Raw genomic sequence first — 72,089 nt, 5'->3', positions numbered from 1 at the left:
AATCAGTGATTGTCTGCAAAACTTGATCCATCACTGCCAAAGGATAATTATCCTTTAAGGAAGACGAATTAAGATTATAGATATCCACACAAATGTGGATTTCCCCATTCTTTTTCCTTATAGGGACAATGCTAGCAATCCAAGTAGATTAATGAATTGGGAAAATAATTCTAGCATTCATCATCTTCTGAATTTATGAGAGAATTGTACCTAAAATCTTGGGATTATACTGCCTTTGCTTTTTCTTGAAAGGAGTAGTCCCAATTTTAAGGGGAAAATCATGCTGTACCTCTTTGGGTTTGAAAGACTTCAAATCATCATAAGAATAAGCCAACACATCAAAATACTGACATAACAATTGAATGAATTGCTCCCTCTCAGCTAGAGTACAACTATTACCAATATTAACAAATTTCGGATCACTTTCTGACCCAATATTATATTTTTTATAACCCATGGCATCGCCAGATGACTCTTGTTGTTGTTGCTTGTCATACCTATCATGCTTATCAAACAACTTCTCAAGAGAAATGAGCTCTTTGGGAGTTTTATTACCTTTCAATTTCAAGATCTCTTCTTCTTTCTCAAATTCCTTATTGGAAGATGAATCTGAAGAAGAGAAATTACTACCTTCAAAGTAAAGATTATTAAAATCATCTTTAAGTTCAAGGAAATTAATGATGTGTTTATCATCATTAAAAATCTGCTAGTGATCCCAATTATCTGGAACACTCGGCCTTGAAACCAACTCAATAGTATACCTTTCTTGACTGAAATCATTATGTGGAATCAAAAGAGTAGCAGATGTAGCTAGAGAATCTACCCTATTGTTGAAATCTCTTGGAACCACAAAAAATATTGAAAGCACCAAATCCTTCAATATTATCCCAAACAAGGTTACGATAGTGCTTGAGCCTATCATTCTTGGTTTGATAATATTTCTCACCTGACACACCACTAGCTTGACATCACCTTGTGCATGCAAATTCTTGATTCCCCTCTTGTGAGAAACTTCAATTCCCAATAGAAACAACTGATATTCAGTCGTGTTATTAGTATTAGCAAATTATAACTTAAAGGAATAAGGAAAATTTTCTCCTTGAGGAGAAATGAGTACAACATCTGCACCAGAACCAACTGAGGCACAACTACCATAAAAATCCAATGTCAATATATCATTGGAAACACCTTCAATAGGAGTCATAAGTGTATCTTCATCATAAGGAAAAATAACTCTATCTTGATTGAAAAAACCTCGACTTTGGCTTAAAGAACTTTCACTTTTATCAAATATGACAAAGGACTTGGATGAACTTGTGACTGATTCTTGATCTTCACAAGCATCAACAAACTTATAAGAATGGTATATGTGAAGAATAATATTCTTCACTACTAACATCACTGGGTGATTCAGATGTCTGTGACCTAGAAACTTCTACCCAATCTTCAACAAACTCAGAAAGTTCATCTATATGTAGTAATAGTTTCCAATACCTGCTATTTTGAACAAAATTTGAGCATGAGGATCATCAGATTTCACTACAGTGTACTTAGTCTGTCGTTCTAGAGTGAGATTTTGCATGACTCCTTTATCTGGAATTTTAGCTTAAGTCATGTCCATGTGTAACTCACCACCAACATCTTTACAAAACATTTGTCCTAGCAACATTCCATATGAAGCAAGAACATCGGCAACAAGAATGACCATTCTTTTTTCTTTTTAGGGAAGGACGTGAATGCAAATTGTTCATCCTTGATTTTTCTAACAAGAGGCACTTATTTTTTTCCATAGAATAACAATGACCAAAAGTTTTAGTCAATGTTAAACCAAGAGCATTTGCTACTTTGAGAGGCAAAACATTATCTAAAGCTCCAGAATCAATAACACAGTTACTCAACTTGAATCCATTTATCAATAAAGAGATATAGAATGGATCTATTTTCCTAGGTACTGATGAAGGAGTAGTAACAAGATTATTGGGAATATTTTTAGGCTCAAACAATACAAGATTATTCTGGGAAGAACTCATAGTATGTTGATAATCTATATCCTTAACAAACTTAACTAGTCTATCAAACTGATCAGGATTATATTGAAGATATTCAACCTCTGACATTTGGATTTTAGTCTTTTTTGCATGGTCAATTATATCAAAAGGATGATAAGTATTTGGAAAATCATGTAAAGACACATCATGAGATTTGGGATTACTAGCATTGACCTTTGATACATTTGAAGAAATGAGAAATTGAGCGAGAACACTTACTTGGTTATCACTCAGAATACTTTAGGTAGTGTAGGAAGAGGAGTCCCCCTTTTTGCAATTGTAATTGACAACTAAGGAGTATCCTTCTTCTTTGCCTCATCATTCTTGGGATGATCAGGATGATTATGAGAGTGAGTGAGGACAACATAAATACTTTCATTAGCCAAACCGGGAGAATCTTCAAAATGTACGTAACCAATAGCTTCCTCACCATGCTCTTGGAAAAGAGCTACACCATCTTCTTCAAAATATCAAAAATCATCTTGTTCTGATTCAAAGTATCCCACAACTAAATTAGAAGGTGGAGCTTCAAGAGATAACCTCTCTAGAGGAGGAGGCAATTTAGCTTGATTCTTCACAACATAATTACTGGCATTATTAGGATATTTTCTCCTTGGAACATCTTTATATGGTGCAGGGTAGAATGTTTGTGAAATTTGTTTCTTTAAGGCAAGCACTTCATTTGCAAGCCTTTGCAACATAGGATCAACATTAGTTGAAGTTTGAGAAGTAGAAGTTTCAGGAACAAAGAAACTTCCTTTTTCCTTATTAGGATCTTTCTTGATTTTTTCAGCAAGAATCAAGTGATCCTAAATCTCAACCGCTTGAGCTTGTGCCACAACCAAATCAGTAAGAGGTGTTCTTCTTAACAAGAAGACGACTTCTAGTAGCTAAACATCGATAAAGAAACATTTGAGATTATCAATAGTAGGCTGAGAATTGGTAGGTATTCTATTCTTCAATTTGTTGAATTTAGGTATTCTATTCTTCAATTTGTTGAATTTGAGGATTTAAGAAATTTGAGGATGAAAAGACCTGAGAAATTTGTGATGAAAAAAAAAAAAATCAAGAAAAAAAAAATTAAAAAAAAAAATGAGAAAAAGATCCTGAAAAAATCGTCACTTTGGTGAAACCCTAGCAAACAGGTACCTTATGACACAAAAAAATTAAAAAATCAGAAAAAGAAAGAAAAAACAATTTGTCCATTAGTGAAAACCACTTGGTGGCGCTATGGACAAGTACCTTGGTGAAAACCTTTGTGCAGACGCCAAGGTAAATAACCGGATCCACTGTCTATCATGTCGATACTACAAATCATCTGCCATCCAGCCCACCCATGCACAACATTCCTTCTTTTCTGCCTCCCAATAAAACATGCGTATGATGATGAAGTCTTCGCCTGAGTCATGAACAAAGAATGTCCCATTGAAACTGAGATTTTATGCCTCTGTGTGTAAGCTTCAAGAAGTCTTGAGAAACAATCCCAAGTCCATCCTAGTTCTACTCTTGGCAAGACGTATCATGTGGTCACAAGGAAGAGACTTGTTAGATTTTGTTAGATCTTTTCATATAGGCTTGCATCTTTTTCCCTACGACTGCCACTATTTACGACTGCCTAGGTTCTTCCATATCCAGGTATGTTATGATAGGTGCATACTGGGGCATATTTCATAGTATGGCATGTTTTGGATCCTTCTTGTATAAATCGGCGACCTGGTACTAGTGTTTATCAACACTTACCTTCTCATGTACAAGAGGTATTGGTGTGTTTGAGGGTTTCCTTGCACGAACCCACAACTCTGTATTAATGTTTCTTAACACTTGCTTTGTTGTGTGCAAGAAATTCCTGTTTGTCTATAGAGTCAGTCCACGCATTGCGTTTCTCATGGCATCCTGATTTCTATAATCAATGGTGCAAGTCACTCAGGGCAACATCAAACTAGGTTGGCTCTCCACATTTGTTGTGCACAAAATCTCACCATCATTCCATCAAATCCTAAACTCAATAATCCCATGGAGTTCTCAATTGCCCCCATTTTGCTCCGCGGTCTCGCATCTCATATTCTTCTTTCCAAATACCTCACGACTGCTTCATATTTGTTCCTCATCTATCCCTTCCACCCTAATTTTTCTTCCTCTATTTTTTCCTCACATAATCAATTCTGATTCTGAATCATGTCTTATACAGGATGAATCCTTCCTGAAACCAGACACTCTGATCATGTCTTATACATGATGAATCCTTCCTAAAACTAGACGTTGTGATCAATCATGTCTTATATAGGATGAATCCTTCCTGAAACCAGAAGTTGTGATCTGATCATGTCTTATACAGGATGAATCCTTCCCGAAACCAGACGTTGTGATCAGTCATGTCTTATACATGATGTATCCTTCTTGAAACCAGACACTCCGATCATGTCTTATATAGGATGAATCATTCCTGAAACCAGATGTTGTGATCAATCATGTCTTATACAGGATGAATCCTTCCTAAAACCAGACGTTGTGATGATCATGTCTTATACAAGATGAATCCTTCCTAAAACCAGATGTTGTGATCAGTCATGTCTTATACAGGATGAATCCTTCTTGAAACCAGACATTGTGATCAATCATGTCTTATACAGGATGAATCCTTCTTGAAACCAGACATTGTGATCTGATCATGTCTTATACAGGATGAATCCTTCCTGAAACTAGACGTTGTGATCAGTCATGTCTTATACAAGATGCATCCTTCCTGAAACCAGACACTTTGATCATGTTTGTCTTATACAGGATGAATTCTTCTTGAAACCAGACTGAATCTGGATCTTATCAATCAAATCAAATCAAATCTATCAGGATATCGATTTCGCAAAACTCCAAAGATCAAATACCTCAATTGATCTCTCGAGGGGGCATCACCATACCATAATCTATCAATCAAGAGCCAGGGCATCCTATTAGACCAATATCAACATCAAAACAAGATTATTCTTTGAATCAACGTGTCATCACACCTCGCTTCAAAGAGGGGCAAAATATAGACACTTAAAAATAATTATTTTAATTATTTTTAATTCCTCGCATAATTAATTAATTAATTATGTTAATTCAAATTCCTCTCAATATTAATTAAATATAATTAATATTGTCACTATAGCATATGATTGATTTATTTAATAAATCAATCCCTTTCTTTATTCTTCTAAAAAAAATCAAATCCTCACAAATCTTCCTCTTAGCTAATTAATTTCAATTAATTAGTTAACATACATGATTCCTACAAATCATCTTCTTAATTCATTCTTCTAGAAACTCCCTAAACTCACTTAACATTATTCTTCTAATTTTTTAATTCCCTCCACTCATTCTCTCTCCTAGTCAAATTCTCCTACAAATATTAATCCCACCTAATATTTCCTGTAATCCCCCTCCTAATGAGTCATTAATGGTTAATCAACATGATTAGCCACAAAGTCAACTCTTTGTCCTTTTCATCCAGCCACTAGCTTTAAATGCTCTTTTCCTAGGTGAATGTAAGATTTTTGAAATCACACATTTCTCTAGGCATCCCCTCTCCCAAGGAATTTTTAATTCCTTTTTATTCCTCCAATCCCCATGATATCCTTTTTTGGAGAATTTTTAATTCCTCCAATGCATCTTGTGGAGTGTGGAGATACGAAATGCCTTTAAGGCATATTTCTTGGTCTCCACACCCTCTCTTGGACCTTGTGTGAGCTCACAAGTAAATCTTAGCCCTTCATCTCAAATTCATCCTAGCCATCTATTTTCCTCTCCTCTTCCTATAAAATAGGGCTCCATCCCTTCATTCAAAACATCTTGAAATCCAGTAAGTTTATGCTGCCCTTTTGAGCCCAGGAAATCATCTTGGCAACTTGATCATCTCATTCTTATCATTTTTCAAATCCATTCCATTTATGCACAACATTGGAGAGCCATCCACATCCAACAATCAAAGGAGCACATCAAGTGGAGCATTATCAAGGGGCGCCTTCACTTCATCAAGCTCAATCTGAAGAAGAATGTAAAATAACAAGGTGAAATGGTCTTTTAATGATATTTTAGCATTCTGCATGTTTATTTCGTTATGTTTTGATCATTTGACCTTCAAATCTATTTTCCCCTCTTCAGGTTCATTTGGTTCTTTCTTCATAAAAGTCAATTGAGCCAAGAGAGCATGAGCATCTTCCACATGCTTGAAGCGTGCCTCAAATTGGGTTTTAAGAATATCCCAAGTCATAATAGTTTGGGGTGTCAAATGATAGAACCAATCAATTGCAACCCCTTGCAAGGTTTCAACAAAAAGACAAATAGCTACTTAATTGGCTTTTTGAACCTTAAGCCACAAATAAAAGTAAAGGAGTTTAATATTATTCACAACACACCATGTCTCCATATTCAACACCAAGAATTTCACACACAATATGAAATGCTGCAATGTGTTCATCTGGATGTTGTTTTCCATCACCAAATAACTTAGGAACATTCTTCCTTGAACCTTGAGGAAGAGGATGGAGAGGCAGCGTCAAGTTAAGAGGACCAAAATTTTGTCCCCAAGGACCTTGAATTGCCATTGTCTGTCTAGGTTGATACAAAGGTATCACAAACCTTTGAACTGGTGGTAGTACCAAAGATCTCGAAGCATTGGAAGCTTCACTTGGAATAGGTGAGTTTTTTCATTTATAGGAGGATAACTTCTTGTACGCTGCAAAGGAGATACTGATCTAGAAGGAAAAAAGTCAAAATTGTGCTTTTTCAATAATTCAAAAATAGGACCAACAATGCCTTGATTCCGTCTTCCATGAGTATAACTTCGACTGGCCAGATTAACAACTTTTAAAACTTAACACAAGAAGATATAAAAAGATAGATACCAAGAACAAGAGTACTTGACTGGTGTAATAAAAAAGATACTTGATTACATGTGCTTCCCAGCAAAGTCGCCAAAAAGCTGTTGGTTGAAAATTTTGTAAACTATGCGAACTTACAAAATTGTGGTTTCAATCACAACAACATGGGATTTAATCCCTCATTCTTCTAAGGGGAGGCCCCCCCTTAAATTTCTACTCTATTCTACTGAAAAAAGATACAACCTTTGATTTCTATTCTAAGCATGGGTGGTGTGTAGACACCTAAAAATGTCTCATTGACCATGTACTAATTATTCGTCTAATTGATTAAACAATTCTTTAATTATTTAATTAAGTTAATTAATCCTATTCTTCTATTTCATATTTCCTCATCATCTTACTAATTATTCTATTTCCTATTCTATCATCATTTAATCATTTTAACCATTTTCTAATTAAATATTTATTATTTAATTAATTCTGATTAATTCCTCAATTTAAATGACCTTTGTTATTTAAATAGATTCCATTTTTAATTTCTATCTCTATTGAGTTAATCAATTAATCATTAACCATCTTCTAAATATTAATTAATTATTATTATTTAATTAATTGTGATTTAATTCCTTTAATTCAAATAATCTTTATTATTTAATTAAAGTCCATTTCTAAATAATTAAATAGTTTCTTTAAATTATTTAATTAACTAATTAATTCTTCCAATTCTTCTAATTTCATTTAATTCTTCTATTTCTTCTAATTCCAAATACATGTGCATGATTTCAAAAATCAAATTGAAAATCAAAGTCAAGTTCTAAATATATAACAAATTGAATTTAAAATAAATTCAATATTTGAATTAAATCTCATGCAAAAATTAAATTGAAAATCTAAGTCAAAGTGCAAGCACATGCTAAATTAATTAATTCAATCAGTCAATTAATTAAATCATTATCTTTCCAATCTCTATTTCTATCTTCCACTTTGCTTTTTTCCAAAAAACTTTCAATCAGTTAACTATTCAATCAATTTTAATTAATCATTTCAATTAATTGATTAATTACATCTTTTCTTTAATTCTCTCCAATCATTATTTTTCTATCTTCTACAAAGCTTTTTCTAAATAGATCTTTCTTTGTCATCAATTAATTATCCTCCAATCACCCTTTTTCATCTTTCAATCAGCTTTTTTCTCAATCAGTTAACTCATTTATCTATTCAATCTATTTTGTTCCACCTCTAAATCAATAGTTCAACTATCAATCAAATATAAATCAGTAGTTCAACTATCAATCAATAGTTCCTTGCTGAAGATTGGACTGGGCTCATACTCTGACAACACTTGGGAGCTAGAAAACATGTTTAATGGTGGAAGTTGTCCCTTTTTGTTATAGTCGTTGGCTTGATGATGATTGTAATGTATTCATTACTTGTTGTCATTGATGAAACACTCTCACACACATATATGATTACATTGACTACCGATGTAACTTCAATTGGTTTACACTACCAATCGGTATGCTTAAGGTCTATCTCTAACTGGTACTTTGTGTCAATCGGTATGTGCCTAAGAGATAACCTGTGGTTACACTAAGTCGGCATCAAAATGAAGATAAAGTTGAAGATGAAGATCAAGTGGAAGATTCCAGGACAACGGTTCACTAGTTTTATTCCAGCCGGTATTGATTGTTCTAATCGGTATCTAATTTTGTGATGAGTTACCAACACCATTTTCTTAGCGGTCATTTTTGTGATGAGTTATGTTTAAAATGTCTAGATACACTGCACCTAGGAAATTGTGTTCTTATGGTCGACATAAGGTTTGTATGTCTATTTAAAGATATCTTAGTGAATCATTTTTATATGATGAAGAGAGAACAGATATAGAAGAGGTGATCTATGTGAATACTTTTGCTAAAGAGCGACAAGTGTTTAAGATGGAGAGAAGTGTTGAATGTACTTAGAATGATCTGATCAAGCAAGTTTTGTGCTACTCAGAACATATCAAATCTTTTTTGTTATTTTCTAATCATTACAACATAATAAAATCCCCTAGCTGGGTTTTCTCTAACAAGCTTCATTGTACAAATCCTCTAACAAGGTGATCCATTTGGTTGGATTCTAAAATCCTCCAGCAAGGTTACTCTTAACAGGGTATAAGCTTCTAATCAAGCTTGGGATCTCTAACAAGATTCGATCCTAGCAGAGCTCTTTGTAAGACCTTAATCGGTCAATTTTCTATTACTGCAGATAGTTAACTTGTGAGTTCCATCTCACTGTGGTTTTTACCTATTTGGGTTTTCCACATATAAACACTTGTGTTATGGTGGATGTTCTACTTTATGTGGATGCTATTATTTCATTTTGGATAGCATGTATTTTGTTCAAATTCTTAGTTAAGTTCATCTACCGGTTAGTGCTTAAAGTTTTGCCAGTTTTGGTGTCACTGATTCACCCCCCCCTCCTCAGTGCTTTTCAAGACCATCAATTGGTATCAGAGCCTAACTTCTTTGAAGCCTACCCGCTTAAAAGGAAATCTTGAAACTACCATGGGGGACAAGAGCTACTTCAAGATGGTTAGAGAGCTAGATGCTAGTAGAAACGAGATTGAATCCCTTAGGGGCAAACTAAAAGTTTCTCAAACCAAAAGGAGAGAGTTATCTGAAAAACTATTAGAAATATCTAATCAATTCTTCAGATGAAGCCAATATTGATGCTTTAGCAGAAGAAGTTGAAAAGTTGCAGGGTGAGAAAGTGAATCTAAGGAGAGAGCTAGAAGGTCTCACTATCTGCATGAGTCAGGAACTGGAAGCCATAAGAGTTGTTGAAGATCTTATCAAGGTAAGAGATCAGGAGATTATAAAGATCAAATGAGAAAAAGATACTATACATGAGGACTTGATTGTTGAAACAGAAGAAAAGGAAAACCTAAAGCTAGATCTTGAGTTGGCATCGTCTCTACAAGAGAACTTGTCTAAGCATAATGAAGATCTTTTCAAAAAGCTTATTGAAGCCAATGAGAAATTGGAGAAGTTTGTCAAAAGTTCTACCATGCCGAAAGAACAAATTCAATCACAAAGAATGAAGGGTGATATCTCTAGACTTGGTTTTCATACAACTGAAAAAGGTGAATCCTCTAGTACAAAGAGCAACTATCCAAAGAACAAAATTGCTTCTAAAGTCAATAAGACTATCGGTAAGAAGGTTTTTAAACCTGTCTTCTTTGTTTTCCATAAGCCTGGTCATATTGTAAATGTTTGTAGGAACAAACCTAACAAAAATGCAAGTTACAATACTAATGCTAGGTATGTGTCTAGAAAGTTTGAAGGACATTGCTACACATGTGGAATGTATGGGCATAAACATATTAAGTGTAGATATGGTGAAAACAATCCTGTACCACACATGCATCCTAGACCAAATGGTGACCGATGACGAACTTTGATAACTGGGTGAACAGGAACTGGCAAATATCCTATGACAACTGGTTTAGTCCATTCAAAATGGAAAAGGTAACAAACCTATTGGGCATAAACATATTGAGTGCATATATGGTGAAAACAATCCTGTACCACACATGCATCCTAGACCAAATGGTGACCGGATAACGAACTTTGATAACCGGGTGAACAGGAACTGGCAAAGATCCTATGACAATCGGTTTAGTCCATTCGAAATGGAAAAGGTAACAAATGTTGTTTTTACCTTTTGTAATAACTTTGGTCATGTGGCTATGAACTGCAAAAAAAGAATAGGAAGAGGAAATGCAAGACCTTGGAGATCATCTGGTATGGTCTGTTACCACTGCAACAAACTGGGGCACTTAGCAAAGTTTTGTAGATCAAGGAATAGTAAACCGATCAACTCTTTCAAGGATCAGAAAGGAAAGCATAAAATTGATGTTGAGGAAACCAGAGAAGATGTGAACCAGACTTGGAAGAAGAAAAGCGAAGAATTGCTTGTAAAGGAAACCATTCCTTCACCCAGTGAAGAGAATCTAGCACCGGTGACTTAAGCCTGTCTAACACGGCTAAGGGGAGCGTAACAATAAAACATTTTCGGACCCCTTTTGTAAAACGAGCGGGAAAGAATTTTTGAATTTTAAATTTTGGTGACTTTTTGTTGACGTGTTATTAACCGGTATTTCACTTAAGCGGTGAAATTAGGGTTTGTAACCTAAAAGTGTGAGCATTTATTGTTGTTGGTAAAAAGGATAAAAACAAGTTTTACCTTATCATTTTTACCCTAACTCTTTCAAAAAAGGAAAATTGAAGTGATTGCAGAGTAGAACAAGATTGTCTTGGTGTAAATTGGTGAATTACTTTGTGATTAGAGAAATCAAGTTGAATCGAAAGTTGCAGAGAAGCCAATGGGTGTGCATTTGAATAGTTCAACCGAAAAATAGAGGGACGTGCAAGATACAAGGTATTTCTTTGTATACCACTTCAAAACTTGTTTATCTAGAATGGCATCTACTTCTAAGTCTGTAGAGAGGTTGATGGTCACTACTGAGCCTGAGGAAGTTCTAAAGGCAAATGAAATTATGTCATATAATGCATTGTCGCAAGTCCCGAGCGGTGTCATGGTCAAAGGTGATTTGTCCAGCTATATAGATTGCAAAATAGAAGATTTAGGAACTCTACACATCTATACTTAGCTGAAATCACTCTATGATAAGGATAGAAAGATTTAAACTAAATATGCTAGGGTTTTTGAAAAAGGGTTTCATAATGCTACCTACTTTCTTGAAGACTTTGAGGATGATCACATAAGAATAATTTTGAGTCAAGTCCACGGAGAGAATATGTATCTGGAGAGGACTCACACAATAACCAAGGAAGCTATTAGGGCTGTAACGGGTTATTGTTCAACTGGTGAAATTCCTGTGTTGAGGAGAATTTCAAAAGATACTATCTACAAGTTAACCGGTTCTACATCTGATGGGCGTAAATTTTCTATCAACAATATTAGAGACCCTGCGGTGAAACTTGTAGCAATGGTGATAGGCTACCGAGTATTTTACTCTAGTAGACTTAACAGTGTTCAATCTGCAACAATTCATACAACACATAGAATGATAGTTGATAATGCAGACTATGATATTTGTGAAGCTATTAGAATCTAGTTATTTCAAAATTTGAAATCCATTAAGGACAATTCTCTGAAGTTCAAATATGGTCAACTGTTAGCTGGGTTATTTTTCTACTTTCAGAACTTTCTACCGGGTATAGGTGACATTGAATGGTCCAAAGAACAACCGGTCAATGCACATATCAAGAACAACATTAAGGCTGTGAAGAATACTTTTTCAGCTGCCGTGAACATGTAATTTAATGAATTCCAGAAGAAGATGAGCTTGAGAATGAGGTTACCTGAAGATGTGGTTAAACACTTTGCAAAAGACATAATCTTCACGGTTACCACTGACTTCTTCTTGATGCAAGCAATTGAACCTAGAGAAGAAGAAATGGAAGATATGAGCTATAAGGTCAATCATGATTTACTGGTCGGCTATGCTAATACCCTATTAGCATCGCCCAAAGATAAAAAGAAGGCAAAATTGGACACCTTGGTAGTCCAAGCTGCACCAACTGAAACCTATACTGCACCTGTAGCAAAAGTGAAAGGAAAGTAAAGGAAATGTGATAAAATATCTCCTGTGAAGAAGACTACAAGGGTGACTAGGAGTGTCCTAATAAAGAAGGAACCAACACCTAAAATATCTGAGAAGAAGGAGAGCACACCAAAGAAGAGGAATAGGAAATTGATTTTGCAACCAGAGTTTGAGGGTACAGATTCTAAAGAAGAACCAAAGAAGGAAAAAGCATCTGACATAACACCTAAGAAGGTAAAGGTAGTGCCAAAGGCAACTACACCTATAAATATTGCCACCTACAAACCTGACACAACATTGGAGAGAACAATGAAGTCATTGGGAAGACATAGGTTTGACAATGTCAAAGAACACTATGATTCTTTTATTGGAGATGACCAGAAGAAAGTACTCCAACAGGTAATAACCTATTTAGGTCATTACAGTAGATTTCCGCATGATTTGGAGAAAGATATGTCAGTCTCTTTGTATAATACTTTGTTAGATAAATGGGAAGAAGCCATTCAATTAGAAAAGAAGATTATTGATGAAGTATTTGTACAAAATTTTCCCAATCTATCATGAAAAGGAATTAATGCTCTAACTGAGGAATACAAAGCATATTTTGATTTTAAAGTAAGAAGACTGAAGCTTCTTGATGCTCTACGAAATGGGGCAAAGGTTAGACAAAAACTTGTGGTCGTATAACACACAAAAACACAAGAAACCGTTAGTGTTAATCAACTTTTTTGCACTATGGATGCTTATGAAGATTCAAGATTGTAGATGATTATGAAAAGTATGCAAATGCAAGCTTAATAACCAAATAAAGATGACTTATCTAAATGTTATTTGTTAATTTTAATCAAAAGATTGAATATGAGTAAAATATGCTAAATGCTCTCTAAAATTCTCTATAACTTAGATGCATACAAGTTTTTAGGATCTGGATTATGAAGAAATGGGCTCTATTTATAGGAAAAATGGAGCAATGGATGGTTGAGATTGAGTAATCTCAATAAGGGTCAGGATTGAATGATATCAAATCCATGTGAAGGCTTTCAACCCAATCCCAGGACGACAAGTGTAAATATGAGATAGGTTGAGAGGATAAGGAATAAACATTAAATGCTTGATATGACCTGAAGGTTAACTTGGGAGTTAAGGTCAAGGTTGGGTTGAGTGAATAAATTCTTTATTCAAAGAATAAAGCTTTTATCCAATGGATAAAATCTTGTGCAAAGGTTAAAGGGATAACCATGGTCAAAGCAATAAATGCTCGAGGAGACACATGAGTCACATGAGAGTTGAGTTAGGGGTTAACCATAAATGGTCATGTAAGAGCCATAAGTGGTTTGGAAGACTTTAGAGGTTAAATTGTTGAACACACCAAGCATTTAATGCTTTTCAAAGACTTTGAAGTCTTTGAGAAGTGACTCCAAGTTGCTTAGGAATGTGACAATAATTAGGGGATGGATTAGACTAATTAGAAAGGGGTTAGAAGAATCTAGAAGGGGGTTTTAGGAGTGCAAGTGGATTTGGTGGGTGAGGGAAAATAGGATTTTAATTAAAATAAAATTAATTTATTTCAACTTGTGGTTGCAACTTGCATTTGTAAGAAAATGCAAGTGGGGGGGAATAATGATTTAAATAAATGTTTTATTTAATTTATTTAAAAGAGGAAAGAGGATTAAATTGAATAAATAGAATTTATTCATTTAATTGATTGTGAATTTGGTTTAATGAATTAATTAAAATAAATTGAATAATTTATTTAATTAATAGGAGAATGTTTGAAGATGAATTAATTAAATATTAATTTAATTAACTGATGGCTAGTGGATTTTTAATCAAATAAATACAAAATATTCATTTAATTAAAATGGATAGATTTACGTGACTACATTTGCCCCTCTTTGAGATGGTGCGGTTTATCGCATTGTTTCAAAGAAAGAAAAATAGGTGTGAAGAAATATGCCCCATAAAATTTTAATTTAGTGGGTGGTATGCCTCCTCGAGAGATGGGCCAATTTTTTTTTGAAAAATCGGGCGATCTCTCGAAAAAGAATGAAAATTGGTAGGGTGGTAGAAGAGAAGAAGTTAGCAATATTGGTGAAAAATAGAAGAAATTGGAGTTAAAATGGAGAAATGGGAGGCTTAGGAAGTTCACGGGGACCACAGCGGTCAGCGGGGGAAAATTAGGGTTACGACAAAGGGTTTATATGGGGAGGAAGGGGTGAAAACAGACTCATTTGCATTTGTGGCCATAGTGAAATTTGAGCTTTGGGAGTGATCGTTTGGAGGAGCAAGCAACAGTCAGGATGCCGGTTCCCATAACAGAGCATCGATTAGAGCGAGTTCGTCGATTCCAGCGGCCAGACGACTATGGACTAGCGGTATGTGAATTTGAATTTTTGAATTTATGCATTTTTGATATGTTTTTTTCTTAGTCCAAGTTCAGTCAACACAATAGCGCTAAAACTATGTTTTGGCATTGTTGTTAACTTAATTAGCACTATTGTGCCACTATAGTGCTACTGCATAGTGGTTTTAGCACTTTTACCAAGTGTAGCGCTATTGCATAGCTGTTTTAGCACTTTCATTTGTTTAGCGCTATTGGGTAGTTGATTGAGTGCTATTGTTAGGATATTAGCGCTGTTATGTGCAAGATAGTGCTTTTATGTAGGAAAATAGATGCCCCAGTTTGTTTGAACAAAAATCTCCCAATGCTAATGATGGATAGATGGAGAGATGAGGTGAGAGTTGTTTTGAACCATAGCAGCTCTGATGAGACTTAGGTCATTAGGATAAATGCTTGTTGAAGGCTAGGTGTGCCATGATTGCTTACCTGTTGAGACCCGAAGATACTTGATCAAAGTATCTGTTGATAGTCTAAGTTTAAACTTAAGAAAGTTTTAAACAAAACAACTGATGATGATGGTTGATGCACTTGTGTAGGAGGATCTTCGCATTTTACAGTTGTGTGAGAGGCATCCTGCCACACAGGTGCTGCGCGATCAGTTGATAGAGGTCGAGGTGGATTGCATTGCAACGACAGGTCTGTACGATGTGATGTATATGCCCATGATTCAGATGAATTACGGTTTGATTACAACATTACTAGAGCGGTGGCATAGTGAGAGATGTATGTTTTATTTAGCGCAGGGGGAGATGACGGTTACACTAGAGGATGTATGGCACATACTCCACATTCCCATTCAAGGAGAGTTGGTGACATATGACCGATCTTGGGGGATAGCAGCTATACAACGATTTTTTGAGGAGGATGTGTATATTGATGATGGGTCGATAACCTGGGAGGACATAGAAGCCTTGTATGAGCCATTACCAATAGTGCTATCAGGGATTGTTGGGGGACTGCTATGTCCAGATCGACGATCACATGGACTTGCCATTGGTTTGGGGTAGGTGATTGAGCAGATAATGATAGAGGGGACTCAGTTTGCATGGGGACCGTGCATGCTATCGCACTTATATCAAGAGCTACATGAGGTAACATATTGAGGGATGGGCTCATTGGGAGTGGGTATCACACTACTACATATTTGGGCATGAGATCATTTACCAGTTACTCAACCAGTCAGTCTGAGATTCCGAGCAGTGGATCAACCATATGTATACATGTATGGAGGGATGATGAGCCAACCCCACCTGGGGAAGTTAGAGTGGTGGTGGCGGGCACTGGCTGAATTGGATACAGTGATCTGGAGGCCGTATATTGAGTGTGAGCCATGGGAGGATGATGCAGAGGCATTTCCATATGTGTTCATGACACGGTACCTCATTGGTAGGACACGCTACAATGTGGAGAGACAGTTGCCTGGTAGGGTGTTGAGATAGTTTGGGCGGAGGCAGGCATTTCCTAGTGGTTCGGGAGAGTATGCACGGGTAGTATGAGAGAGGTACTTATGGGGGCCAGTGCTACCCTATGATCAAGCATTGGTAGAGTTTTGCACGCTACAGGTAAGACCATGGCATATGAGGCCGGGAATGGTGGATGCTAAGGTGTCAAAGGAGTATACGCAGTATATTGCAGCACATCCGATTCCGCGGATATCAAATCCGACAGAGCCAATTCCATATTTTGAGGAGGAGAGGGGACGAAGACGGAGGAGGAGAGGAGGTCGCATAGTAGTAGGTGGATGGGAGAGAGGGGATGGTGGTGGTGGGGATGGTAGTGGGGATGGAGGAGGAGGAGGGGATGGTGGGTTTGGAGGAGGTGGCAGATTCGGAGGTGGAGGTGGGGGTGGTGGTCGATTACAGCGGAGAGGGAGAGGTGGGCAGCCATTGCGGCTATCTTAGGGACCTTTTATGTAGGGAGGCATGAGATTAGGTGGTAGGGATGCAGGTGAGGGACATGCACCTATAGATACAGAGGAGGGAGCCATTAGAGAGGGAGCCACTAGGGAGGCACCTATGGATATGGGGGAGGGAGCTATAGGTGGATATCTGCGGGATCATATGATAGGATATTTGTAGACTCACGTAGAGGATTTGGAGGTACAGGTAGCAACTAGAGATATGCAGCTATTTGCACAAGAGTCAAAGCTGACTGTGGTGCTGCGAGAGAGGGATGATGTAGTGGAGAGATTAGCAGCACTGCAGGAGAGAGTCTGGGTTGGAGTAGGAGCATAGGGTCCTACTGGGGGGGTGATGAGGGAGATTCAACAGGCACAAGTGGAGATAGAGTATTGGCGAGGGTTATATGAGCAAGTGGTGCCAGCTAGTCAGCGAGCACTAAGCTATTCCTAGATGCGGCAAGCGAGATCAGAGTGGTCTTAGAGGATGCAAAGCAGTGGTGGTGTGATGGGTCCTCCACAGAGAGATAGATCAGGTGGTGTGGGGGCCAGTGGGGGAGCAGGTGGTGATGGTGGTGCAATATCCGGTCAGAGTGGCTTCTGAGAGAGCATTTTGTATGCATGTTTTTACATTATTATTTTGGACTGTGTCTTGGATGGCTCTTGGTAGCCGATATTTTGGACATCATTGTACTTTGATACATGTATATTTTTGGCGATATGATATGATATATGAGTAGATCCCATATTTTGTGATGATATGCATTTTGATGACATATATGGATGCTTATGCAGGATGATGATTTTATGATTTGATGCTCAAATGGATAGTTTTACTTGCTATATGTATGTGTTTATGAGATGATTCATTTATGCATGTTTTTATGATGATTTATTTTTACATGATGTCTATATGCATATTTTATGATGTGATGCTAATATGTGGATGCAGGTTGATATGCATGAATGATTTATGTATGTAAATGCGATGATGATTATATGTGCATAATGGAATGATGATTATGAGGGTACTTTGGATTTTATGTTTTGATGAGATAATGATGTGTAATGATGTTTATGACATAATGTGCTAAAATGAATGATTTTATATATGTAAATGCATCTAGATGTTTGTTAGATGAGTGCAATATGGATAAACAAGTGTAAAATACAAATGTTTAAATGACAATTTCTAAATGAATGCATATGGATAATACATGAACCAATGTGGAAACAAATGGTTTTATTATGGTTCTAAATGGCGAAAAAATATGATGAAGTGAAATGATAATGTAATGATAATGCAACTCATGAATAACTGCACCTTAATGCAATTAAAAAGTAGAATGAATGCATGTTTGTAATGAAGCCTAAATGAAATGAATTGAATGAGTATACAAATATACTAAATGGATAAATGAATTCACTTAACTAACAGATAGATAAATATATGTATGCAATGATAAATGATGATAAATGATGATAAATGATGATTGGTAACTGACACTAAATGAATGCATAGTAATGGCTAGTACAATCAAGGACAATTTTATCATATGAATGAATCTAAATGTCATGATTATGCAATGATGAAATGATATAATAAGACTAATGTCAATAAATGATAATGAACTATTTGTAATTTTATGCAACTAAATAAGATGAAATGCACTCGATGCAAATGCAACTAAATGTAATGATGATGATATGCTCATGATAGAGGAATGCAAGTTTGTTTAGACTTTGCATAATGCACTGATGATGTATCAGAGTACTCTGTCGCGATTGTATCCAAGACCAACTCAATTTTCACATAACTGCTCATATTAACTTTGTTCACACTTGCACACAAAACTATGTATATGAATAATGAATGAATAAATGGATGGGTGATATGCAACGGAATGCTATATAAACAGATGATATGGAATGACGATCCATAGTGCTTTATTTTCATCATTGAGCTTTTTAAAATGTTGTAAGAAAATACAAGCAACTTGACATAATGATTCAATATGACCTGAGTATTCCTTACATGAATTTTGATATAGCAAGTTAATACAAGCAACTTGATATAATGGATCAAGTTGACCTGAGTATTGCTTGCGGAACAGACAAGGATTATTCCCTTTCATGCATGACTTGGAACGTCCTCCTTGATCTTTTTCCGATCATATCCTGAGACAAGTTCATACCATAGTAAGAGATAAACCAATATCAAGTTTGGATGAGGTAGTAGGAACCAAAGATGGAGCATGGTACCTAAAAACAAACAACATATATAAAGAATAAAGAATATGGACCCTTGATAATGGTTCATGCTCATATGGTCAAGGTATACGCTGTAGTCAACAAGCCGTAGTGATCTATGACTGCATTTCACATAAGATCACATAGCTTAGTGAACTTCCCACGTAGACACCATTAGTACATGCACTAAAACTTCATCGGAATAATTCGCAGAAGATACACAAACAATGCTGTGGGAACCTGATATATATAAACGAATGAATAACCTACAAATCAACCAAGTACTTGATAGCTTAAACAAAATTTTCCTGTCAAAGAAAATGTCATCTTGTCTTTGTTTTGGTAAGGAAGGATGCATCCTTGTTTAAGATAGTGGGTGCGTTGAGGTTGATTGTTTGGTTGATCAGATAAGTGGTCATCGTTGGAGTATTTCACAATGTTTGTTTGGTATCTGCTTTAAAAAAAAATGTATGTACAGTGCATTGCCATGTTTTTGATTGTTTGATGTTTTTTGATGTTTTTGGATTTTGTGAGATAGTTTTTCAATGTTTTTGGATTTTGTGAGATAATTTTCTGAATTTTTTTGGATTTTGTGAGATAGTTTTGAATGTTTTTGGATTTTGTGAGACAATTTTGAATGTTTTTGGAATTTGTGAGATAGTTTTGAATGAAGACCCAATGAATCACAAGTAATGCAAAATCCACTTCCATCAAATAGGTTAAGGGTATTGCCCCTAGTTTAGGCATGCCTATGAAAAAGCGAGATGTGAGATGCATAAAGGACTATCCTTGATTGCAGATCAATAACAAGCCATGGTTTGGACATATGGATGAGTGAATATAGTGAATGTGATCGCAACAAGTCTGAAAGACAATGGAGCCATAGCCTTAACGAGTGGTGCCTGTTTGCCAGGTTTTCACCATCGCACTTACCCAAGGTGCCACCAGAGTGGTTGTTCACCATTTGGATGCATGATTTTTTTCTTTACTTTTTTTGATGTTTTTGTATTTTCTTCAGGACATTTATCTAAATGTTTTGGTGTTTTTGCTAATATGCATGTGAGCCTAATGCTTTGTGTAGCTTATGTATAAAATCATTTGAGGTGCATGCTGTTGATCGGATCTGCTAGCGGTTCTCTTTCGGAAGTAGCCAATTGGTATGCCCTGGACCCAAATATAGCAGTGATAACATATGGACCTAGCCAGTTTGATTCAAACTTTCCCCGATGTTCTCTATTTGGTTGGTTTCAAGGATTCTCTTGAAGAACAAGATGACCTACCTCAAATGTACGAGGTCTAACTCGATGATTATAGCTTCTGCTCATGCGCTGCTGATAGGCCTTGAGGTGATTGTATGCAACTTGTTGTTTCTCATCAAGTAGCTCTAAATCTTGGAGACAGGATACTTTGTATGCTTCATCATCTATGAGATTGTGTAAGGAAACTCGTAGAGATGGTATCTCGACCTCGATAGGTAAGATAGCTTCAACGCCATAGACTAGTGAGTAGGGAGTTGCACCTGTAGGGGTTCGAATGCTAGTTCGATATGCCCATAGTGCTGGATTCAATTGAACATGCTAATCATGACTGGCCTCATTGATTGTCTTCTTGAGGATTCCTAATATGTTCTTGTTTGATGCTTGGGCCTAACCATTGCCTTGTGGGTAATAAGAAGTGGAAAAGCGGTGCTGGATGTGAAATTTCTCATAGAGCTCACAAACATCTTGATTTTTGAATGGAAGTTCATTATCTGTGATGATAGACATAGGTACACCATACCGACAAATGATGTAATTAAGGATGAATGAGGCGATTTTCTTGCCGGTGACTTGGGTAAGTGGAACAACTTCGATCCACTTTGTGAAGTATTTGGTGGTGGTAATAATGAATTTGTGGCCGTTGGATGAAGATGGATGGATTTTACCCACAAGGTCAAGTCCCCATTGGAAAAAGGGCCATGGTGTTGTGATTGGTTGTGATTCCTGTGTTGGTGAATGTATAAGATCTCCATGAACTTGGCATTTCTTGCATTTTCTGACAAAATAGTAGGAGTCTTTTTCCATGGATGGCCAATAGTATCCAGTGAGCATGAGTTTCTTGGCTAGTGACAGACCACTTGCATGAGTTCCACAAATTCCTTCATGTACCTCTTCCAAGGCCTTTTTTATCTTATCCTGTTCCAGACATCGAAGGAGAGTACCATCAAGACTGCGTTGGTATAGGGTTTCAGCAATAATGGTATACCGAGCGGTTTGGCGAATGAAGGTTTTACGTTGGTTATTTGATTGGTTAGGAGGAAGCGTGTGCTCGCAGAGGTAGGTGTGGAACTCATCGTACCATGGGGATTCAAAACCGATAAGGCGACATATCATCTCAGATTCGGGGATACCATAAGTGGGAATCCAAAGCTGTTCGACCAAGAACTCGTAGCGTGTTGAATTTTGTGGAAGATCTAGGAGAGATGCAATGGTAGCCATAGCATCAGGAGATCGATTATGATTTTTGGGTATCTGCTCAAAGGTGATTGTAGTGAATGATGTTTTTAATTTGTCCACCATTTGTTTGTACGGCATGAGTTTGTCATCCTTGGTCTGATATTCATCTGTTGCTTGTCAAATGACCAGCTGGGAGTCGCCATATACTTGTAGTTCTTATAACTTCCATTGTATGGCTAGCTTGAGTCCTATGATCAAGGCCTCATATTCAGCTATGTTGTTTGTACATGGAAATATGAGCCTGTAAGACTTCGGGATGCTGTCACCTTGAGGTGTGATAAACAAAATGCCTGCCCCCGAGCCATGCCTAGTGTATGAACCATCAAAGTATAGTTTCCATGGTTGTGCTGCTGTGATCATTAATATCTCTTCATCTAGAAAATTGGAAATGAGAGGATGATTGCCTATGAGTGGTGCATCGACCAACTGATCTGCAATAACTTGACCCTTGATAGCCTTACGATCTACATACTTGATGTCAAATTCACTTAGAATCATCACCCATTTGGCCAAGCGGACTATCAATGCTGCTTTGTTGAGTAAGTACTTGAGTGGATCAATATTTGCAATGAGTTGTACTTTATGTGTCAACAGATAGTGCCTCAGTTTAGTGGCTACCAAGATTACTGCTAGGCAAGCTCGCTCAATAGGTGTGTAATTGAGTTCATAGCCAACCAATGTGCGAGAGATGTAGTAAAAAACACACTCTTTCCCTTCTGCATTGTGTTGTGCCAATAGTACACCCAATGCTGTATTTGTTGCTGATATATAAAGTAGTAGAGGCTTACTCAGATCTAGTGGGATCAACAATGGTGTATTCATGAGATTGTTTTTAAGTATCTGGAATGCTTGTTGGCATCTAGTATCCCATTGAAAGTGGATGTTCTTGTGTAACAGGTGTGTAAAGGGGTGACACTTATCTACCAGTTGTGCAATGAATCTTCAGATGGATTGTAGCCATCCTTGAAATGTCCTTAGCTGACTGATATTCTTTAGTGGTGGCATGTCCATGATTGCTTTGACTTTTGCAGTGTCGACCTCAATGCCTTTGCTTGAGATAATGTATCTTAGAAGATTCCCTGAGGTTACTCCTAAGACACATTTCTTTGGGTTGAGTCGAACATGATATTGTTCTAGTCTCTCAAATATTTCTCTAATACGTATAGATGACCTTCTCTTGTTAGTGATTTTTCCAGTAAGTTATCAACATAGTCTTCCATTATGGTATGCATCATGTCATGAAAAATGGTGGTCATTGCTCTTTGATAGGTCGCTCCTGCATTATTTAGACCAAAAGGCATTACATTCCAGTAGTACATTCTCCATGGACATGTGAAGGTTGTCTTATGTTGATCCTCTAGTGCGATATTTATCTGATTGTATCCTGAAAAGCCATCCATGAGTGAAAGCATGGCATGTCCTGCTGTTAGGTCCACTATTATGTCAATTTTTGGTAGGGGGAAGTCATCTTTAGGACATGCTTTGTTTAGATCTCTAAAGTCAGTATAGATACAAATGCCCCCATTTGGTTTGCCGACAGGCATAATACTGGATATCCAATCTACATAATCAATTGGTCTAATAAAACCAACATCTAGGAGTTCCTTAAGTTCTGCTTTGACTAGAACTGCAATTTGGGGATGCATCTTGCGAAGCTTCTGCTTGACAGGTTTGGCCCCTTCTGTGATGGTGAGGTGATGCATGACTAAATCAGGATCAAGACCAGGCATGTCTGCATAGGACCATACGAAGTTGATCTAACACTTCTGGAAGAACTCTACAAACTTAGGCTATTCCTCTGGAGTTAAAAGAGATGCCAGATGTATGTGGCGATGTGTTTCAGGAGTCCCCACATTGTATTCTTTTGTCTCTTCAATGATAATTGTTGATCATTCATGTTTTGTACTAGAGGGGAGAATGTCAAACCTTTCATCCTCAAGTGCCTCAGAGAGGTTTTCACCATTGGATACGCTCTTTCTTTTTACTTTTTTGAGATCAAACAGTGCTGCCACAGTGTGGTTTTCACTCGAAGATCCATGTTTTATTATTATATTTTTGCAGTTGAAAGGTTTGGCATCCGCTCTGAAGTATGCTATGCTATTAAGTTCAATGGTGAATCGAACTTTGTGATCCCCACTTGGTATGTTATCCCGTAATTCTAAAAAGTCAATAATCGCCTCATCATTTTGGAAGTGGTCAAGACATGGGGGATTAGGTTGGTTCCATTCGATAAGTTCAGGATGGATAATGGGCATTACCTCATCAATTAGGTTAAGTTCGTTAGATGTATCAGTGAGGGTTAAGACGTTGTGGTGAAGGTTGTTAATGGTACTCTCTCTGTTAGAATCGAGCGTAGGATGTGACGTAGGGTCTGTGGAAGAAGTTTCCAGCTCAGGAACCCAAGAGGTCTTTATCTGTGCTTCTCCGTAAACAAGGATGTCTTTGCGAGGTGGAGGTGGTCTTCCTTATATGAAGTATTAAGCTGTATGGAATCGAATTCCCACTCATGTGAGTCATTTTCTGAGTCACTTTCCAGCAACTGGTTACTGTACCATACTGGGATATCCTTTGAGTTAAATACTGCAGGTGTGATCGGTTGATGTACCTTTGTAGATGAAATGATTGGTGCTGCAGGAAGGATTATGGGGATCAATGAATCCAATATGGGGAGTATCGGTAGTGTTGACTTTGCTGGAATTACTGGTGGTGTTGATACTGTTGTGGGTTTTGATACAATTGCTGCTGTTAAGGGTGCTTTTGATGTTATTGCTGATGGAGTTGCTGGTTTAATTGGTGGGATGATGGGTGTTGTAGATGCTTTTGTTGGGATTTTTAGCCTTAATGGAGTAGTTGGTGTGGTACATGGTGCTACTGATATAACCAAAGGTGACCTCTTTGTAATAGGCTAATATAGTGGTTTGATGGGTTTCCCTTTGAATCTGAGTTTAGGAACTCATTTTGAAAGCCTAGTCCTATGTTATCTTTGGGTTTTAATTTTGGCTGCAGCGGTTCATGTCATCCTTGCTTGCAAGGTCCTGTTGGTAAACATATTTGTTGCTTTAAGAAACTTTCTTGAAAAACTCTGTTTTGCCCTGTAATTAGCAACAAAGCGTTCACAATAGTTGACGAATCACAAAATCAAAAGAATGGTAATTCTTCTCTACATTTGAGAGGGGCAGCTCCCTCGTATAATGGGGGTATTTGGATTTTTCAAAAATTTAAAGAACGAACAATAAAGAAAGATTGAACGCCATATAAGGTATGAATCTAGATTAAAATAAATCCCATATAATCAAGCTTGAGATACCACAACTTGAAATAAACTTCTTCACATTCAATGTTAAAGGGAAAGCATTAGGTAATCATCAATCAAACATAAGAACATTGATAATAACCCATGAGAATAAGTTGAACACACATCCAAATTGATCTCTATTTCTTAATTGCTTGAATAATACTATCCAAGTCTCTTATACAAAGCTTGTGAAAAAGTGGAATCTCTCCCTTTACATTGAATAATAATGAGGTATATATAGGTGAAGTGGTAACCACCCGAGGTAACTACCCTAACCACCTTTATGACTACTTTATAACTTCCTCAACTACTTGAAATAACTTCCTCAACTACTTGAAATAACTTCCTCAACTTTGGGAGAAATAACTACTTAGAATAACTACTCAAAATGAGAACTTAGGATAACTACCTCATATGAAAAGAGCCAAGATTATCCTTTATTACAACACAGAAATAGAGATGAGAGAAAGGAAACTCGATCATGAGAGTTATTTACAAAGAAAGACAAAAACATGATGCGAGTAACACAACAAAAATAAAGACTATACAAAATGCAACTCTACACTTATTCTAAGCTAACTCCTTGCATTGCTGATGAGGCTGTTGCTTCTGTAGGCACATTAGGTTGTCTAGGTCCTTTGTCTCTGAAGATTCTGAAAAGTCGAATGGCCGAAGTGACCGATTTTCCTTTGGGAATTAGGATGTTAGCTATCCTCATTTTCCATGTCTTCAAGTTTCTATGAATGCCACTTAGTTCTGTCACCATGCTGAGTGTCTGAGGCATAGAAGTTCTCAAGGAATAGTAAATATCAATCAACTTTTCGATGGTATTTTCACTGAAATTTGTCCTGTTAAAAAGCTACTGATCTACCATGTTCTGGAAGCTATTCTGTAACACCTGCAAATCTTCCATCAATGTCACATCTGGGAGAAGAGTAGTGAGTTGTCCTTGGAGTTTGGTACACACTTGATCACATGAAAGCATGAGCTTTTCTAACTCTGATGAAACTTGATCTATGATCACTAGTTTCCAGTTAATGCTTTCTATCCATATCTTTGGATAATCTTTTTCATTACTAGGCAAGATTTTCTCGGTTGCAAGGGTGTCCATTCCAATTTCTATCATTTGTTTAAAATCATTCACAATTTCTTTCCAGGCTGCCTCCTCTTTCTTGACATTCTTCAAGTCTTTCTCAATAGTATTTTTCTTTATTAAGGCCTCATCATGGATAGATTTTGCTTGGACTAGGAATTCACATGCGAGAGTTTTGACCTTTTCTACCCATCCTTCAGTTACCTTTCCATAGGCTTGGTACTTTTTAAGATTATCCATAACATTCTTTTCAATTACTCCTTCTGGTGTAAATATAATTGGCTGGCGATCTACACTTAGTGGCATAGTGGAGGTATCAACTACGGATCTCAAGTAAGAAGACAAAGTGTGCACTTGTTGTTTCAATTGATCCTTGGATTGCTTATCCTTCTCACTTCTCTCCACCATTCTGGCTGCCATCACATTAAAGTTTTGAATATCAAACTCATGAGAAGAAGGTTCCATATCAATCTTTGTCACAACAAAGTCCGCAAAGGTGGCCTCATTTGTATCCTTCTCAGATATGGGTTGAGCAATCTCTAAGCACATATTCCTTGAATTTGGATCAGTCTTTATTCTTGAGGATACTTTGAGTTTCTTCAGTTTTTCAGCTCTTTCAAAAAGATCAGATATGCTACTAAATTCAGGTACCACTAGCTTTTCTACCTTCCTCTTCTTCAATAGACTTTGTTCTAACCATGGGAATGAAGAATTTTCTATGGACTCTTGGATGTTTTCCTGTCTTGCTACCAGTGTTGTAGTCACCTCTTTGATTTCTTCAAATTGATCGCTTGGATTGCTTGGAAATGATGAATCCATGACTAAAGTATTTTGTTGTGCTTCTTGTCATAGGGATTCAATAGGAACTGAGGGAGATATGGAATGCATTCCATCATCAAATCTTGTGTCATCCAGAATTTCCACTGGAACTTGATCCTTTACTTGACTTGCAATAGAATTTTCTTCTATGTCTTTTGCTCTGGATTTCTTCCTCTTTTGTCGGGGTTCATCACCACATGTGTTTTGAAGATTGTTCCTCCTCGGAGGGTCTTCATCTCCATCACTTCCTTGAGTATTCTGGTAAGAAGGAGTATCCCTAGCTGGAGTATGGGAAGAATGCAGCGACGTAGAGCTCTCAAGCTAACTTCCTTTCCTTCTTGGAGTTTCCTTTGTTGGTCTGGTAGTAGTCATTTGAGTAATCTTCTTCTTAATCCAGGCTTCAGAATTCTTGATTACAAAACTTGTTCTTTCTCTGACATCTCTCATTTCCGGATCTGCCCAATTCAAACTGGGAAGTGGCTAGGACTGGACTTGCTCAAAATAGATAGGATCAATCAAATCAGATCCATCATCTTCAATGCCTTCTATGGTCCAATCCATCTTGAAATCTTTCATTTTCTTCAAAGTTAACCTGGTCCAATCTCTTTTTCTAACCTCTAACTCATCTTCACAATCCTCCCAAAAGTCTTCGAGATTAGGAAAATGAAAATAGCCAGGGCCTAACTTTAAGTTGCTCTTGACATAATCCTTACTATCAAAAGGAAACCTCATCTGATATGGATACAAGTTGATCTTGGATAAAGCTTTTTCTGTCTCATCTACTCTTGAACTTGACTCACATCTATAGTGCCCGAGACAAATGGGAAAGGCTACCCCTTTATTCTTTCTATCTCTGCATTTCTTTTGAACTGAAACCAATTGCCGACAAAGCTCAACTAAAATGAGCTTATCATCAACATATCTGGGTAGCTTGTGTGGATAACCTTCAAATCCTCCTACTCGAAGATAGGTAAATCTCGGAAACTGGATGAAGAAACTTCCATATTTCTTTATCAATTTAGCGGCTTCCTTTGATATTCTGGTGGCAATGTCTCCTTGTAATAACCTTACTGCCCACATTGTGAAAGCATCATTCACCCGCCTGAAATACACAAAGCTTTCCTCAAGTTGCAATTGCTTGTAATAATGGTAAACTTGAGTTTCTTGATTCAGGACAGCATTAGTACTCAACCCTGGCCATGACCTCAAATTAGCAATAGCATATATCAAGTAAGAGATCATATGGAAATGTTGACTTGTTTTGAAGTGTACTAACTGGTCATGTATGCAGTTGCTGATGAGATGGCCCCAGTCAATGAATTGCTTACTGACAGAGATGACTGTTATGAAGAGATACATCCACATTTCAAACTCAGTGGAGTCAGGACTTCCTGTCACTCTATGGAGTAACAAAATCAAGTAACAAATCTCTTTGATGAAAAGAGAATGATGGAGTGTTTTTGGAAGCTGAGACTGTCCTCCCCGTGGCGCAACCATCCATTCTTTAGCCAGATTGTTGAGGCATTTTCTTCTATTGTCGCTGAAGTATTTATAAGCTTTTTGCTTATCGATGTGAGTGAACTTTTCCTTATATGGCAAATGAAGAATAATAGCTATTGAAATTCTGTCTAGTTTGGCCATTAAGGATCCGTCTGCAGCTCTTATCTCTCTTGCATCGGGATTATATCTTTTTGAGCATTCTAGTACCAAATCTGCACATTGAATTGATATGGGAAAACATGCTACTTCAATCAAGCCACTTCCCGCCACTCTACAAGACAATTTTGATCTGTCAGCTTCCATGAAGAACCTTTTGATCTCCTGCAAATTTATGTGCCCAATCTTGGTATCATGAACCTCTGGAATCATGGTGGTGATCATCGGAGCGTACTCATACTCCTGAGCCTTGTACTTCATGATGGTATTTTCACAAACCCTTTGTATTGAAGTCTTCTATGTCAATGTTACTGAAACTTTGAGACTTTGAAGATTTGCGACTGACTTGATTAAGTGACTATGTCTCACCCATAAGTAAGATCTACCCACTGTCTTTATCATGGATGATCCATTTGTTCCTCCTTGAATGGCTGCTCATAGAATTTGATATTACTTTATTGGCCTTTAAGTGATCATCATAATGATTCTTAGCTAGCATCTGATATTAATTTGCTCATGATTATCTTGACAATCAATGACACAATGTTACCTTCTTGAAACTGAGGTCTGTGATTGACCTCTCTGTCACTTCTTTGTTTTGATCTGTGTATTTTGTTAAGACTGTCTTAATGATCTTTGTGTTGTCTATTTGATGTTTCCTTCTTTGAATGGAAAAATGACTTTTCCTTTGGTGTTTTGGGGCTGATTATGACAAAGACTCGGATCATTATCTTCTCACTGTTTATTGAACTGTGCATTAGATCTATTGGGGTTGTTGTGATAGCTATGACCATGCTTGATAGATTCTCTGCTCATTGATGATTTCTATCAACCATTCATGTTGTCAATGTCTTCAGTATTGTGAATCAATTGTCCAATAGCTTGGACTGCACTACTTGAGATGTAATGTATGCACTGTCTCAGATCTTTAGATTTGTTAGCACCGTTCTTTATGACTAAGGTTTACCTTTATTCATCATTCAAAACTTCATACCTCTGTTCACTGACCTAAGGCTGATATCTCCTATAGATATGCTACTCACTGTTTTGACAGGTCTATGGTTGGCTTCTATTTGAAATCTTTGGCACTGTATTTACTTGGTTTCTCATTGTATTGGACTAAACCATTGTGTCTTGTTTTTTTCTGTCTAAGCCTCTTATCACTGTCTTTGCAACTTTATTGGGCTATTCCTTTGTCAAAATGACTCTGTTTTCAAACTATCTTCTATCTCTCACATGGTGCCTATGACATTGATGTGTCTCTGGGTCAGTGCAAACTCACTATCCTTCATATACGACTGCACTTTGCTACCTTTAGATTGCTCGCACAAACCCTTATTCTTTCTCGTGGCTATGAAGTGCTATCTTCTAAGGACCCTAGGCATTCACTGTCATGAAATGTGCAAACCACAACCATTTTGGATTCACCATTATTCTATGTGTGTGTTCTTGCAAAAAAAAAAAAAAATCTTTTGGTGACTCAACATTTTGTACTTGTAAGAACTCCCATATTCGGTGCAGTCACAAAGGAATCGTAGAACCTGGCACTATGTTTGCAATTCCATTCACTTGGAAATGAATACCTCTACACCCGCCAAGTGCATCTGCGTGAAAGGAGCCATCCGGGTATCTGCAGAAATAAGGCATTTAAACATTTCTTATTCAATACCTGCGAGTGGAGTTCAGAGAGAATGATAGCATGCATATCTATCGACATGCAAAACAAATGTTAATAGGTAGTTATAAAACAACTTCAGCCTTCTTTCCTAGCCACGTGGTAAGTTTCTTCTGCTAAAAGGATGTTTAAGGTGAGCTTGGTGGTGCGATTTTGTAGTTAGAAAGGTATCGGCGTGTCGATCAACTTTGCCAAGTTGTCGATATCAACCAAGTCAAGAATCAATACGTAACATGAATCTGCCGCCCAGTTGGGAAGAATGCTCAATATAGCGACTCCATCGCTAGCCCGAGAGTAAGAGTCAACAAGCATTGGACTCCAAAGAAGCCGGGTGTCAATCCTCTACACTTTCGATTCGACGTCTTCCATTTTGACATCAGTGGAAAGAATATTTGGAAAATAATTTGGTTTTACATCCACCAATTGCATCAACTTGAAAATTTCTAAAGACTTCTTAATTTTAACAAATCGATTTGTGCATATTCTACAATCTTTGCTTGTCATGAGACCACATTTCTTTGATTTATGTCGCCAAACTGTCCAAGAACCATGTCTACATTGTCAAATGATTTTGATGCTTTGTCTATGATTCCTCATTTTGCATACATGCCGACTGGAGCAATTCCAACAATAATATATGTGCGCTGCATTTGCTTGATCATTTTTGAAGCATGCACAACGAATCCATTTTGTGTAATTCCCTGCAATATTTTCTTTTATCTTTCCTTTTGGTAAGTTGGAAAATAGTTTATGCACCTTAACTGTGCTTCTTCATTATGCATGTAATCATAATGTGCGAGCTATCTTCACAACTTATGTGTGTCGGCTTGTTTATTCATTTCACCAACGTGCTTATTCTTTGCAGCTTCCATCATTGGTTTGCATAAACATTTTCGGCAACCTAGAAGTTATTATCAAAATATCAAATTGTTTTGAAATGATATCGGTGACTTTTAAAAGTAGCACAAGCTACCATTAAGTTTTCTTCAAATGTTCTTCAGTGCCTTTGTAAACTAGACCAAAATTTGCTGATGGATAAATGAAACTTTGGAAACATGCCACATGCAAGTATATTGGCCTTTTTTTGAAAGTAAACTAGCTGGCCGATGATGAATTTCTCACTCGAAAGTGTTTTAACAAACCTCCAACTTTTCAAACTTAGGTGAACTGTTGATGATGGTGCAAATAGAATGAAATTGCCAACTTACCGCAAATACATATCGGCCCCTTCATCCTTCACTCTAACTCGTCAGTGTATCCTTCTATTGTCAAAGTTTTCCACATAGGCAGTTTCATGTATGCTTGTTAGTTGATTGAATTGGCTTATTTTATTCTTTATTTAGCTCAGCAGTAGGCCGATTGGAGTTAACCTTCTCTTGCTATTGGCATTTGATGAACTTTCCACAACTTGTGTTAGAAACCCAAGTCAATTTGGCAATAAAGACCAATCCAAAATTTCTTTATCCACACTTGGAATTGATTCCACAAGTACTTGAAATGGAACGTTGTCTTGAACGAGATGAATACTCATTACCTTGATGTCTAACAAAATAATTTTTTTTTTTTTTTTTGTTTTTTGGAAACTCTTTAGGCGAACATTTATCACACGCAAGATTTCAAAGGCCAAAATTTCAAAATTTTCTAATTTAAAAATTGGGGCTGACAGGTCCCAAAGCACTCTGACCATCATAACCCATTCTTTGCATAATGAAAAGGCCTTTTCCATACTGATCTATGAGAAGCTTAGCTTGTGGGATTTTTGTGGTGATAGGATCTTTATAGATCCATTTTGCTAAGTCCTCATCTCTGGTATCTTCTTCTTGACTCTTTCCAAGGATGAACAACGTCAAAGTACATGCTAGCTTGACCAATGTTGTTTGAAGTAACCATTGAGGTTTTCCATGTGTTCTAGGAGAAGTGGGCATTTGTCCAACACAAAAGATTTGACTGAGATTGTATTCCCCAGGACCTTCCTCTGCTATTTTCATCTTGAGCTTCTCTTGCTTGGGTATAGTGGTGTTTGAACTGAAAAGAGAGGTTGGACTTACATACGATGTGGAGGAGATGGCTTCTCTATTATTGTGAATGGTAATCTCTGGTTGATGACTGATATTATGACAATATGCAAAGGGGTTTGCATCGCCTAGGATTGTGATTTCTACGCCATTATGCGGGAACTTGATACACTGATGGTAGGTGGATGGAATAGCTTGCATGGCATGTATCCAAGATCTTCCTAACAATAAATTATATGGCAGAGGAAGGTCCAAAACTTGATAGATGATATGTTTCACCACAGGACCCACTCGAATTGGTAGCACCACAACTCCTTTGGATGAATGCTCTGCATCATCATAGGCTTTGATTGTGATCTTCTTGCGGGGACCACTGATTCAATTGCATATCCCAAAGCTATGACTAATTGTAGTGTACAGATATTTAGGCCTGCTCCATTATCGATCAAGACTCGCTTGATCCTATGTTGGTTGATAAACCCTTCAATATGGAGTGAGGCGTTGTGAGGTTGCTGGAAGGATGAGTTGTCACTTTCAGAGAAAGTGAGACAAGGTGATGACCTTAGATTTCCAACCATGGCTTGGAACTGGTCTGTATTTAGGTTTGCAGGGGCTGACGCCTCTTAGAGAGCTTGATCCAAAATTGTTTTATGGGATGGAGATAGGCGCAATAGCTCTAAGATAGATATCAGTGCGGGTATTTTGTCTAACTATTCCACAAGGTTATATTGCTTTGGGATAGATGGGGTGCCTTGTGGAGCTACTTTTATGGTAATCTTGTTGCGACGCGTAACAACATTGCAAGTGGAGCTGGGATTTTTGATGGTTATAGTTGCAATTTGTTCACTGGCATCATATAGGTGATTCACAGTGTAATTATACACAGCTTGTGTATAATCAGTAGTATCTGTGTTTCTCCCTGATGTGAAAGGACCCCTTTGATCTTGTGATGGAAGTGGATTTTTAAACATGAGATGATCATTATTTGTTGTCTTTGGGTCATGTTCTTCGATTTCAATTTCACCTCTGTCAATAAGATCCTGAATAAGATCTTTCAATCTATGATAATTGCTTGTCTTATGTCCTTTCCCTTGATGGAAATCACAATGTTCAGTATCCCTCCACCATGAAGGTTTTCCTTGAGGTTCATAGTTTGATGTTTTGGGTAAGGTAACCAGATTTTGAGAAACCAACTGGCGTAATACTATTTTGATGGGTTCCCTTAAGGGAGTGTATGTTTGTTTTAGTTTAAAATTTTGTTGACGTTGTCTAGGTTCCTCTTGAGATGTGTTACGTCCTTTATTTGGAGGAGTAACTGTGTTATTCTTGGGTGGGGGGTTCTATCCTGCAAATCGAACCACAGGTTGTGCACTTTTGATAGTTCTTGCATCCACAACCCCGTTGTTGATGACATTTTTGTTTTTGTTCCAGAAGTTAGGTTTGTCACTATTGAAGCGCGGGCGAGGGCCATCCTTTGGCTCATTATATATCTTGATAAGCCCTTTTTTGATGAGAGCCTGCTCACATTTTAAGTCTTTGGTGATCATGTCATTGAAAGAGTCTGTGTCTTTTACGTCTAGGTGAAATTCCATTTCATCATTTAAGTTGGAAATAAATATTTCCACTAGTTCTTGTTCAGGTAACTGAAGAGAACATCTGCTAGACATTTGACGCCATCGTTGTAGAAAGACTGAAAATAGCTCACCTGGTTTTTGTTTAGTGTTACATAGATCAACCATTGTGATATCACGTTCAATGTTGTGTGAGTAATGTGCCAAGAATTTTTGGATGAGTTCTTCAAAGGTTCTAATGCCACCTGGTAATCGAGAAAACCATGATGTGGTTGTTCCTCCCAAGCTTTGGGGAAAAAGTCGCATTAGGTACGTGTCCTCGTATGCCACTTTGAGGCAAGCTGAATGGAATTATCTAACATGATCATGAGGATCTCCTTTTCCTTGGTACTTTTCAAACTTGGGTGTTTCAAACCCTTGTGGAAAAGGTGGCATATGAAGATTCCTATCAAAGGGATAGCGACAAATCTCATTAAGTGAAAACTGATTAGTTTTCACACCACTATGAAGTTGTTCGGCGAGATTCTCAACTTGATTACCTTGATGAAGGTTATATCTGCTGTGATCTCAACCTCTTTCATCCTCATTATGACTTTGGCGTTTCGATGCTTGTCTTAGTTGTGCAACGTCAAAGTCAGAGGGTAGTTTAGCCCCCTCTTGAGCAAGTTTAAAAAGTGAGCATCAACATTGCTTCTGAGTATTTCGTCAAAAAGTCTATTAAAGAGAGGGTTGTGTTGTACCATTTCTATTGTTGCAGGAGTAGGAGTAGTTGGATTTTCATCATTTGCATTTCCTCCAAGGGCTTCTTGGAATTCATTAAGATTTTCCTCCTATTCCTCTTCAATTTCTTGTTGTCTAGACCTGGATATGGTATGAGCCATTTTGTTTACAAGTTTTTGTTGAAGTTTGATGAAAATGATGATGAGTTGTTGATGAAATGAGAGATTTATGTTTGGTGAAGTGTTTTGCATACGGATCCCTAACACAAAAGGTAAATGTTACCAAAGTCCTTTCCTTGAATTGCTTGTTGTGTTTTGATTGACAAAGTTTGATGTGATAAGGTTTAGAGAGATTTGAGATGTGTTACAGACTCAACTACCTAGTAATGAGAGGATTCACTCATAGACTAGTTTTAACCTGCGTAGAAATGTCTCTTAGGATGAGTTTATCCTAGATGTAGAGACACTCTAAAAAGTGATGTGTTTGTGTTTGATTCAAGAAATATTTTGAAATAGAACTTAGGACAAAAACCTTTTGATGTTTTGAGAGTTGGAAGTGGATTTGATGAGATATGGATATGATAATGGACGGAATGTGAACTTCAATAAAAGATTTGTGTCACATATGGGACAAATTCTTCTTCTTCTCTTTTGGGAGTTGGTGGTTCTTCCCAAGCTATGTTAGATGTGATGCAAATGTCGGGAAAGAAGTTAGGATTGATTTTGCCTCCTTTGTTTTTGTGATAACTCAAAGCTCGATATTGCGTAAAAGCTCTGCGGTTGAATGACTCTTGATCAAATTCGTTTGATTTCCCGTGAAGATATAGACGCATGCGACATAGGAAGGTTCTATGAGAGACAAAGATTTGTCTATTAAGATAGAAGAATTTCCTCCTTTTGATAAGAGCCTTTGAGCTTAGTGGTCTTTTCTTCAAGTTGATGTGTTGATGAAGATTCTTCTTTCTTAAGATGTGAAGAATGGTCATATAGTGTGATACTTTTTGATGTTGCTCTTTGTTTTTGATCTTTTTGAAAATGTTTGTGTTGGATGAATACTTGTTTTGGATTTTGGTTTTATGATGTTTCTTTGAGAAGAAAACAAAGCAAGCACACAAACACAAGAATGTTGCCTCGAAAGGCACAAGTAAGTATGGGTCTAGATCAACCCAATCTTTTGAACTTTTTATGATCCTTTCCTTCAAATGTTTTTTTTTTTAGGTGTTTTTCCAAAGCCTAAAGTCGGCTCAATTTGCACTGGTCTTGACTCAAAAACAAAAATACTTCAAACACTTTTTATCCCTAAGGTCAAATGGCCAGTTGCGATAATTTCAGCCCACATCTTGATATTTCTTCGACTTTGGTACTACATACCTTATGAATCCCGCCGTGGCAAGTAAGGATGTGATATACTAAGTCTTACGCGATTATAAAAAATAGATGATCCCTATGATGGGGGAGTCACCACTTTCATCAAGCCACAAGTGACTTTTCAAAAAGCTATGTTTCTACTCAAGGAAATATGTATGGTGAGTATCTTGGGAGCAAAACCATCTATGCTCTTGCACTAAATTTATCACAAATATCCTCAATCAATAGAATGGGTGGGCTACTACTTAAAGGTGTTTAGTAGTTTTCAATGTTTTTGGACATAACTTCATTTTGTAGTGACTCACTTAAGAACCTTGTAACTTGTGGTGAGGCCCATTTGTCCTTTCGGCAAGTTACACTGTAGGAACAACTATACCCAAGGCTACAGCTTTCGCTCTCACCTGATTTCTATAGTGGCTCGAAGGATTTACTGCATGAGGTCATTCCCAAGAGTGATGTGTCTCTTGGCAGGCCTCTCTTAAAAAGATAAAACTTGAGTGTTACTAACACTTTTCTCTTGCACCTAGGACCACGAAAGCCAAGGGAGAGGATAGTGTGTGTTAGAAGTAGGACCAATCGACCAACTCTTTTGCACAAGTGTGCCAAACACAAAATACACTTGTTCTTTTTTAATTTGTCATTGCAATGATGTTCTATCTAATTGGAGATGTTGCTCCAACAACCATGATGTTATTTTTAACTTCAAAGGCAAAATGTTGAGTAGACTAGAATTTGAAATCCTGGTCAACTTAATGAAAAACATGTTTTGCATGAAGTAAAATCATTTTTGCAAAATTGAGACAACTTGATTGTTCTTTTTACTTGCACAATAAGTTGAAGTGTTGATTGTGAATTTTTAGTTTGACGCAAGAAATAAATTTTGCCTTGTTGATTTTAAGCACCAAAAGAAAAATGAAGCCTAACTTGCAAGAAATAAAGTTTGATTGTAAGTTTTAATGCACCAAAAATAAAGTGAACCTAACTTGCAAAGAAATAAAATTTGATTGTAAGTTTTAGAGCACCAAAATGAAGTGTTTTTTATTTTAAAGCCAAAAAAAGAGTTAGTTTAAAACCTGCACATGAAGCAAACAGTTAGTAAAATTCGACCATATGGTGGGCTTCCACAAGCCTAAAAAAATGATTTTATCAGTTACAAGATCATTTTTTACAACGTTTTGTTACAATAGTGCTACTCTGTGTGAAAACAAAAGCGCTACTTAACACAAACACACTACAATAAAGATAAAAGTGCTAAAGGAAACAATTTTTACAACAATACAAAAGCGCTAAGACAGAAACACAAGCGCTAACTAATTAACAAAAGTGCCATACTACTAGAAAAAGCGCTAATTCTTGGACAATAGCGCTATTGTAAGAACAAAAGCGTTATAATACCCAAAATAAAAGCGCCAAAGCACAACCTGTGTGTCAAGCTAAACAGTCAAAAAGTTAGTTTTGTAAACAAAAAATGTTGTTGGGTGCTTGATTCACGTTGGGTTCACCAAATGATGCTCTGCGAAATGGGGCAAAGGTTAGATAAAAGCCCGTGGTCATATAACACACAAAAACACAAGAAACCGTTAGTGTTAATCAACCAAAAACTAATCTAAGCAGGCATATCAAAACAGATACTAAAAACATGATAAGATATTTAACTATGGAAGCAAATACAACAAGGCATCTCCAAATGCCTTCTACCATGCTCTTAGCTCCTTTTCCCTTGTTCCTCTCCTCTCCAAGTTCCAAATTAGTGTAGCTCTCAGCAACTTTTTGTACTATGGATGCTTATGAAGATTTAAGATTGTAGATGATTATGAAAAGTATGCAAATGCAAGCTTAATAACCAAATAAGGATGATTTATCTAAATGCTATTTGTTAATTTTAACCAAAAGATTGAATATGAGTAAAATATGCTAAATTCTCTCTAAAATTATCTATAACTTAGATGCATACAAGTTTTTAGGATCTGGATTATGAAGAAATGGGCTCTATTTATAGGAAAAAATGGAGCAATAGATGGTTGAGATTGAGTAATCTCAATAAGGGTCAGGATTGAATGATATCAAATCCATGTGAAGGCTTTCAACTCAATCCCAAGATGACAAGTGTCAATATGAGATAGGTTGAGAGGATAGGGAATAAGCATTAAATGCTTGATATGACCTGAAGGTTAACTTGGGAGTTAAGGTCAAGGTTGGGTTGAGTGAATAAATTCTTTATTCAAAGAATAAAGCTTTTATCCAATGGATAAACTATTGTGCAAAGGTTAAAGGGATAACCATGGTCAAAGCAATAAATGCTTGAGGAGACACATGAGTCACATGAGGGTTGAGTTAGGGGTTAACCATAAATGGTCATGTAAGAGCCATAAGTGGTTTGGAAGACTTTAGAGGTTAAATTGTTGAACACACCAAGAATATAATGCTTTTCAAAGACTTTGAAGTCTTTGAGAAGTGACTCCAAGTTGCTTAGGAATGTGACAATAATTAAGGGATGGATTAGGCTAATTAGGAAGGGGTTAGAAGCACCTAGAAGGGGGTTTTAGGAGTGCAAGTGGATTTGGTGGGTGAGGGCAAATAGGATTTTAATTAAAATAAAATAAATTTATTTCAACTTGTGGTTGCAACTTGCATTTGTAGGAAAATGCAAGTGGGGGGAATAATGATTAAAATAAATGTTTTATTTAATTTATTTAAAACAGGAAAGATGATTAAATTGAATAAATAGAATTTATTCATTTAATTGATTGTGAATTTGGTTTAATGAATTAATTAAAATAAATTGAATAATTTATTTAATTAATAGGAGAATGTTTGAAGATGAATTAATTAAATATTAATTTAATTAACTGATGGCTAGTGGATTTTTAATGAGATAAATACGAAATATTCATTTAATTAAAATGGATAGATTTATGTGACTACACTTCTTAATGTAAAAAGGTCAGTTGTTGAGTCTGAGACACATCATCTAGCCTGTATAATAAAAAAAAGGGAAGATGTCATCTAGTCAAGCAGTAAGGATGATACTACAGAAGATGTTCCTCGACCAGAAATGGATGAAGAGGAAATTGTTCAAGCTGACATAGTCTATCCAACCAAGAAGAAGGATGATTCCATTATTCTTGTTGATGAAGATATTCAGGACACAATAGACCTATCTGGAGACATCACTGCACTAGATATGGATTCTCCTACAATCACAAAAGTACAGGTTACATCAGGTGATCAACCGGGTAATCAACTAAAAGTGGCTAGTGAACCGACAACTGAAGAACTGGAGAAACCCCAATCTCCACCGGTCATTGAGATTACTCAAAAGGATTCTACTGAGGAAACTATTACTTAGCAAACAGAAGATACAACAGAGAAAAACATAGAAAGAGCCATCATTAAGAGTATACCCCCTGAACCGGCAAAGCAAGAACTACTCGATATTGATGATGAAGACTCTAAGTATTTCAGGACCTATTGACATGAATACCTTGAGTGCATAAAAAATAATGAAGATTGTTAATGTTATGCAATCTCATGCACACAAGAAGAGATTGAAAGAGAAAATAATTGAGGTAGAGACACTCCAGAATGCAGTAGAAATTTTATCTGGTTTACTACCGGAAATCTCTATCGCACATCTTCCTACTCCTATCAGCAAACTTGGTCAATTAGTTGTAGATGCATCTGATCAAATCAAATCACTTGAATATGCTGCTCAAATATCTGCTGAGAAGAGCCACAATAAGGCATACAGAGATAAACTGGCTAAGCACATTGAAAATAGAAAAATGGCTTTATCTCATAATGGTAGTCTGTTAAAGAAAGCTATTGAATCTGGAGGAAGGTATCTTGCCTCTACCTACAATATTACTTTCTTTTATTCTGATATTTCTAAGAATTAAGTTGAAACTGAGCAGGAAATAGAAAGGTTATGCAAGGCATATGTCCCACTCTAGGACTCCATTAATGCCTTTAACCAATCTATAGATGAACTGCATGATATACTAAACATGAAGGATAATGAGAGAGCTAAGAGATTCCAATCTCTAAGAGAGCTCAAGAGTCAACTTACCTCATAGGTTGACATTCTTCAGAGAGCCTACTCCAGTGCAGAAGCTATTCTTGCAACTCCTGAAACCTGCACGCTAGACTTAATGGAAAAATTCTATTCCCAGCTGCTGTCTACCTCTGAGTATACAGATAACATACTAGAATCATGGAAGAATGCTCTATCCTAGATGAAGCAAAATTTTAATAATATTTTCATGAGAATAGCTAATGCATGAACTTGTTTAAAATTGTATTATATGTTGCACACTTTGATACAAATTATATATATATATATGTATATATATTTTACTTTATCATTTTGGCATTGTTGTTAAAGGGGGAGTAATAATATGTATGCGTGTTTTTGAAAATTTTGTATTTATGCATGAATTAAGGGGGAGTATTGCATTAAAAGGGGAATATGAGTACATATGTAGATATGTTGTGTATGCACACTTAGCAGTATTGTATTACTCTAAAATTTTCTAAGTGTTGCCATCAATACCAAAGGGGGAGATTGTTGTCTTGATGATGATTGTAATGTATTCATCACTTGTTGTCATTGATGAAACACTCTCACACACATATATGATTACATTGACTACCGGTGTAACTTCAATTGGTTTACACTACCAACCGGTATGTTTAAGGTCTATCTCTAACTGGTACTTTGTGTCAACCGGTATGTGCCTAAGAGATAACCTGTGGTTACACTAAGTCGGCATCAAAATGAAGATAAAGTTGAAGATGAAGATGAAGTGGAAGATTCCAGGACAACGATTCACTAGTTTTATTCCAACCGGTATTGACTGATCTAACCGGTATCTGATTTTGTGATGAGTTACCAACACCATTTTCTTAGCGGTCATTTTTGTGATGAGTTATGTTTAAAATGTCTAGATACACTGCACCTAGGAAATTGTGTTCCTATGCCCAACATAAGGTTTGTATGTCTATTTAAAGACATCTTAGTGAATCATTTTTATATGATGAAGAGAGAACAGATATAGAAGAGGTGATCTATGCAAATACTTTTGCTGAACAATGATAAGTGTTTAAGATGGAGAGCAATGTTGAATGTACTAAGAATGATTTGATCAAGCAAATTTTGTGCTACTCAGAACATATCAAATCTTTCTTGTTGTTTTCTAATCATTACAACATAATAAAATCCCCTAGTTGGGCTAGCTCTAACAAGCTTCATTGTACAAATCCTCTAACAAGGTGATCCATTAGTTTGGGTTCTAAAATCCTCCAGCAAGGTTACTCTTAATAGGGTATAAGCTTCTAATCAAGCTTGGGATCTCTAACAAGATTCACTCCTAGTAGAGCTCTTTGTAAGACCTTAACCGACCAGTTTTCTATTATTGAAGATAGTTAACTTGTGAGTTCCATCTCACCGTAGTTTTTACCTATTTGGGTTTTCCACGTATAAACACTTGTGTTATGGTGGATGTTCTACTTTATGTGGATGTTGTTATTTCATTTTGGGTAGCATGTATTTTTCTCAAATTATTAGTTAAGTTCATCTACCGGTTAGTGTTTAAAGTTGTGATAGTTTTGGTGTCACTTATTCACCCTCCCCTCTCAGTGCTTTTCAAGACCATCAATAGTTTTATTTTCTGGATCAGTTGGATCCCTTTTAAGTTTAAGACTCTTGCTACTTTCCATAGTTATTATACTTTGAACAATATGCTGTGTATCTACTATTTAAGGGGCTATTTGGACGAGATTGGTTTGAATCTTGGGTTATCCAATAGCTATAGGTGGTTTTTATTTTTTGATGTTTAAGGTAGGGATTGGTTGACTGCTGATTGTCTATTGTGTGTCTGCTGGTTTAGCTCTCTTTTGAGGCTTGTTGTTCTTCTGGGTTAGCCCCCTGTTTTGGCTGCTTTATTATCAAAAACATGTGAGCTCATTTGAGTTCCACCTCTTGATCTATCTGTTCCACCTTTCAATCAATCATCTCCAATAATCTATAAATTGAGCATTCAATCTCCATTTTCAATAATCACAAACTTTAAATCTTTGTGTCAATTGCAGGTTGCCAGCACAATATCTGAGAGCCATCATCCACAAAGAAGAGAAGAACAATGGAAGCTATATGCGATCATGGAATAGGGAGTTTTAGTTGATTATTTTACATTCTGATTGATTGTTTGCATTATTTCATTGGTTTATTTAGGATTATTTAATTAGATAGGGATTTTTGATTTCCCTCTGTTTCTAATTGATTTGATAGATGAATTCTACATTACAACATTTTGGTGAACCTGACGTGAACAATAGCTAATTAACCTTCTCTGTTTTCTGTGTGATTTTTGTAGGTCGTACGATTTTTTTCATTTTTTGCAGGTTTTGTATGGATTCCAAGGTGGATTTCATCATCACGTAATCGCATTTGCATCATCACGCAATCACATAGATAGGGTTACGCAATTGAGCAGACAGTGTCACACATTCGTGCGAAACCCATCATGCAAAATCCCTTACAAGATCACGCAATCGTTCTGTTAAGATCACACATTCATTAGGAATATTGTTGTTCTGTTTATTTTGTGCTTTTATATTTTGTGCTCTCTGTTTAGACAAATTTTGTATGAAATTAGGTAAATCTGAATATGGTTTTTTTTATTGCATGCTTAATTATGACATTTTATGGCACGTAAGGTACACTATAGAATTTTAAGTGCCAGGAGGATGAAGGAGCAAAGAAGACAAGCCAGGCTCTATCAACAAATCCTCAAACAAGAAAAGATGATACAAGATCTAGAGGACCAACCTACCATCGATAGATACAATAGCCTAGTTCTCTCATATAGGGTGAAATTTGATTTGATTAATATAGAATGGATGATGAGAGATCTTGCTAAAGCATCACAATCTGTTTTGCAAGTTCCACTTCAGAATTAGATTTATTTTTTATTTTTTGTTTTCTCTATCTGTGGATCACGCAATCACTCTATTAGGATCACGTAATCGTTCTATTAGAATTACGCAATCGCTTTGACAAAATTACACAATCGGCCATACAGGATCACGCAATCACTCAGGTATCATCACACATTCATTTTTGTCATAGTTTATTTCTCTATTTTCTGTGGATTTTATTGGGTTACTAATTATCTATCTGTAGCCTATGGTGAATTTACAGAGAGGATCAGATTATTATTGAATTATAAACACTCATGCTCTCACACTTTAGTTTTGGGCTTAAAATTAACAATGATTAAAATAGACATGCATGTATCATACTTCAGTTTTGGGCTTAAAATAAACAATGGTTAAAATTGAGATGCATGAATTCACATTTCAATTTGGTGTTTTAAAATTGACATCCACATGCGTATCTAACACCTAAATTTGGGTTTTTAAAACAAATGTGAATCGGTCTGCTCAATAGTTTAAATCACATTTCATTTCTTTAAGGGAAATAATCTTTTATCATGTTGGGGTGGACCTATTGTTGCATTAACTACCTTTCCACTCGCCTTCGGGGTCTTGAGAGAAAGGGAGAAGGTGACAACAACACCCAATTTTATTTTATTTCAAGTATTGAGGGGTATCTTTGATTGGGGATTTCATCACCCCACAAAGGTACTTAGAATTGGGATGCGTTGGGGATATCATCTCTCCCAACGTACTCTCGAGCGGGTTTTTCGAGCCGCTATATAAATATATTGGTCAAGCAATTAGAGTGTTGAGTGAATTCGACGTATATGGGGGCCTTCCCTACACCGATAAGTTCAACTAAATTCTTAAGTGGCTTGCTCTGAGAATCCGTCGTTGGATCAAGAACCCTCAAAATTTTACAAGAAGAACCAACTTAGTAGCCCAAATCCTACATTCAGTGATTCCGAGAGTGCGGATTGTACCCCGTAGATTCCCTTCATGTACCTTGCATTGTGAGACAGAAATCCCTCAATGATAAGATCTTCGGATCTTCGGGGTAAGAGAGACTGGCATGCTCGAGAAGTGTGTGTCATGGAGTGGAGCCAATGCTGCCAGACTCTCTAGTTGTTCATCTTGTTTCAGTATTTCGTAAGGGCCTCATTTGAATGGTTTCCAATTTCCAGCCTAAGATTGTCTTCTATGCTTTTATATGTATCATTGTGTCAGACCAGTATTGAGTCAGTTTTGGGCTATTTCGGGCCCTATCCTGCATATCTCTGAATTCTCAGAGTTTGTTTGAAAACAAGTTCAGTCAGCTATACCTACCTCTAAACAATTGTTCTCAGACTTGGAAAACAACAAAATTATGCTACACACAGAATTACTGGAAAAAAAGTCCATTTTGAAACGTCAGACAGTCCTGCAAACTCAAGGTTTTACATACTTGTGACCATAGGTAGTCCTTGCATAGTCCTCATTTATGTCCTTATTATCGTCCTTAGAAGTTGCATAGTCCTCATTTGCGTTCTTATTATCATCCTTAGAAGTTGCATGGTCCTCATTTACGTCCTTATTATCATCCTTAGAAGTTGCATAGTCCTTGCATAGTCCTCATTTACATCCTTATCATCGTCCTTAGAAGATGCATAATCTCTATTTACGTCCTCATTATCGTCCTCATATACGTCCTTGTCTAGACCTCATATACGTCTGTCTTAGTTCATCATTGGTTGCATAATCATCCTAGAAAGTCACAACATGCGTCTTAATGGGTCTCCTAGGTGATGGTTTTCTCCCCTTCGAGCAACCTAATCTATTGCCAAATGGAGGTCAACGAGAAATCCTTGACGGTTTAGGTAACTTGGCCTGACAATTAAAGAGAAATGCACCTCAGTATATAGGAGTCAAGTATGAACTAAATATAGAGTATAAAATTGCCCATAGGATTGATAGAGAAATTGAGGTAGAACATCTAAGGGAAGAGCTTGAAAACTTGCTTTACAAAAATCTCGAAATACTCAACAAGTCTCATGTCAAATCCTCAGTAGAGAGTCTGGTCTAGTGTTGCATATTCCATATTTAGGTCTAGAGTCTTGCATTAGTATCGTCTTGCATAAAGTTCTAAAACCATCCTCATATAGAAGTCTTAAATGCCCATCACAAGGTCACAAAAGGCAAAAAGTAAGATGGACCCAAACACAGACTTGTCAGTAAATCCAACTTGGAACATGGACATATCAACTAGTCAACAGTCAAATTCTCAGGCAATGCCTACAATACATGAACTACAATAGTCTAACATGCGAAGAGATTGAATCAGCTCAACATGAGCCACATGTCCTTATGATCTTAGATTCTCTTATACATAATGATAGGGACAAGTATCTCTCATTGTTATTACAAAATGAGACCAAATTACTTGAAGCTTTTGATATCACAACAATATTACCACTAGGAAATAATCTAGGTCAAAATAGCAGTCAAATACCACATACGCCACAAAATCAAACAATGATCTCAAGTTTTCCTCAGGATACATCAACATGATATATACAAACAAATGACATTTTAAACATGAATTCTCAATCAAGTGCGTCATCCTCAACAATAAATGCCATCACACCAACACAGGCTATACCAACGATGTCAAGTGTCTCAGTACTTATTCAAACACAAGTTACTCATACAACAAGTGTAACCCAACCTCCGGTTTCCTATTCTATAGGATCTACATACAGTCATCAAAATGCAAATCTAGGTTCCGCTAATAGAACGAGTACAACTCCGCCAAACATGCGTTCACATATCACTTATTTCATAGTACTAGTGGAACTCACAACACGTGAAATTATAATCATGGTACCTTTCAACAACCTCCTAGTTGTACTACTACAAATCCTTTTGTGGGAAATATACATGCATAAAGTGTACCTCTGACTCAAATAGATATTCTGTCACAACAAGTACAAAATCTGCAACAAGAGATGACAACTATGCAAATTGGTAATGATAAAAAGAGCTACACAATGCAGGACTTACTTCCTTATCCTTTTGATCACACATTATACATGCCGCCTTTCCCACCACATTTTGAAACACCAAAATTTGATAGATATAGAGGGAAAGGTGATCCTAGAGACCATATCAGAGAGTTTTTTACGACATGTATAGAGGTTGCAACTGAAGACACTTATCTAATGAGACTGTTTCCTAAAAGTTTGGGAGGCTCAGCCTTGGAGTGGTTTTCACATTTAACACTAACTATCACATCATGGGGTGAATTAGCTGAACACTTCATTGCTAACTTTTCGCATAACATTGAAACCCCAGTCACTTTGATGGACTTATGTGCTACAAAACAATATGAGAATGAAACATTCACATCCTTCATACAACGATAGAAAACTCTCTATAGGAGATGCAAGACTATTATTCCAGAAACATAGCAAGTTGACATGTTCATGAAAAACTTAATCCCTAGGATCAAGTACTTGATACAAATGCAATGTTTGACCACATTTAAACAAATCACCAAAAAAGATCTAAAGTATGAGAAAGGACTAGTAGAACAAGGTCTCATAAAATATGGCAATAACAACAACAATGATAAAACCAAATTTCGGTCAAAAAACAAAAATATGACCAACAATGGTGTTGTAGATGCTCGTACAGTGAACATAACTCAACCGATTTTGTCTTTACAAGGTCCAAGTCAATCATTTACTCCACACACAGAGAATAACACTGTCTTGGCAAATGTAAATGCCATGCAAACTATGAACACAAAATTTCCAAGGGTAAATGCTCCAAGAAGGAATTACACACCTCTAGGGGAACCTATTGAATCTGCGCTAAAAAAGTTGATACAGACAAACATGATCATTTTTCCAGAAGTAAGAGTATATGAACTAGGTCCTTTCAAACCTACATGGTAGAATGATAGTGATTTCTGTGATTATCATCGTACTAAAGGTCACAAAACTACGAGTTGCTATAAATTGAAAAACTTAGTCTAAGACATGATCGATCAAGGTGACATTACAATTAATACCAACAAAATGCCAGCAAATACGAATCACACCATCTTGAAGGACCCATTTGGCAAACATGATAAAGGGAAGGCATCTACATCAGGAACACAAGATAATACAACTAACTACACAAAACTCTCATACGACTACACTATTCATGCCATTAGCTCAGGAGATGTAGTAAACAATGATTCATAAGAAGCACTTGATAATAATGAGCAATATCAAGAGACTCATGATGATAACCAAATTTGCATGCTGCTAGAAGCACCAAAATATGATGAAGACAATAATCTCTCTTATGGATTGGGGGCATGAAGAACCATTTCATTCGGGATAGTTTGAAGATGAACTTATAGCACATATCATGGATGTTAGACTGGCACATAATGACTACAGGGAGGGATACAATATAAAACTTGATAATACAATGTATGTTACAGACCGTTCCATCACAAGAGATGATACAATGGCTACAATCACGATAACTCCCAGAGACAGAGACTGCACAGTAGTTACTCGTAGATCTAAAGTAACTTTACAAGGAGTACCATCAAACCCACTACCAATAGTAGGGACTTATAATGTTGTTGAGCAACTCAAGAAAACCCCAACACAGATATCACTATTTGAACTATTACATATATCACCAACTCATAAAGCTATACTGGACAAAGCACTTCAAGATTCAGTAGTGGACACAAATATAGATGGAAATGCCTTCCAATCCATGGTAGGGAATTTGACATAGGGTGCTCGCATTGCATTCATAAAACATGATATTCCTAGTGATAGACTTCTCCATAATGACTCGCTACATCTAGAAGCTTACATACATAAGAGAAGAATCAGAAGAGTAGTTATAGATGGAGGAACTAGTCTCAACATTTGTACATTAAAGCTGGTTAAAGCATTAGGATATTCTGACCTTCATATTGATTCTTTGAAGAGAATAAACATCAAAGCATATGATGATGAAGAGCATCCCTCAAAAGGTATAGTTACTCTACCAGTACAAATATGACCTATAACAATAGAGGTTACTTTCCAAGTGTTGGACAAAGAACTAGGGTACAACATATTATTGGGCCGCCCATGGATTCACACCATGCAAGCTGTACCATCAACATTTCATCAATGTGTCAAATTCCTGTACAATGGCATTGAAATCACCATAAAGGGTGATCCAAATCCATTCCATCATTGTAATCACTTAAAGGCAAGTGTGGATAACCAGATACCAACTAATCAAGCAACACCCCTCACTACACAAATGGAGTTGCTAATAATCACAGAAATAGAGAAGAATGTGCCTACAACATCCTCTTTGTAGATAAAAGATATTGGTTGTGGAGAATACTCTATTTCAAGTACTTCAAACAGAAAACAATTGTCTCTGTCTCCTAGGTCTTTTGGGGAACCTCAAAATGCAGTAATGAAACAAGACAAAGGAAAATAAATAGTCAAATACTCAGATTCGTGCTCTTTCATTAGGTGGGGTGATTTACAAGAAGAATCTTTGAATGAAGATGTCAATCACTGGATATACAGAGAAGAAGATGAAATGACAATACCCAGGTTACCTTTAGATCAGTATGGCAATGGATTCAAGATGCTACAAAAACATGGGTATGATGGTACCACAGGCTTGGGATTACAAAAGTAAGGAAGATTAGAACCTGTTGTAACAAATGACAATCCAAGGAATCAAGGGTTAGGATATAAACACGTACCAAATATAATGGAAGCAAGACAACGTACATTGGATATATTGAACAGACTAAGGCTACCGTCAGAATACATATCTCAAAGTCAATCGTCAACATGAGTCTTTCCCTCTTCATCTCAAACAAGCAAGAAAGTACCAACATCGCCTAGTGCAGAATCAGATGGTGAAGATATGAGACAACTTCTACAAGAACCTAGAATGGAATCACCTAACACTACAATATCTGACACATCTACACAAGCAAATGTGGTAACAGACACAGGCTTAGCACCAGTAAATGAGACTAATCCTTGGTTATTGTCAATACTTCTGCCAAGGAAAACAACTCAAGCTCTACCCAATGAATCAGATGAAGAAAGACTACAAAGACTTATACCAGGTTTAAGAAGGGTAACCCCCATACAAGGGAGACCTAGAATATACAACAAAATCATATACAAGAACAAGAGGAGATAAGTGATACAACCTCAGAAGCTGAAACATACATAGAAAGTGAGACAAACTCTCACGAATATGAATTCCTATCTGATCATGATTCCGACCCACGAACAATTGACATGAAAAAGTATCACAAATCGCCTATAGATGATAAGAATATACCAGGTCCCTCAAATAACCAAGTATACATGTTATCAGAATCTGTTATGATAGAAGGGAGTAATGAGTTACCCCTTGTACACTCACATCTAATTGATTGGGGACGAGAAGGAAAACCAACTCTAGATTGGTTTGAAAAAGATGAAGCTATTGCAAAATTCCTTGGTGTCAGAGAAGGATTTCCACAAGGCGATCACAAGGTAGGATTTGCTATAGACCTGGATAGAACAACATACTTTGGAGAGGCAAGCGCCTCTATAACAGAAGATATGGATCAAAATAACCACAATGGAAAAAATGAGTTAGACAACCTCCCTATTAAAAGAGAGAATTCAACATTACTGATGGAAGAAATTGAAGAAGTAAATATAGTAGAAGGAGAAGTTGTACATAATATCCACTTAGCAAGGTCCTTAAACCAAGAAGAAAAGGACAAATTCATGCAGTTTTTCAAACAAAGTCCTCTCAATTTCATTTGGTCCTATGCAGATATGCTAAGATTTGATCTAGAATTGGTGTTACATCATTTACCATTGCCAATAGGAAATAAATGAGTATGCCCAAGGAATTTTGAAGTGGCAGATCTAGTTCTCAAGGAGAACCAAAGGAACCTAGCAGAACAAGAAAAGCCAGGGAAGTTTGAACCTAACTGGATAGGTCCTTTTATCAAAACAAGGGTTATAGGCAATGGAGCATACAATTTGGCTACCATGGAGGGAGATCCACTCTTTGACCCTATGAAAAACATGCACCTTAAACAATATTATATCTAAGGGTTGGGTTAGTTTATGTTTTACTTTCCGCATTGCACATCATTTTATTCACAAAATTGCATCACATACAGTTTCTTTTTTCAAATGCATCGCATTCATAAAATTTACGCATTAGCATATAACAACATCAATAAAACAAGGCATCTATCCAAGTTTATCATCTATTTGCATTCAAGAGAAACACGGGTCATCTCCTTTCTTGGATATTCGAACATGAAGTCTTTGAGGTCCTAAGGTCATTTGTTTTCACCATTACCCTATGATGACGCTTTACTTATGGTTGGGTAGTGATTTTACTATTTGAGACTTGTTAACCCAAAATCTATCAAATGCTATATCTCAAACACATTAACAAAATCTCTAATTCATTCTAACACCTAGTTGATCATATGACTAGTGAAAAACCTAAAATTCTACTTCAGCACCGCTGTAATTGTCATACCCAAGTAGGTTTCATTACTTATGAGTCAAGGCAAGAGAAAATAAAAAAAGAAAAAGTACTATGCCAAATATTCATCTCAAGGCAAAAGAGAAATGATATATAACTGAAATATCATGCACACAAAGTGTGACAAAAAGATTGACCACTAGTACATTCGGGTCAAAATTTTGACGGCAAATCGTCGTCATTCCGACGCAATTTCGTTGCACTACCGACAAAAATAGCTGTCAAAAACTTTTTGTCAGAAATTCTGACTATCCTTGTGGTCGTCACAATTCCGACATCCTCTCTAACCTTTCCGATGGCTGCCATGGATGGTCATACCCAAAAAGAATACCATCGCGATCTCGGCCTTCCGTCGGAATTCTGACATCAAAGGGTAAAAATTCTGATGAGGATGCTGTGCATCCGATGACACTCCTATGTCAGAATTATGATGGCCCCATGAGAGTTCCGACAAGGATGATATGCATCCGACGACACTCCTCTGTCAGAATTTTTACCCCTTGAAGTCGGAATTCCGACGATAGGCCGATTTTTTGGAAAAAAAAATTTATAGAAAAAGATTTCTCTACTATCTCTCTTCTCTATCCCTCTCTACTATCTCTCTTCTCTCTCCCCTCTCTAGGTCTCTTTCTCCATCCCTCTCTTCTTCTCTCCCTCTCTATTTCTCTTTCTCTACCCTCTCCAGGTCATTATCTCTTCCTCTCACCCTCTCTCATCAAAAGAGAAATAAAAACTTGCATGGCCTTATAATTCATGAGTTGAAGTTTGAGTTTAACATTTTGGAGGTAATTTTCTTAGACTATTCAATGCCCATTCTAACTAAGGTCAATCAAAATTCAAGATAAACCTGTGGTAAAGATGAGGATCTCGAGTTCATTGGTAAAGGACTCCACTTTTGATGGGAGAAAACCCTAGTATTCAGTTTGGTAAGCTCTAGTCAAAGGTGCAGTATGACAGCCACGTAGAAGGAGAACCATGACATGTTGCAAAATTAGAAGGGAAATACTAACAGAGGGTAGCTACGTGTCTGGAACATTCAAAGCATTTCATGTCTGGGCTAGCTATCTTCTTTACTCTAGTCTAGGATTTCACATTTTTGAGAAAACATGATTTGTATGGATGGTTTGTTTGTTTCAAATGAAGTATAGTCCAGCCTCCACCAAAATAACAATGACAATAAGGACTAGTAGAGTAGTCTATTAGAAGGTTTAGACATTGATAATAGTGTCTAGGTTTTCCCCAATTCTTGAATAGCATTAATAGATAATCATAAGTATAGCAAGGAATATATTACTTAGAGCTTGTAATGAAGAAGGGTTTTGAATTAAAAAGACAATGATAAGAGTTTTTTTACAGTTCAAAACACAAAGACAATCACAACAGAAAATTACAAGTTATAGGATTACATTGAGTAGGTTTGATTGATTATTGAAGAATATATTGTGTTTCTCTATCAATAAATAAGAGGTCTCAAGAAGCTAAAGACAATGAAAACTAATTGATGGGCAACCTTTTGACTATCAAGAAGTGATTGCCTCAGATGAAAGTACTGACAACAAAAATATCAACAAAAGAACAACTAATAAATGATAAATTTGCAGTGAGATCATAGTGCCTAAATCAGTCTAAAAGCTTATAAGGATCAGAACCAAGCCATATAAGCTTCAAGAACAATTTGAGAGCATCAAAGACATCTACCAGACATTAGAAATTGTCAAATCAATGACACATAGCAACCTCATTACAGTCTTATGTTGTATTAAATAGCAAAAGCCAAGTCTAAGATAGTGTTAGAAGGTGTGTGAGAGTCTTCAACATGGATAACTGATAGGTATAACACTGAGAGCAGCAATATATGAGATTTGATGAATGACAGTGGCCATGATATGGAGATGACAGTGTCAAGTATCACTATCAAAGCATGAATAAAGGTCCTAATCTGAGTCTTTTCAAGAGAGAACAATAAATATGAAGCACCAAGGTCTATAGTCAGATCAGAGACAACCATCTAGCAGCCCAAAAAAGAATCAAAAGGCTGTGAAAGGTCAAAATCATAGTATTTCCATAGCCCATGATGTTCTAGAAGATGTGCAAGGGCAGTTCATAGTGCAAGGTCATAGGTATTTAGTGTCATAATTATTTTCTTCACCCCCAGATCTTGATGAAAGATAAAAGGATGCCATGACACAAAGTAAAAAGTCTATAGCACTGATAAATAGGTTAGCATTATGTCATATGCATACAAGACATCATGAAGCAGATTTGACAGTAATAAAGTTGCAGCAATCATCAACTGAAGCATAATGAAGGCATGGACACTGAGCATGCAAAAATATAATTGATAACAGTGGTGAAATGATTAATGTTGTATCACAATTTGATATCAAACTGTCTATGAAGATGGTTGTTTAAAGGTTTAGTGTTGGTTTAAAAGGTGAAAACATTGCATGAGGCCTGCCACCATAAAGGAAATACAAAGCTACAAATAAGATAGTGACCATTCAAAGATAAAGCTACAAAGAACTATCAAAGAAACCATAGTCCAATGAAGAATCAAGAGACAACAGGCCTAAGTGTAGTCTCAAATATTTGAAAATGTCATTATGGATAGTTAAGAAAAATAAATGCATTCATGATATTTGCACTCAACAAAAGAGAAGGGTTTGTATTCATCAAAGATTAGTTGAAACACTTGTGAGGGAGAGATCAATATCCATCATGCCATAAATAAGATAATCACCATTACAAAGCACGATGAGTCAAAAAGGCAATCAAGAATTATCACTTCAAAGGATCAATAGGTGAATATTCTCTTGTTGATAACCTCTAGTGATGGTGTATAGGATCCCTGTTCCAATCTCAATGTGCCAAAACTTGATGAGAAGTCATGGATTAGAAGTTACAAATGCCTTAAACAGTTTTCTATTGAGAGAAGCCATTTAGTCAAATCAAGACTCAAATCCACAATGGTAAGATACAAACAATGATGATAGTCAAGGAGTCATTCATTGTAGGGTTTTCATAAAATTTTAGAATATGGTATGAGCAGTCCAAAGAACTATGACACTTCACTGAAAGGAGCAGCATATCAGTCCTTATTGACATCAAATTATACAAATGACAACTAGGGATGAAGCTACAGGAGACAATCATTGTCTTAGCTTAAGACCCTAGAACAATATAGCCCCAATGGAGAAAGCAATAATCAAAACATGGGAGAAGTCCTAGAATCCCACTAAAATCTTATTTGCAGTCACAGAGTTGCAAGATCAAAAGCATATAATGGTAAAGATGACCTAGGGTTCTCTTTTTATTATTGAGACAATATTATGTGAATATGATAGTTTAGCAGTCCTCGAATGCAAGTGAGTAGTCCCAATGAAGAAACAATACCATCAGGGTATTAGAATAATTTTTGAAACCTGCAATTATGTTAGACAAGTATTGAAAGTATAATTCATAGAGCAACCATTTCAACTAGGTTTAGATAGCATATATTCATAAATATTTCAATTTTATGTGAACTACACAATATCTATAATGCATAATTGGAGTTAAACCATAATAGGGCTTGGATGAGAAACATGACAGGGCACCCGAAGCTATCCACATGCTAAGCCCAAGAGCGGATATACCATCCCTCTTGGCCCCATGTGGTAATCTACCATCCATATGAGGTGGTGTGCTTAGTGGGTAAACTTGTACCTGCCCTCCCTATCCACCCTTCTATGATTGAGACCCCTTTAATCACAATGGTAGAGGTTGATGGGGAAACCACAATTACATTATGTAGGATCTCCTACCCTATCTCATTGAATTCATTCCTACACCAAGTGACTATGAACAAAAGTGTAGGTATTTAACAACAATGACATGGTCCATGGACTAGTGATCCTCCTCTTGATACTCCATCTACAAATGAGAACATCTCTTATACACGTTGCTACTTCAGAATTAAAAGTTGCTTCTTCTAGAACTTTCCATGATTATTTGCAATAGGATTATATGTCTTCTAGATTCACCCCACTAGAACACATTCATATCAAGCATCTTTACTTTTTTGAAAAGTAGACCACATTTCAGATCTAGATGACACCATAATGACTTTGATTTCCTCTTGCAAGATATTCCTCCATCATGTATTGCTTCATCAAAGTTCAAATTTTCTTCTTCAAGGGCTCTCAATGATTCTCTATATAGGATTCTTCGTGTCTATGAGATCCACTTCATTGGGAGGCCTACTTAAACATTTCACATCTGTTTGTGGACTCTCACCTTTCAAACATTTCACATCTTATAATTGAGCTTCGATTTGTTTCGAGAATAGTTTAATATTCTCTACTTAACAGGGCCAACCACGTGAAGGTGGAAGCTCATTTGGCCCCTCCCCCCCCCCAAACATCACTCTAAATTCCCTGTTAACATCTAACATTCATTCATTCTTTCATCTATTATTAAAATATAACATTCATTCATTATCACATAATGTTCATTAACACATAAAATTCATTAACTTTTATTAAAACACAACATTCATCAATAATCATCAACACATATCATTCATGAACATTCATTAGCACATAATTACATTCATTACACATAAAAATCAGTCATTATCAAATAAGGTAGATTACAATCATTTCTTTCTTTGTTATTTCTTTGAAGCTATGAAAAGACTAAGTGGAACATCGGTTTCTTCATCCTTTCCCCCATCTGCGGATGTTATGCCCTCTTTTCGCGCTCTTGATATATGCCTAGTCCTATACAAAGGACGAGGATGCTGAACCAAAGGGGGGTCCTCTGCAATAACAAAGAATTGGGTTAAATTCAAAACATTTTTTTATTGTTGTTAAAAGTATTTCATTAATTTAAAGAACACAACCATTACACTCTTTACCTAATGGGGCCACATCATCTTCCACATCATTTTGTCTAGCCTCAACCTCGACATGCTGAGCACCCTCTAGATCCTTTGGAGTTGAAATACGAAACGTTACATTAATCAATACACCAATTGCAATTAAATTTGTTTGAAGGAATAACAGTGGTCCTCTTTACCTGATTGGGGAACATCACGTTCCTGATGTTGTCTACCCGGATCATGCTCCACTTGGTCACCACCAACTACATGCTCTAAAATATTAACAATAAAGGTTACATTAATTACTACACTAATTTTCAATTTAAGATGTTTAATTGTATTAATAATTACATAAAAAATTTTTGAATAGCAAATGAATACCTCCACTACTAGGATGCACATCCAGACCTTCATGTACAGGTTTTGTTCCACGATTATCATGCTACATTGCAATGTCATGCACAATGTTATCATTGCTTGCTTATTTAAAAAAAATATAGTCACTTTATGTTGAAACTTAACATCAAATAGATTATTGGTTAAGTATTCAATTTGAAATAATTTTCATTTAGCTTAATTACCGTTGTGACAGATGCATCAGAATCTCGTGTTTGCCCACTCAATTCTCGTAGCCGTTCAGCCATGGCTATATAGCCTTGCTGGTAGCCAATTCTCTTGTCATCTTCTGTGGGCGCTCTATTGAATTCAGAGCCCTGCATTTTTGCTTAGTATTGTGAATTTTGCTTGTATTGTTTGATAAAAAAAAATTTGTTTACAATTTATAATTATTTTGATGTGATACTTAATTTACTAATTCTTACAATTCGTGCAGCAAGTTTCATATAACCACCAGAGCCGAGTTTGTGTTGCCCATGCTTTTCTTGTCTTGCCTTGGTTGCCTTTGACGTGTCACCCAATCTATGAAAAGTTTGAAATATGTTAGATTATATAAATATAATGAATAATTAGTACATATTCACATTCTTAATAGTATCACATACCTTCTTCTGGTATCTGGTGGTGTATTTCCTTTTTTCCTTTCAATTCTCTCCTTTGCATCCAAAATTAGGTCCTTCCACTCCCTCTCTGGAATCATGGGGGGACGCTCATACTTTACGTTCTTCTCTAAATGTGTCCTGTATTGGTCCCTCACACACTTCAGATATGTGCCAACTTTTTCCAGGAGCTTAGTCTTGTCGAATGTGTCATTTCCAAACAACCCTACCATACGGTTTGTGAGTTCATCTTTTAACTTTTTTTCTTGGTCATTCCACCTTTAAAGCAAAAACAAGCCTGTTAGATTTAGAAAGAAACTAAAGCTACCTTTGATATAGTTCAAGAAATGGATAAAAGGAAAACTATTCTAGCAATGATATGAAATCAAAATAGTGGACAAGGGTTAGTTCACGTATGATGTTCCACCTTTTACGTATGGTGGGCCCAAATATCTGCAATGAAATGTCATTAAGATTTTTATAAAAAATATCATTTCCTGCAAAAAAAACATGGGATCATTAGTCCAAAATGAGTGATCAGTAAGTAAATTAAAATTAGACTATATATAATAATATTTTTAAAGTACTTGGAACCTTCTGTATCTTCAAGGGAATCAATTCTTCATCGCTCACCACCAATGTGGCCTGCAACGTTCCCGTACTAGCAATATGGGAAGATCCAGGAAATGATGGTATGTTATCAGCAGTACTCGCCTCTGGCGCATCCTCATGTGCATCTCCCGCCATAGTAAATGAATCCACTATGAAATGCCTCCAAGAAAGAACACTTCAAGGGTAATAAACACATAACGAAAGAGAGAGAAAAAGAGGGATCTACCACCAGTGGGCGGGTCAACATGAGTCGGTGCAACAGACGATGTCTGCATGCTACGTGTTGCCGACATTATAGTCGGCAATATAGTTGGGCTCGACCTCGGACCCATGTCAGCACCTGAAGAGTAATACATTAAAAAAGCAAGTTCACAAGTCCAAAGGAGTGGTTTTAATATATAGAACATGGTCATCACCTGAACTACTCGCAATACCCTGATCATCGCCACCAGGATGATGAGGCCCTATAAATTTCTATAAAAACAACACATACATATTTTAGTTAATGACATAATAGAGATAAAAATATAAACCATTATTGAACTTTTGTTATGATTAAAGCTTTCATTACTGCTTACTTGCAAGTTTTCCATTGTCGTCAATGATAGTTGCACCCTCTTTGTTATCTCATCAGTCTGAGGACTTATGGTTGTCAAATCAACAATCTCGTGCCTAATTTTTCTAATATTCTTTTGTACAAATTGCATAGGGTTTGTGTTAAGTGCGATGTCATCAGCGCATAACACTGTGGAGCGCCCCACATCCCTATGGAGGTGCTGAGGTACTGCAGGTTCCTTTCCCTTATCCCGAACATCCGTTTGTGACAAGAATATAATTAACACTATCAAAATTACTTCAAAACACCCAAGAAAAGATCATAATGTAACAGTTTGATTCCATCTAATTTGTACAATTACAATGAGGTTTACCTGCTCCGTAGAAGTGTTGGGACCTACACCCCTATTTGTGCTATGTGGTGGATCCATGTGGCCCTGTGACAAAGAAAAAATATAAAAACGTTAGTGAAATGAAACCAATAGACTTAGCAAAAAAACTTAATAATACAATGGTTTATTGGATTCATTAATTGGAAGTTGGCTTAAATGGTATATATATAGTACGTACCACCCCCATGATAGTAACTTTGTTTGTATCTATGCAATTCAAATTGTAATCAATTAGCAGCTCTTCCCCTGCACTTATTGATTTTATCGCACATACAAACACACAATTTCCCTCACGTACCTGAAATATACAATTGGGTTGCTTATTAATTGACCCAGGTCATGTACTATTTATAAAACCTGCAATATTCCCTGTTGCTTTTGGCCTTCCATCAATGTATACAACCACTCATTTACTTTGATCATTATCTTTTTGTTGTATATAATTGGCTGACAATGCATACCTACGCATACTTTTTTTATATCGAACAATTTGCATCCAATCATTATAATTGTAACAAGGTCCAACAAACTCCATCAATTCAGCAACTTTGTTGTAACAGACCTTTATGCTGTCCATGGAAAATAGGCCCAAACCATGTAACGACGAAGGTGCTATGCGATATATCCTCTCATTAACACAAAAATCGATGTTTATTGGAGGAAGTTCCTTGGGTACACATTGTTTCAGTAGATGTTTGTACCTCAAGGGCACCTCAATGTCGCCTTTGGTCTCATCATCATAAGAACATGACCCCCCTTGAGCAAGAAAAAATTCCATGCGTTTATTGAATTTTCTTCTAATCTTTTGACCTCTAGTTGATCTCCCTATTTGAGATCTACTACATGTCTCACTTTCCTCTTCTATTCCTGCATTTCCCTCACTCGAGGAAGACACATCTGACAAATACCTATTTGGTGATACCTGTGCACCATCAAATGAGAGAGTTAGTTGGTAATGAGAGAGATATTTTGCAAATGAGGGTAATATTGATGAAGAAGTTGGCCATAAAGTTGATGTTGAGATTAAAATTTGAGTAAGTCCAACTGGGGCCTCAAGTGTTGATAACTATATTAGATTTGCTGCTAATGTTGATGTTTGAAAAACTGAGGAAGTTTGTTTTTCTTGTAATTTTAAAAAAAGATATTATTTTTATAAGGTGTATTGACTTATACCTGTCGATCCATGAGACTATGCAGGATCCTCGTCAAAGGGGTTCAAGTTCCTGCACCAACAATTGAGCATCATAAGCATTACATTTGTAATTTGATAAACAATAAATACTGCAGTATCATAAGCATCATAAGCATCATAAGCATCACATATGTATCATCATATATGTAATTGAGCATCATAAGAATCACATATGTATCATCATAAACATATAATCCATCACATACGTATCATAAATCACCATCCATCACATAGCTAATAAGTAGTCCACATTCCATAAATAAACACAAAGTTCAAAAAATGTCACATGTATCATCATAAGCATGTAATCCATCACATATGTATTTTAAATCACCATCTATCACATAGCTAGAGGTGCATCATGAATTAATTAAGTAATGGCATTAGAATTCAAAACATATGAATTATTTATGTAACCATATAAGTCAAATCAATTTCTATCAAGATATCAATATTAAATAGATAATATAATAATCGCATCTCATACATTTCATTCATGTCATTGATCTTCTTCTTCATCCAACTCATCATCATGACCATCATCATCATCATCATCATCATCATCATCATCATCATCATCATCATCATCATCATCATCATCATCATCATCGTCGTCGTCGTCGTCGTCGTCGTCGTCGTCGTCGTCGTCGTCGTCGTCGTCGTCGTCGTCGTCGTCGTCGTCGTCGTCGTCGTCGTCGTCGTCGTCGTCGTCGTCGTCGTCGTCGTCGTCGTCGTCGTCATCGTCATCGTCGTCATCGTCGTCGTCGTCATCGTTGTCATCATCGTCATCGTCATCACCATCACCGACACCATCACCATCACCATCACCATCATCAATAGCAGTAGCACCATCATCATCATCAACTTCTTCTTCGTGTACATTTCTGTCAGGAACATCATCGAGTAACTATCGATCGTGATCATCTATATCATCTTCTACTTCTTCGGTATCTTCTTCTTCCATCACATTATACATTATCGGCCTTCCTCTTGGATCATGTCTAACAACAAATGACCAACCCGGTTTATGTGGAACCTCCGAGTAAAATACCTGCTCACATTGACTTGGAAGAACATCCAACTCGTTCAAATGACCTTGTATTAACCATTGTAAATCCATTATCATGTTCGATAATAGTTCTATCAAGATCATTTATATTCAGTCGTAGCCTATACCATTTGACGACGAACAGAACTAATTTGAAGGAATTAAAGTCACACTCAAGTATATCATCCAAAATGCCATAGTATCAATTTTGAGACACTTGAGGATGTATGTCGTTTCTAGATGAAATATTGGTCACCTCAAAGATTGCAGTTATCCCAGAATCACAAGTTTTCTTCGTGTCATCCAACTGTTTGATGCGAAATTTATGACCATTGCAGCACATATGCTTGTGGTGTTTGACCTGCAATATGTCTAACATATTAAAATTATTGCATCATGAGTTGATAAACATATGGGTGATTAATAAAATTATACGTACTTGTTGATCTCTTAAACCATATGTTAACTCAATTTCCCTTTGTGTAACATTGGAATCTCCATTACGATGAGCTTCTTTAACCAATGAAGCAAAACCATCCCATGTTAATGTGCGACCAGAATGTTGACATCGTTCAATCCACACCGTCATCCAATCAAGATTGTTTGCAATATACAAATGTAGCGCATCCCACTCCCGACCAACTGTACAAATAATTAATAGACCACTTACAATTGATTTATTTAGAAGATGAAGAATTAATTTACTACAATAACATCTTATAATTACCTCTCACTTTCTTCAATCTACCTTTCCCCATCAAGTGCTCCCCTTCGAATTTATTAATGGGGTTGGGATCCCAAATGAGATCTACGTGGACTTTTGCTGCAAACTTAGGAAGATATTCAGTAATGTACACCATAGTTTGGTATACCATATATCCCTCCACCATAGAACCCTCAGGATGTGCTCTTTGTCGAACCAAAGCCTTCAAAAATTTCAAGTGCCTCTCAACCATCCACATTGACCTAGTGTGTACAGGTCCACACAATTCGATCTCCTCAACTTGGTGTATGAGGTAGTGTTCTTGTGCATTGAAAAAAGTTGAAGGTAGACACTTTTGCATTTCACACATTAGATGAGGGATTTTTCTCTTCCAATATTTTATATCTTCCTTGTGGATTTCTTTAGATGACAACCACCTAATTAAAGAGATTGAAGATGCAAAAATATATAAACGAGACTTTACAAAATAATATACAAATATATTGCATAACAAGTAAAACAAATGGCAAATATAATATCTATACAACAAATTGAACAAACATCACTACTTACCTCATGTATTTTCCAAGATCATATATGACTTGCTTGATATTATTGTCGAAGTGGTCTGGGAGAGATAGAGGTAGAACGTACTGCAACAATTGTAAAATGATCTTTTCATTGTTTTCTAACATAATACAATGAAAAGTACATGCGCAGTATACAAATATATAGTAAATACACAAGAACGCAAATTAACTTAATGAAGGTATGCCAATCATGCGTTTTCATCCCTGACCCAAATTCACTCTTCTTTGATATGAGATTGTTTATGTTCGCAGCAAATCCTGTGGGAAATCAAATTTTTTGTATGACTTCTTTTATCAAATTGCTTTGCTGCTCCGTTAATAACCAAGGAAGGGCACTTATATTAATCTGATCTCCATTGCTATTTGATTGAATGACATTTTTCATTGCATGATTGGATTCCATAATGTCACTACAAATTTTGACAATTTTTTCTTTGTCACGCCTTCCATCCAATATTTTCCATAATGTCTATGTTATATTCTTTCCAATATGCATTGTATCAAACAAATGCACAATTTGTAGCTGCTCATAGTAAGGCAACCTACTGAATTGTTTGGGATAACTTTTTAGTCCCTTTGGAAGGTGGCCATCCATGCCTTGACGACCTTCAGTATCATCAATTACATCACCAGTAAACAAAACACAATAGAAAAATTCAAATTCCAAACATAAACCATTAGATGGAATGACATTACCTTGACGATTAATTCTATTATATTCCAGCTTCCATAAGTGAGGAGTCATTCTTCGTGGCTTTGATGTAGTCTCTTCTTTCCCATTGAAAAGATGTTTTTTCAGTATTCCGGTACTTATGATTTTTGTGAAGGAAGTGCCTATACTCATCAAACACCTGCTTTCCTAAACTTTTTGAATGATGGGATTTCATCTTTGGACCACAAACTGGACATGCAAATTTTCCCTTTGTTTGAAGACCTACAAGATAATGTATAATTCTATTAAATCTGTTAATTTTTATAATTATAATTATCATGTGCAACTTGAACACTATAACGTACCACAAAAATGTGTTAGCCCTGGGGCATCATGTATTGTCCATACAAGCATTGCATGGAATTGAAATTGTCTTTGTCCTATTGGTCTAGAGATGTCATACATGGTCACGCCATTCCATAACTCCAGCAAATCGTCGATAAGAGGCTCAATATATACATTCATATCTTTAACTTGGTACTTGCCTAGTGGAATGAACAAAAACATTACATAATTATTATGACCATTTTATTGCAATATTTATAATTAAATTTAGATGACTATTAAATGATAAAATACCTAGAACAATCATTGCCAACATTATGTGCTCCCTCTTTATTGACATCCATGGAGGAATATTATTGTTGATAACAAAAATAGGCCAAACCGAGTAAACAGATCTCAACTCTCCAAATGGATTGACATCATCCGCTGCCAATGAAAGCCTGAGATTACGAGGTTCTTATTTAAAGTGTGGCCACTTTTCCTCTGTGTCCATAAATGCTAAACCATCCATAGGCATTCGAATAATGTCATCTCAACTTCTATTGCGTGCATGGTAATCCATAAATTGTGCCAAGCTAGTGCACCTGAATAATCGTTGCATACGTGGAATAATGGGAATATAACGAAGAACCTTGCGAGGCACCTTTTTTGTTATTTGATCTATTTGATATCTACTGATATGACATTCAGGGCATTCTGTTCCAAATTCGTGTTGTTTATGATACATAATATGATCATTGGGACAAGCATCTATTGTTTGATACTCCATTCCAATATCTTTCATAATGGCAGATAATTCTCGGTATGAGCGAGGTAGAATATTTGATGGTGGTAAGAAAAACTCACCTATCAATCTACAGCAAAAAAAAAAGTTTGAGGTGTTAATATAAAGAATATTAATGGTACATGATTCACCATTTATTAACTATAATGACATGTATGACACACCTTAACATACAAGAGATTGTTATGTTGGATAAACCATTCATAACCTTCAAGTTCACCAACAACAATACATCAGAGAGAAGAGTTGTTTGGGAGCCTTTGTAAAGGGGCTCATATGCCTTCTCAAGAAGAGGTAAATCATGAACATCAAGGTCATCCTGATCATCATGATCAGCTGTGCAGTACTAAATGTGTCATGGATCAATGTATTTGTACCATCATCTTCGATTATGTTTTCTGGTGCATGATCGTCATCTTCCATGGGATCATTATCTTTAGCTTCGATATTCACACCTCCATGTTCCTCCACTTCCAAAACCATATTCTCAAGGTTTTGTTGATCCATACCATGTGCTCTAGGGTGCTCCACCTATATAAAATTGATATACATAAATAAACCGTGATCATGATCTCATTATCAAGTGATTTCTTATGTATATAAATTGTTAAAACGATATAATGAACAACTTACTAGTGGATGATAATCATGTCCCCCTTCAATGTGACCATGCTGCCTACAATGTTTCTTAGTTGTTTTGATTAGAAGTCTTCTAGTCTTTAAGCCCTTACAAATTTTGCAGGAACAATAACATTTCCCATCACCTTTTCTTTTCAAGTTAGACCATAATCTAGCAATTGTCTCCTTATTTTGTTCTTCGCTGATATTATCTGACATGGTCTTTCTTCACAGGCAAAAAAATCAGGCTATGGAAACTTCAGTGCAAAAGCTTCACAAAAATTGCAAATCAAACCAAAATCATTGAACTTAATAGAGAACGTATTTAATGTAGCCGATTGTGTGAATTTTTGAGCATTGTGTCTGCAAATTCTTACTAAAAGTTTGCCTGTTGCAGACTTTCTGAGAGACATTTTTGAGTATTCTAAGCAAAGCATTTATTTAAACATACACTTATTCATCCACATTGCAGGGATAAAAATACAAGGCTCACATATTGGTCTAAGAGGATGCCATGGTCTCACAAAGTAACCAAGAACCATATGAAATGATGGTCATCTTGAATCCACACACAACTAGGGAGGATCCGTACGATTATGTATGACTTCCCCCTTGTTTGTTTAATGGGATTAGCCAGCTCCGAGACATAGTCGTCAGTAATCACTAAGAATGTACAAGTGGATCGTAGCTACCCATACAACAAACACTTACCCCTATCCTCAAATTTTCCCAATGTTTGATTCCTTATATACACTCATCCAAGGTTATCTATGTCGATCTTGGTGAGGAATCACATCACAACAAAGAAGGCAACATTTAAAAATAGCAAGAGTTTCACTAAACTACCAAAGATCATAAATATTGAAAGAAAGAAAAAATAGTAACAATAATAAGTCAAATAAATGTGTTCAATTCCAATAGCAAATCAAACATAGCCACAATAACTACACAATAGAGAAAACTCACAATAGTGATTAAACTAATTCAAACAAGATAAAATAAAATTGTTGGCCCATGCAACAAAGATGAGAGATCATCAATAATTGAAGGAAACTTCACAATCCTTAAAAGTGCACATTACATAACTATACGACTAGAAATTGTGGCTAAATAGAGTGAAGATTCATCATGACTCCAATAATAGTCCCTCATGTGTGCATTTGTGGCATGAACACAAAAACTCCCACACGGCATGGCCATGTACCTAATGGAGAAGACATGCCTAGGCTACATGCCCAAAAAACATGACTATAATAATAGTCCCTCATGCATGCATTTGTGGCCTGCACACTACAAATCCTAACATATCATGGCAATACACCTCATAGAGAAGACACACCTAGGGTCACATTGCACATAGCAACGTGCCTCACAAAGAAGACATGCATAGGGCACATGCCACATAGCAATGTGTCTTATGGAAAAATGTGCATGCATGTCACACACCAAAGCTATATGTATACATCATGAGGCACATTCATATGTTATCAAACACAACCTATTGTATCTAACATGAGTTCCTCTCTACATGTGTGCAAATCTTCCAACACTAATCGCCACTAAGAAGGAATAATATAAAATGCATCTTCAAATATTTGTGTGTGTGTGTGGAATTATGTCTTTGAACCCAAATCGCTACCATCAACAACATGTAACCATCACCTACACTATATCAAAACATAAGTATGGTGTGACATCATATCTATTTGCATAATGTCAAAACACATGCAAACATGAAAATCATCATAGCACGACAAAAATCAATCTCCACATGTTGGAACAAAGATATAAATAAGATAATAGGGTAAGAGGAAACTCGTACCAAGAACCACATACCAACTATTGGCAATGCCATCAAGATAAATGTAGGATAGGATACCACTATGAGCCATCCAATGGTCCATTCTATGAGGAGAACTGGGGGATACTATCTTTGAAAGGTGTGCTCAATAGAGATAATCCCTACTAATGCCACAATATGTCACCATAGCTTCTTGAGTTTTCCATTCTTCTACTTAACACCACATTTATTGAGTTCCTCAACAACGAGGTTGGTTCTCAATAGGATGCACAAACATGTAAACACACAAGCATGGTTTCATCATACTTGTACAGCAATACAAATTCATTTTTCTAGTTAATTACTTAGTGTAAAAATAACTCCATTACATAACATAGGGCAATAATCACCATAAGTTTTCAAATAAACTACCCAAACATCAATTGGAGTTACCCTTTCTAAGGTACAAACATAATTTATTTATAACTTCAAAATTAAAATAATCACAATACACCCAAATAAGTTCAATAGTGCTTGGAAATAGACAACATGATCCATAATTAAACCCATAAATTACCCTAATTGGATATGCTAATAAAATGGTGTCTCAAATAATAGAGATTATGTTGGACCTATAATAGAGATCTGGACTTTGTTTCATCATACACAAGCATGGTTTCATCATACTTGTATCCAAATACACCATCCATAGATAGGTACTCAGTACCACATTCTCATGGGTACCCTTTTAGCTGAATTTACCCTATATTTAGGTGAATCTACCCTTGTATCATTCCTTGATCTAGTATGTCATTCCACCAATCAATAATTTTTCCATATTCTTGGGAGAATACACTATCCCTTAGGTGAATATGCCATATCCTTAAATGAATCCTCCTTGTCATCATCCTAAGTCCTCTTTTTGTTAAGTCTTATCCCTTCATCTTTAGGAAAATCCACCTATCATTATGTGAATCTGCTTAGTCTCTTAGGTGAATCTATTTAATCCAATTCACCCACTCTCACAATCACAACCTGTTTAATCCTATTCCCCACATTCCCCTCCTCAATAACCTCTGAAAATGGAATCACCAATCTCTACCCTAAACCTCATACTACTAATCTCCCTCATTCCCCTCGCATACACATCCTCTCCTCCCTCCTCGGCCCTCACCCTAACTCTGAGGCACAAACCTAACTCAAACACCACACACAATCCCGATATCCACCCACCCCTGGTTTCCTTGTCCGGTATCTAGTTTCTATCTATCCCCGAGTAATGGTTTACCTGCCTTCCTGTTCATGGATTAGCGGTTCCGGCTTCCATCCATATATGGAATGGCAAGTTTCTTGATTTTGGTTGTACAGCTATCAAACTATAGGTAGGGTGGGATAGCAATAGTTTCGGGAAGTAATAGTTGTTTGGACACCCGAACTCGAAGGCACAACAACCAATTCCAATCATGGGGTAGCATCAAAGCATAATCGAAGGGGGTTTTAATCACAAAATGGGGTAGCATACACATGGCATGTGAACTGTATGATGAAATACCTCAAAGAGATGTCATTTCATGGAATTTTAAGATCGCAGGATATGCACAAAATGGATTAATTCGAAAAAAAAAACCAATTGCGAAAAAAATTTAGTTGCCTTCATTGAAAAACAAAGAGTTCTTACCTTGCTTGTGTAGAGATCGCTTCGATGGGGGGGGGGGCAGGGAGGCAAGACGGCTTCGGTTTGCTTTCAAAATGAAAATGCCTTGTGTTTTTTTTAAAAATAAAATGCCCGAGGTCATCGGAATTCCAACGAACACAGGCATTTAAAAAAAAAAAATCAAATTTTCACACAATGCTCCTTCTTCGTCGGAAACCTCCATTGGAATTTGACCCCAAATGTATTAGTGGACTATGGGAACATGCAAGTAACTCCATCAGGGCTATGAACACTTGCTGGCAATGGAGCAATAATTGAGAAATTACAGTCTATAACCTTGTCGAAGCTCTAAAAGCTTGCTGGCAGTGAGGCTCTATTCAACATGCTTTTGAAGTTAGGATAATCCATGTAGCTAGTCATATAGGATGCTAAGGATCTTTAGTGAACACAAGAGTAGGAATTAACTCATTTGCACACACATGGGCAAAAGAAGATCAAATTTTCAAGAACCAATGGGGAAGTTTTCTACGTCTCCATTTGTAAATCCTAATCACTAAGTGTGTTAATTTGGATGTTCCAAGGGACCTTAAGGATTGATTGACCACTTATCTACTAAATGTTTTGTACCTCCAATTCAATTGGTGTATTACAAAATGCTAAACAAACATAGTCATTTGTTTATTGATAGTTTGCTGATTTCTCATCTTCTTTCTAAATAATATTCTTTTCTAACATTACTCTTTCATCAATCTCTTCTTTCTTTCATCTTACTATCATTTATTCAAGGTATATATGGGTTGAAGAATATTCTAACATTATCATACAAAAAATGAAAGTGCATCCATATAGTTTCACAATGCATCCATATAGTTTTAAATTGCATTTAATAAATAATTGCATTCATAACATCATTCATAAATCATATAGACATGTATCGCATAACTCATTGCATCATGCAACATACATGGAAAATGAGGCATAAATAAATCGCCACCAAAAAATTGCATATCATATATACATAACTCAAAAAATGATAATGTGTCCGAATACAATAATCATAAACAAGCTTGAAGACTCAGATAACATGATCTAAATGTCTCAACCAACATTGCCTTTGTCAATAGGTGGATCCTGCCCCAGGATGTCGAGGTGGACCCATGATGCCACCACTGGTGGTCCTACATGTAGAAGTCCTATTGGAACCAGAATGACTTCTAATCTCACTAAAGCTAGGAACTCTTTGTCCCTCAGGTACAGTGTCATAGTAGAGTCGTCGATAATAAAAAGCCTCCTGTGCAGCGTAATAAAGTCTATCAAATTGTTTGCGTGCATCAGTACCTGAAGTAAAATGTTGATCATAGGCAGCTTGAATCATCTGTGACTGTCTCACTGCCTCATCTCTCTCCCTATGGAGATGATCTCTCTCAGTCTCTAATGCACCATAGTCTATGCGGAATGCCTCCCACTTAGTATCTCGTTGTTGCCCAAGTCTAGCAACCTCGTCCTCTAGACTCTAGATCCACGCTCTGAGAATCTGTGGATCATCATCATCCCTGTCACCAACCTATCCTTCTCCCCCCTCTACAGCGGACACGTCCTCTAGCTCCGACATATCATCATCATCTCCGCTACTCATAGACTCAGTGTCTCCACCAATGTCTACATCCTCATCTCCTCCCTCATCTCCACCCTCCTCCATTCTCTCCCCTGTCATCTCCACTCCTCTCCTCCATGTCAATCCCTAGTTGTTGTGTAGGACGTTGTATCTGTTGTGCTGTGATCAGAATAGTTGGATCAGTCAGTGGAATAGGCCTATGTCTGGCCGACCATGTATCATACTCTAGAGTAGTCCCTGGATCTATTGCACCTGCACTCCAACCCCAAGGTAATGCCTGAAGAGCATCAAACTCAGTAGCAACAACATGTGGTTGTATGCATACACCCCAATCAGAAACCTCATGAGAAACACGAGCAAAGTATGTTGTAACAACAGGTGTCACTTGTATCTCTCCAAACTATCTGAGTACCCATCTTGGAAGAGACATCTCAATGATCCTCTGAGTCTCAATGGTCCTCCCAATAAGATATCTCTGTTGTTTGGAGAAAGGCAAGTGTTGTGCATCATCTGCCCAACTGGAGCAATCTAAATATGGTCTCCAAATGAAATGCTACAAGATATCAAGTTGATGTCGCCATTACAAGGTGTTACCTGAACCCCTGTGTCTAATACCAGGTGTGTATCTGTATGCATAAGGCTCACTAGGCTGCAAGTCAACATGAATAATAGGTCTAGAGATATAAATGTGCTCCCACGCCCAAGTCTGGAGCAATGCCACACCACAACTGATAGATTGGTATCCCAAGTATACAATGTCGTGCATCTAATAATAAGCCATGGCTAAAAGACATGGACCCCAAGCATATACTCAATGATGAACAATCATATCATGGAGCACTCTGCCCCATCCAATTGGAAATCCATGACCTCATCTATCAGGAATCAACAAACCACCTACGATACTGCACAATACAATAGTCAGATCATCATAGTCTAATCGAGCCAAAGGGATATCATAAGGTCCACTGATCTGTAAGTCCCACTCCTCACACTAAAAAAGGGCACATAGTTTAGCAATGCCATCATCATGATCGTAGACAACTCTCTCACCGTGAATAGGAAGCAGTATACGCCATACATCCTCTAAGGTAATAGATGCCTCACCAGTAGGAAGATGAAAGGAACACGTCTCAGAATGCCACCGCTATAGTCAAGGCCATGTTGGCCGTAACCTCTGGCAAATGTAAAACATAATATAGTCCAAGATGTTGAATATGTGCAATCTCCTCCTCAATTAAATCAACACGAAGATCAAGTCCACTGGGTCTGCTCTGTTAGCAGTATAACACTCCAATATTCTCTTGCACAGAGAAAATATTGAAAGTGTTAGATATCGGATAACGAGATTACAAGAAATTATCAAGCGCATGACAAAAAACTTCAACATACAACGAATGCGTAATGTTTAACACTTATGCATTACATTTTACACTTATGCGTTATATTTTACACTTATGCGTTACAGTTAATGCTTATGCGTGACATTTAATATGAATGTGTGAACATATAAGCTAATGCGTGAACAAATTAGTGTATGTGTGACACGTACAACCTATGCGGCACACTTAACCTCTTGCGGTATATTTGAGGCGAATGCGTAACACTTACCGCTAATGCGTTAAAACCGACATGCAAATGCATGATGATTGAAAATTAGGTCTCTGGAAAAAATAGCAAAAACAGGCAAAAATTTAGAAAAATACCATGCCGCTAGTCCCCAGAGGTCTCTGATAGGAACGTACTCGGTCAGACAAGTGCATTCGTGCCCTATAGCCAGCCATGATGATCAAATACTCGCAGGAAAGCACAAAACTGGCAAGGATTTCCAAGAACTCACTACAATGCAAATGAGCAAATGAAAAACTAAAATCTCTATTTATAGGTCAAATTACGATTTTTTTACCACCTCGACGCCCGTGGTCCCCACCAACTTCAAACAACATGTAGGCTACTCAAATGATCTCGAAATTGCACGAAACTTCACACGATTGCTAATTATACTGATATCGAAAATATGGTCTCAATTTTCGAATATTTCGACCACCTTTTCTGAGGGGGCATATTTACACTATACAGTGATACCAAGGCATACTGGGGTAGAATTTTTCGTCGTCTTTGAGACAATACTGGGGCAAAAATTTTCGTCGTCTTTGAAACAATGTTGTTTCAACTTTGTCTCAAAGAGGGGCAAATGCAAACACCTAAAAATTTCTCATTGATCATGTACTAATTATTCGTCTAATTGATTAAACAATTATTTAGTTAAGTTAATTAATTAATTTAATTAAGTTAACTTATCCGATTCTTTCATTTCATATTTCCTCACCATCTTACTAATTATTCTATTTCCTATTCTATCATCATTTAATCATTTTAACCATTTTCTAATTAAATATTTATTATTTAATTAATTTTGATTAATTCCCCAATTTAAATAATCTTTATTATTTAAATAAATTGTATTTTTGATTTCTATCTCTATTCAGTTAATCAAATAATCATTAACCCTCTTCTAAATATTAATTAAATATTATTATTTAATTCCTTTAATTCAAATAATCTATTATTTAATTAAAGTCCATTTCTAAATAATTAAATAGTTTCTTTAAATTATTTAATGGACTAATTAATTCTTCCAATTCTTCTAATTTCATTTAATTATTCTATTTCTTCTAATTCCCAATACATGTGCATGATTTCAAAAATCAAAGTCAAGTTCTAAATATGTAACAAATTAAATTTAAAATAAATTCAATATTTGAATTAAATCTTAAATCTAGTTCAAAGTGCAAGCACATGCTAAATTAATTAATTCAATCAATTAATTAATTAAATCATTATCTTTCCAATCACTATTTCTATCTTCCACTTTGCTTTTTCCAAAAAGCTTTCAATCAGTTAACTATTCAAATCGATTTTAATTAATCATTTCAATTAATTAATTAATTACATCTTTTCTTTAATTCTCTCCAGTCATTCTTTTTCTATCTTCTAGTTAGCTTTTTCTAAATAAAGGTTTCTTTGTCATCAATTAATTATCCTCCAATCACCCTTTTTCATCTTTCAATTAGCTTTTTTCTCAATCAGTTAACTCATTTATCTATTCAATCTATTTTGTTCCACCTCTAAATCAGTAGTTCAACTATCAATCAACACGTGAGCTCACTTGAGTTCCACCTCTTGATCTATCTATTCCACCTTTCAATCAATCATCTCTAATAATCTATAAATTGAGTATTCAATCTCCATTTTCAACAATCACGAACTTTGAATCTTTGTGTCAATTGCAGGTTGCCAGCGAAATATCTGAGAGCCATCATACCACAAAGAAGAGAAGAACAATGGAAGCTATATGTGATCATGAAATAGAGAGTTTTAATTGATTATTTTACATTCCT

Source organism: Cryptomeria japonica, chromosome 1 (genome assembly GCF_030272615.1).
Source record: "Cryptomeria japonica chromosome 1, Sugi_1.0, whole genome shotgun sequence".
Lineage (NCBI taxonomy): Eukaryota > Viridiplantae > Streptophyta > Pinopsida > Cupressales > Cupressaceae > Cryptomeria > Cryptomeria japonica.
This window is presented reverse-complemented; position numbering follows the sequence as displayed.